This window comes from Prionailurus bengalensis, chromosome A3 (assembly GCF_016509475.1).
Source record: "Prionailurus bengalensis isolate Pbe53 chromosome A3, Fcat_Pben_1.1_paternal_pri, whole genome shotgun sequence".
NCBI lineage: Eukaryota > Metazoa > Chordata > Mammalia > Carnivora > Felidae > Prionailurus > Prionailurus bengalensis.
Window position 1 is genome coordinate 14,599,173 of NC_057354.1, and position 72,089 is coordinate 14,671,261.

General features: G+C 43.8%; 2 long non-coding RNA genes and 1 pseudogene across 2 annotated transcripts in view; 1 reads left to right on the plus strand and 2 right to left on the minus strand.

Annotated features, from left to right (window-relative positions):
- Nucleotides 1-10,320, plus strand: part of LOC122467314 — a 46,374-nt gene extending 36,054 nt beyond the window's left edge. The window contains exon 3 of the long non-coding RNA XR_006292891.1: nucleotides 8,692-10,320. This is a non-coding gene — a long non-coding RNA (uncharacterized LOC122467314). The remainder of the gene's footprint in view (nucleotides 1-8,691) is intronic.
- A 17,087-nt stretch (nucleotides 10,321-27,407) lies between these two features.
- Nucleotides 27,408-45,056, minus strand: LOC122467316. The gene is made up of 3 exons (XR_006292892.1): nucleotides 44,412-45,056; nucleotides 31,135-31,141; nucleotides 27,408-27,418 (listed from the first exon to the last, which is right to left on the minus strand). It is a non-coding gene; the product is annotated as an uncharacterized LOC122467316 (long non-coding RNA).
- On the minus strand, nucleotides 36,273-37,521 carry LOC122467315 (annotated as a pseudogene).
- Nucleotides 45,057-72,089: the final 27,033 nt, after the last annotated feature.

Below are 72,089 nucleotides of genomic sequence, written 5' to 3' on the forward strand. Positions count from 1 at the left end.
GAATTACTTATATTCATTAAAAAATTATTACATTGTTAAAATGTCAGTACTACCCAAAGCAATCTACATATTCAAAGCAATACCTTTCAAAATAACACCAGCATTCTTCACAGAGCTGGAACAAACAATCCTAAACTCTGTATGGAACCAGAAAAGAACCCGAATAGCCAAAGCAATCTTGAAAGAGAAAACCAAAGCAAGAGGCATCATAATCCCAGACTTCAAGCTGTATTACAAAGCTGGAATCATCAAGACAGTATGGTACTGGCACAAGAATAGACCCTCAGATCAATGGAACAGAATAGAGAACCCAGAAATGGACCCACAAATGTATGGCCAACTAATCTTTGACAAAGCAGGAAAGAATATCCAATGGAATAAAGACAGTCTCTTCAGCAAGTGGTGCTGGGAAAACTGGACAGAGACATGGAGAAAGGTGAATCTGGACCACTTTCTTACACCATACACAAAAATAAACTCGAAATGGATGAAAGACCTCAATGTAAGACAGGAAGCCATCAAAACCGTAGAGGAGAAAGCAGGCAAAAACCTCTTTGATCTTGGCCACAGCAACTGCTTCCTCAACATGTCTCTGGAGGCAAGGGAAACAAAAGCAAAAATGAACTGTTGGGACCTCATCAAAATAAAAAGCTTCTGCACAATGAAGGAAACAATCAGCAAAACTAAAAAGCAACTGACAGAATGGGAGAAGATATTTGCAAATGACATATCAGGTAAAGGGTGAGTATCCAAAATCTATAAAGAACTTATCAAAGTCAACACCCAAAAAACAAATAATCCAATGAAGAAATGGGCAAAAGACATGAATAGACATTTCTCCAAAGGCATCCAGATGGCCAACAGATATGAAAAAATGCTCAACATCACTCATCAGGGAAATACATCAGGGAGATACCACCTCACACCTGTCAGAATGGCTCACATTAACAACTCAGGCAACAACAGATGTTGGCGAGGATGTGGGGAGAGAGAGGCTCTCTTTTGCACTGCTGGTGGGAATGCAAACTAGTGCAGACACTCTGGGAAACAGTATGGAGGTTCCTCAAAAAATTAAAAATAGAACTACCCTACGACCCAGCAATTGCACTACTAGGCATTTATCCAAGGGATACAGGTGTGCTGTTTCAAAGGGGGCACATGCACCCCAATGTTTATAGCAGTACTATTGACAATAGCCAAAGTATGGAAAGAGCCCAAAAGTCCATCGATGGATGAATGGATAAAGAAGATGTGGTATATATATACAATGGGTTATTACTCGGCAATCAAAAAGAATGAAATCTTGCCATTTGCAACTACATGGTTGGAACTGGAGGGTATTATGATGAGTGAAATTAGTCAGAGAAAGACAAATGTCATATGACTTCACTCATATGAGAACTTTAAGAGACAAAACAGCTGAACATAAGGGAAGGGAAACAAAAATAATATAAAAACAGGAATGGGGACAAAACATAAGAGACTCTTAAACATGGAGAATAAACAGAGGGTTACAGGAGGGGTTGTGGGAGGGGGGATGGGCTAAATGGGTCGGGGCACTAAGGGATCTACTCCGTAAATCACTGTTACACTATATGCTAACTAACCTGGATGTAAATTAAAAAAATAAATTAAAATTATTACAACAGGTAGTATGTTTTTCTTTTTCTTTAAAGTATTATTAGAATAGCAGGAAGGTTGTCCAGGACTCTTGAGCCTGAAGTAACTGACAGAATTGTGTTATGGAAAGAAGGTTATCCTGGAAATACATCTTTGTGAACACTCCTTTTGGGGCAGATGAAGTATCCAGGACTCAGAATACTCGGAATACTCACGTTTAAAATCGCCAGACCTTGGGGCGCCTGGGTGGCTCAGTTGGTTGAGCGTCCGACTTCGGCTCAGGTCATGATCTCACGGTCTGTGAGTTTGAGCCCCGCGTCTCAGGCTCTGTGCTGACAGCTCAGAGCCTGGAGCCTGTTTCAGATTCTGTGTTTCCCTCTCTGCCCCTCCCCTGTTCATGCTCTGTCTCTCTCTGTCTCAAAAATAAAAATGTTAAAAAAATAAATTAATACATTAATTAATTAAATAAATAAAATCGCCAGACCAGAAAAATCACTAAAAGGTTAGATGGCCCATGCAGAGTAAATAAAATAATGTAAATAAGTCACAGTGTATATAGTAGGAACTCCTTATGCTCAAGGACCGACTTTTCTCTATTACATTTAATTTGGAAACAATAGATGTGTTTGTGCCAGAATATTCCTTTGGCACCCATTAAATCCTACGCTCTCAGAGTCCCTGCCACCTTTCAATGCCTATGTAGTGATAGGAAGAGAACAGAAAGGTTTTTTTAAGTTTTTTAATGTTTATTTATTTTTGAGAGAGAGACAGAGTGTGAGTAGGGGAGGGGCAGAGAGAGAGGGAGACAGAATCTGAAGTAGGCTCCAGGCTCTGAGCTGTCAGCACAGAGCCCGATGCAGGGCTCGAACCCACAAACTGTGAGATCATGACCTGAGCCGAAGTCGGACGCTTAACCGACTGAGCCACCCAGGCGCCCGACCACATAAACTTAATGTCCAAATGTTCTGTATCAAAGAGACAAAGAAGAATTGTACATTGATAAATATTAGCCTTCAGATTCTGTATTAGTCTTTATGCACCAAAGCGGTATGCTTTAAATCAAGTAAAACTTAATAGAAACAAAAAGAATTTTTTGTTTTATGTCTCAGAAAACTGTTTACATGGGCAAATTGAGTACAGAAGAAGAGTGTCACAATTAAACTTGACCTAAATGTTCCAAAGTTACTGTATACCCAACATTTATTTGATAGCCAGCCCTTTGAGTTTTGCAATGTGTTAGGAACAAAGAAAATCTCCACAGATTCTAAAAGCAGAAATTCTATGTCTGGGGCACCTGGGTGGCTCAGTCGGTTAAGCGTCTGACTTCGGCTCAGGTCATGATCTCGTGGTTTGTGGGTTCGAGCCCCGTGTCCGGCTCTGTGCTGACAGCTCAGAGCCTGAAGCCTTCTTCGGATTCTGTGTCTCCCTCTTTGCCCCTTCCCCCTGCTCATTCTCTCTCTCTCTCTCTCTCAAATATTAAAAATCTTTTTAATTAAAAAAAATTGTATGTCTGATTTTCTGCCCAAACTGTGATTGTATTTATTAAAAAGCCAAACAGAACAAAATAATAAAATATTGTCTGAAAAAATTTTTTCCTCCAAATTTTTGTTTAAATTCAAGTTAGTTAACATATAGTATAATATTAGTTTTAGGAGTAGAATTTAGTGATTCATCACTTACATATAACAGTGCTCAACACAACAATCACCCATTTAGCCCATCCCGCACCAGCCTCCCTCCATCAACCCCCAGATTGTTCTCTATCATTAAAATTCTTAACAGTTTGCCTCCCTCTCTGTTTTTATCTTATTTTATTTTTCCTTCCCTTCCCCTATGTTCATCTGTTTTGTTTCTTTAATTCTACATATGAGTAAAATTATATGGTATTTGTCTTTCTCTGATTTATTTTACCTAGCATAATACGCTCTAGATCCATCCATGCCATTGCAAATGGCAAGATTTCATTCTTTTTGATGGTTGAGTAATATTCCATTTTACACACACACATACACACACACACACACACACATCTTCTTTATCCATTCATCAGTCAGTGGACATTTGGACTCTTTCCATACTCTGGCTATTGTTGATAGTGCTGCTATAAACATTGGGGTGCATGTGCCCCTTTGAATCTGTATTTTTGTATCCTTCTGGCAAGTACCTAGTAGTGCAATTGCTGGGTCATAGAGTAGTTCTATTTTTAAGTTTTTGAGGAACCTCCATACTGTTTTCCAGAGTGACTGCACCAGTTTGCGTCCCACCAACAGGGTAAGAGGGTTCCCCTGAAAAAAATTTTTTTTAATTTTGTAGCGCAAGCAGGGGAGAAGGGCAGAGGGAGAGAGAATCTTAAGCAGGCTCCATGCATAGCATGGAGCCTGACACGAGGTTCAGTCTCACGACCTCAAGATCATGACCTGAGCTGAGATCAAGAGTCGAATGCTTTACTCACTGAGCCACCCTGGTGCCCCTACCCTAAAGATTTTTTAATTATGAAACACTACAGCAAAAGAATTATTAATTCAGATTTTGAGCTATTTAGAAAATACAGCTATTTGGAAATTGAGGCTAAATGTGAGCTATAGCCTTACCTGTACTTATTCTTAAATAAGTACAACTCAGCGAAAGGTGCTAGTGGGAACGGGACATGAAGCCAAAACCAGCGATTGCCAGACCAGCCCCTTTCTACCATAAAGAAAAGTGACATGTCTGTAAAAAACCTATGATTCTTTAAACAAAATCATTTCTTAAAAAGGGACATGGCCTTGACCATTTTATGCAGAAAGCCAATCAAAACTTCAAAGGAGCCCGGGTGGCTCAGTCAGTTAAGTGTCCAACTCTTGGTTTTGGCTCAGGTCACGATCTTGTGGTTTGTGGGTTTGAGCCTTGCATCGGGCTCTGCGCTAACAGTGCAGACTGCTTGGGGTTCTCTCTCTCTGCCTCTCCTTTCTCTCTCTCAAATAAACTTAAAAAAAAAAACTTCAAAGGGTAGGAACACCTAGCTGGCTCAATCAGTAGAGTGTGTGACTCTTGATCTCGGGGTCGTGAGTTTGAGCCCCACGTTGGGGGTAGAGTTAACTTAAATTTTTTTTAAATAAAAAAATCAATAAATCAAACTTCAAAGAACACATTTCCTTATACAAAGCAGAAGAAAGAAAATAGATATGGGAAACTTAACCACCTTATTCTAGGAGACAAAGACACCCCCCAAATAAACAGTGCAAGCATCGTACATACGTGTAGTCACAAAAGAATAAATAATTTCTATTTTAAACAGATACAAATTCTAAATATAAAATAGCAAAATTATTCTGCTATATAGTTAATAAATTTTGTTTCTGGGATGAACATAAATGTTGATTATTGATTACAAAGATCCTGTTGTTTAAATTTGTTACATTAAGAGAGGAAAGAAAAGCTTCCAATGGGAACCAAATTATGAATTTGATAATATTCAGCCAATTAAAAAATAATACTGTATGCAAATAAGTCACAGATGAAAAATACAGCATAGAGAATGTAGTCAATAAGGTAATGTATGGTGACAACACTTATCATTGTGAGAACTGAGTAATAGAATTATTGTCAAATCACTATGTTGTACACCTAAAACTCCTATGACATTGTATGTCAACTATACTTCAATGATAGCTTTTTTAATGCAAAAACTGAAAAAAAAATACTCTTTGAAACCAAGGAAGAAAAGAAAATCACTTAGATAACAAGCATTGCTACTCAAAACCCATTGCACATAAACATCTGAAATAATGAAACAGTGGGAACATTTTCATTATAACAAAAATGTCTAGGATGCTCCTAGTGTCGTTTAGCTTTCTTTGAAAAAAAATTGACAAGGGCAATAAAACACATATATGCGTGTCAAACTATATATAAATATATAGACAAATAATCAACAAAAATGAAAAACAAAATGTGAACAAGTTTATAAGTCAGGAGATTTCTCATCCAGGAAAATGAAACATAAGAAAAAAAGCATTGCATTCTCAATGGCAAAGCACCCCTAATTAAACAGCTGGTAATTCAAAAAGAACCGTGTAAAACCTATGGAGAGAGCAAAAGTAAAGTCTGAAGGGAATGCTGGAAGCTCCGAATATATTAACCATCAAAAATTCTTGGAAGGAAATATTAATACCAGAAACATTAGTTCTCAAAAGTTGATCCATAAATTTAATGAAGTACCAATAAAAATAGCAATGTTTTTTTTTTAAGTTTATTTATTTTTGAGAGAGAGAAAGTGGGAGTGGGAAAGGGGCAGAGAGAGGGACAGAGAGAATCCCAAGCAGGCTCTACACTGTCAGCATGGAGCCCAATGCAGGGCTTGAACCCATGAACCATGAGATCATGACCTGAGACAAAGATGGACGCTCAACCGACTGAGCCACCCAGGCTCCCCTCAGCAGGTTTTTTTTTTTTAATGGAACTTCGTAAATAGATGCTAACATTCAAATGGAGGGGAGTGTGGGAGATGAATCCATTTTTTTAAGAGAATAAGGAAGGGGTTCCCACATCCACAGAATATAAAGCTGTAGTAGTTATAGAATAATAATTGGCATAGGAACAGGTGAGCAGATCAATGGAATCGAGTAACAAGCCCAGAAATCCACATATCAATTGTAAAATGATTGAATGAACAACAAGTAGATAAATGAACATCCTCTGGGGGAGGAAGAAGAGAAGAAGAAAGTCTGTATCTGGAGTTGTCCACAGAAGTAAATTCCAGATGAGACAGACACTAACATGAAAAGGGCATACCAATGTTACAATAAATTGCAATAGTTGGGAGTCAGTGGGGAGAGGAGGTCTTAAGCAAAACTTAAGGTTCAAGAAACAAAATGGAAATGACTAATACAGTCAATGACCCTATATTAAAGATAGAAAATCTACCGGAAGCAAAGTGATAGGCAACATATCTGGAGACATTTGCCTAGGGCATAGCCAAAATTAATATTCAGAATCTATATGCAGCTTAATAACTAAGAAAAGGAGAAGCTCTTGGTAGTGAATAAGACTCTGTGAAAATTCATTGTTCAAATGAAGACAAAGGGCCAATAAAGGTGAAAGATGGTCAGATCCAGTAGGAATCAGGGAAATGCAATTAAATTACTCATGAGCTCTAATTTCTTGGCAAGAAAGTCCCAATACCCAAACACAGATAATATCTACTGTGGTCGAGCTCTGGGAACAAAGAACTCCCCAACAGTGGAGATGGGTTTAAAAATTGGTCCGTGTCTTTTCAAAGTACAACTTGGTAATACTTCTGAAAACAAGAATAGCTCATATCTTTTAATGAACTACGTTTTAGTAGAAAAATATTTGCACATCCACAGTACATTTACAGCAGATTATTGCAACAGTAAAATACGCAGGGACTGTATGGATATATAATTAGAGGAGTAGTTTATGGGATAATCAGACTGTGGAATTGCATGCAGAAGTTGTAAGAATTAGAGTGCTCTCTATGGATAGCCATAGACATATCTCTAGAGGGCGCACCTGGGCGGCTCAGTTGGTTGAGGGTCTGATTCTTACTTCGGCTCAGGTCATGATCCCAGGGTCGTGGGATTGAGCCCTGCGTCGGGCTCCACGCTGAGTGTGGAGCCTGCTTGGGATTCTCTCTCCCTCTTTCCATCTCGTGTGCTCTCTCTCAAACACACACATACACATAGAATACTGTGAAGTTTTAAAAAAGTGTTTACAGGGGCACCTGGGTGGCGCAGTCGGTTAAGCGTCCGACTTCAGCCAGGTCACGATCTTGCGGTCCGTGAGTTCGAGCCCCGCGTCAGGCTCTGGGCTGATGGCTCAGAGCCTGGAGCCTGTTTCCGATTCTGTGTCTCCCTCTCTCTCTGCCCCTCCCCCGTTCATGCTCTGTCTCTCGCTGTCCCAAAAATAAATAAACGTTGAAAAAAAATTTTTTTAATAAAAAAGTGTTTACAGGATATTACATAGGTTTTCCCATTTTTATACAAAAATCTAAAAATGTTAATTATATGTATAATTATGTATATGCACACATATAAATGCCTAAAGAGTCACAGTCTATAAAAACTGGAGGAAATGAGATAGGGTTGGGGATCAATGGGAATCAATGAAGGATTTCACTTTTTATTCTGCATTTTTTTCATTAATACGAGAATCTGCAGGGGTGCCTGGGTGGCTCTGTCGGTTAAGTGTCTGACTTCAGCTCAGGTCATGATCTTGCAGTCTGTAAGTTCAAGCCCCACATTGGGCTCTGTGCCAACGGCTCAGAGCCTGGAGCCTGCTTCAGATTCTGTGTCTCCCTCTGTCTCTGCCCCTCCCCTGCTTGTGCTCCATCTCTCAAAAATAAACAAACCTTTAAAAAATTGTTTAAATATGAGAATCTGTAAGTATGTTTATAGTTTGAAAGAAGAGAAGTGTGATATGCCAGGACAAACACAGAATTCAGTTTAGCTTTGTTTGATTCTCAGGGTCCAGCTTAATAACCACTACATTCTACTCAATGACATCATGTATATTATATTCATGAAAATTCCTTAAACATTTTAAGAAATGTTTTGATCAAATTAAGTATAATTGAATTAAATGTACTTAAAAGTCCTATTTTCTATATGTGGGTGTTTGGCTTATTTCCAATTCTTTGATGTCATGCATTGACTAAGCTTTGTCCTCTTATGTTAAATTCTGCAAAAATTCAATCACCTAACCTTTCTGTCTACATTGATTTGTTTCTGAATGTTCACCGTCATTGCATTTAACCTCTCAACATTAAAGGCCAATTTCATTGTACCTTGGTGAGATTAATAAAAGAATTTGGTAAGGGTGCCTGGGTGGCTCAGTCAATTAAGCATCCGACTTCGGCGCAGGTCATGATCTCACAGCTCATGAGTTCAAGCCCCCTGTCAGGCTCTTTGCTGACAGCTCAGAGCTTGGATCCTGCTTCAGATTTGTGTCTCCCTCTCTCTCTGCCCCTCCCCTGCTCCCACTCTCTCTCTCTCTCAAGAAATAAATAAGCATTTTTAAAAAAAAGAATTTGGTAGTGTGCATAATCCCTAAATTTCTTTTCTTATCCAGATGTATCCTGGCATTGCAACAGGTTCACACCAGTCTGTCCTAACTGACCGTTCGCTTTACCCCTGATCAACAGGAGGTTTCAGAACAACAGATGCAAATCCAGCTGGAGATTTTGCAACTCTTAACAAGTCCTAGCAATTCCAGCAAGTTCCCAGGTGGTCCTGATGCTGCTGTCCAATACCTGCTCTCTAGCTCCATCCCCAACTCAGTTGGTCTCTGCTGCACCCCCACAGTGAAATTCCTAGCAAATCCCCCGGCACTGCTCATAGTAGACCGTCTTCTGATACCCTTTGGTCAGTACCTCCTTGAGTCGTTTGTTGAGTGACTATGTGAGTTTTGGAAGAGAACTTCCGCTCTCTGACTAGTTTCATCTGGAGAGACAGACGTGGAAAACTTGCTACTGGACATGAGAGTATGAGAAGGCGGGACACCCCAGCAGCTGACGTGTTAGGAACTGCCTGTCGGCATCTCAGAAGAAGAGACGAGAAGTTAATGCGTCTGGGACAGGATTTTTTTTTTAATGAAAGAATCATTTTCTCCTCCCCCTTCTCCTCTTCTTCGTTCCGTCACTAGAGAAGAACAGACTCTGAGAAGCCACACCTTGGAACTGAAAACAGGAGCATGAGAGACCAGGAATCCCACAGCACCCCCCTCCCACCACAGAGAGGGAACAGACTAGACTGTTTCAGACCCCCTAACTTGGACCCTCTGATTCCCTGCGTTACCTGATGGGCCCACAGGGTTGCTACAGCAGCCAGGACCTGGGGTAGAGCAGGCTGCCCCAGTGATCTAGAGTCCGAAACTGCCCTCCCTCACCAAATCTGTCCAGGAAAATGAAACTGCCTCTAGCATCCAGCAGACAGGGAGTGAACTCCCTTTCTGCAAGAAGGAAATCCCACTACTAAGGCGGACCCGGCCTACACCCGAACCCACTTATATGGGGCTCAGATAAACATACCCGGGACCTTCTGGTTTCTCAGTCAGGGCCAGTCACCTGCCTACACATTGCCCAGCGCTTCGGGCCCATAGTGTAATGAGGAGAGGAGTAGAGCAGTCATCCTTAACTTGAGCTTGTACCACAGGCACTTGTCAAAACATCCATTGCCAAGCCCCACCCCAGGCTCTCTGAATCAGTAAGTCTGGTGTGGGGCCCAAGAGTTTGTATGGCTCATAAGCTTCTGGGTGCTGCTGGTGGAGGACCATACTTTGAAAACCAGTGGACTGAGGAATAAACAAGGCTTAGGCTGAAAAATTATGAGCGTTCTTTAGCAATGCCTGCTATGTGCCTCAGTCTGTAGTACACAGACCCCGCAGGCCTTGTGACCCATTTCCCCCTTGACACTTTGAGACGAAGGGTCTCACCCGGCCATCCTTACCTTCACAAGGTAGCTACAGTGGAGGAGGAGAAGTAACTTGGCACCTTAGGCAGAGACACCTCCCCATCCCATGGGCCAACACTGACAAGGTGCCCTCGGGCAAGCAGCACATGCTGTCCCCCTAAGTGTGGCCTGGGTGAGGGATGAAGTGGCCCCGATGTGAATACCTAGACCAAAGGCCACAGAAGGGGGCACCAGATCCAGATACACTTGTACCCAAAGACAAGTGACACCATCAATAGATGGGGCAGAACAGAAGCCAAAATCGAAGACCAGGAAGGATCGGATGACCCTGTCGGAAGCAAGCAGGACCCAGCAGACAACACCCAGACCAGACATCTTGTCCCAGTCCCGGGACTAAGAGCCCTCTGCATAAAGACTGATACTGAGGCCCAAGAGGGAGAGACTGATACTGAGGCCCAAGAGGAAGAAGTGGAGAACTCTTGAGGAAGAACGTGCTGAATATCACTTTTGAAATAGGAAAGGAAAAAATTCCTTAGTCGAGAAATGGTTAAATATCAGGAGCTGTCCCCTTGAATGGGATCCAAAGATGAATTTTTATTTCGTCGCATCAGGAGTGAGTTAAAAGCATGCCTGCTACCACCACGTCTCCTCAACATTGCAATGATCTTAGTGCAAAAGGAAAGAAAGAGAAATCAAGACAGAAGGATTGGGAATGAAACTATTTGCAGAAGACATGATTATGTCTATAGGGGCACTTGGGTGGCTCAGTTGGTTAAGCGTCTGACTCTCGGTTTCAGCTCAGGTCATGATCTCACGGTTCGTGAGTTCAAGCCCCGTTTTGGGCTCTATGCTGACAGTGCGGAGCCTGCTTGGGATTCTCTCACTTTCTTTCTCTCTCTCTCTCTCTCTCTCTCTCTCTCTCTCTCTTCCCCCCTCCCCCACTTGTGCGTGCTCTCTCAAAATAAATAAATAAATAAATAAATAAATAAATAAATAAATGGATCTAGAAATTATTTCAGGTATATGAATTTAGCAGGTGCCTAGATATGAAGTAAATATCTTTTAAGTCAGTGGTTTTTCTGTATGCCAACAAACAGATAATAAATGAAAAATTTAAAATATTAAAATATTCATTTGCATAGTATCAGAGTCATTTCATATAGAGGAATAAATCTAGCGGAAGCTATATTAGGTTTTCAATGCTGAAAACAACAAATAATAAGAAGAGAAATTTAAAAGGTTCTGAATGAAAGAAAGAATGTACCATGCTCTTAGGCCTGAAGACCCCCATATTATAAAGATTGCAATTTTCCCTAATTGGTCTGTAGATTTAATGCATTCTCAGTAAAAAAAAAAAAAAAAATCCCAGCAGATTTTACTGTTGAACACCTCAAGTTGACTCTTAATATGTCAAGTTGACTGTAATATGTACACACAAATTTGAAGGTCCAGTAACAGCCATGGTCAAATCAAAGAAAAATGACAAAGCCGCAGGATTTCCTAACAACGAGTGACCCTTCCCATTTTTCTATAAGAAGCCCCCTTCAGGAAGATCTCTCTGATTTGGCTTGCTCATCTCCTTCACTTTTTCCTTTGTGACTGGTCTAGGAGTAAACTTTTCTGAGACGTTGTTATAATAGCACTAAGAAAACGAAACAAGGGGCCCTTGGCTGGCTCAGTCAGTAGAGCACATGACTCTTGATCTCAGGGTTGTGAATTTGAGCCCCACACTGGGTGTAGAGATTACTTTAAAAAAGAGAGAGAGATAAGTGTCACCAATCCTGCTACTTCAGGCTGGGTTAGATAAGAAGAAATATGCCTCTCTCTGCACATTGTAATTATATAGACAGCTATGTATGGAACTTTTGGGATATGATTGGATCACGTACTTGATTTTTGTGCAACAGCATTCTACTGCACCGAGAGTTACTACTGCATTCATGGCACGTGGGAATCGGTATTTTGGAATGAGTGGAGTATGTTTGCATACTGGGTAGGGAAGTGCTGGGTATTTTGTGACTGATTTGCATAATCTGTTGAGTGGGGATCTCAGTCTTTCTTTAAAGATACAGATTATGCAGAAGAATATTGCTATGTAAGAATATGTATGTAGATTATATGGCTTTCACAAGCTCAATAATGGTAAATAAGGCCCCAGAAATAGCTTCTACTTAATACTTCATACCCATCAATTACCAATTAGTTTGCATCTGATTGCCAAAATATTTCTCAAATCCATTCCCTTCTATCTGTTTCCAGATGCATTCCTAGACCAGGTGCCTATTACAGTCCCTGGGGAGCTGACTGCCCTCAGTCCCTCAAGCTGCCCCTTCTCCTCCACCCTTTCCTGCTCTGGGAGGTCGGTGGGGGATCCCCAGTGTGCCAACGCTCCCCTCTGCTTGTCTTTCAACAGGAAAACTATATGGAGCCAGTCCTAAGCCATTCTGATTATTAAAAGTATTACTCTGCTGTTCTTAAAAAAAAAAAAAAGTCCTGCTGGTTTCCTAATTAATTTCCTTTCAGATGAACTTTTAGAACCATCTGTCAGGGCACCTGGGTGGCTCAATCAGTTAAGCATCTGATTGCAGCTCAGATCATGATCATAGTTCTTGAGTTCGAGCCCCGCGTCAGGCTCTGTGCTGACAGCTCAGAGCCTGGAGCCTGCTTTGGATTCTCTGTCTCCCTCTCTCTCTCCGCCCCTCCCCGGCTCATGTTCTGTCTCTCACTCTCTAAAATAAACACTAAAAATTTTAAAAAAGACTGTCAAATAAAACAGCAAAAATAAATCCGATTTTGGTTGGGTTTGTTAAACCAGGACAAGCTTTCTTGTGTGCAGTTTTCTTCATGCGGCTTCTTCACATTTGTTTTTTTCGTTCTCTTTTTACTTTTTTTCTTCTTTCCAAGGCAGTTTGTGGGAAAAAGTGGTAGCAGGACTGGCCCCGGTGGGCTGGAGGCAAAGCTTTGAGATCACCCCATCCGTGCCAGCAAGGACCCCCTAAATTCTTTGTTTCTCAGCTTACTCTAAAGTCACCCCAGAGACAAGGAGACCAAGGTGGACCCCAGCCAGAGAGCTCCTTTCCAGGGCTGGAGAAAGCCGATTTCTTTCTCAGTAAGTGCACTCCGTGTGTTAGTTATGGCCATGGAAATGTACAAGAATTCTCTTCCTTGACGTGGGTGTGGTTACACTGGTTTCCCATTACAGTAATTTGGTAAGCTGTACATTTGTTTTGCATACTTCTCCATAAGTGTTTTATATTTCACAAATTTAAAAAGTAAAGAAAAAAACGGGTTACCAGAATTGATTCCATAAATGCAAGGTGCTTGATAATGAAGTACTTGAGGGCAGCTGGTAAGATCACTGACGTTGTTGTTGTTGTTGTTATTGTTGTTGTTGCTGCTGCTGTTTAGTTTCCCTGATAAGGGATCATCCGCAGTGCTTGTGTGCTTTGTAGAACCAAACATGCCTGGCTTCAAATCCCAGATCTGCCCCTGAGAGGCTCTCTGACCTTGAGCAAGCTATTTAATCTGTGTTATTCTGTTTCCTCTTTTGAAAAATGAAGGTGCTGTTATGAGGATTGAATGAGATTAGAAAGGAAAAGTTTTAGCACCTTGCTACTCAAAATGTGATGGGGATGGGGGCACCTGGGTAGCACAGTCGATTGAGTGTCTGACTCTTGGTTTCAGCTCAGGTCATGATCTGTCATGAGACTGAGCCCTGCACTGGACTCCATGTTAACAGTGCACGAGCTTGGTTGGGATTCTGTCTCTCCCTCTCTCTCTCTCTCTCTCTCTCTCTGCCCCTCCCTGCCTCAAATAAGTACTCTTAAAAAAAATGGGATAGGGGGCCAGCAGCATGGGCATCACTGGGGACTGTCAGGAATGCAGGATCTTGTGCCCTACCCCACACTGGCTGAATAGGACATCTGCATTTTAACAAGGTTCCGAAGTGATTCTATGCACATCATCTAGTACCTAATAGGCACATAGGCATCCGATCAGTGTTGTTATTACAAGCCTCTTTATTTAGGTTCTTAACTATCTCCACCTTCACAGTCATGAAGTTAGGATTTTTTTTTAATTTTTTAAAATATTTATTGATTTTGGAGAGAGAGAGAGAGAGCAAGTGGGGGTGGGGCAGAGAGAGAAGGAGACACAGAATCCAAAACAGACTCCAGGCTCTGAGCTGTCAGCACAGAGCCTGACGCGGGGCTTGAACCCACGAACCATGAGATCATGACCTGAGCCAAAGTTGGACACTTAATGGGATGAGCCACCCAGGCTCCCCGACATTAGGGTTTAAATCCTCATTTTGATAAATAAGTAAAGTAAGGCTCAGAGGTGAAGTAGAGGTCATATAGCTAGTGGATGGAGTTGCTGGGATTCAAACATATACTTAACTCTAAATTTGATTATCTTTTGAATACATGTTTATGCCTAAAATTAAAAATGTATGCACCATTTTATCCTTAATATGAAAAGGATATAAAGTATCTGTAATATCCTGTGTCCCACATGCCAAATAATTGTGGAGAAAATATTGAATTAATCTTACTATTCTGGTGATTGCATTTCAAAGGGTCAGTGAGAAAGCCTCTCTAGTCTGCCTCTGTCCTCAGTCACCCAGTTTAGAGTTTACAGCCCAGTCTGAGGTTCTAGATCGAGTTCATTTGACACCCAGGCACACGTCCAAGCTCCAGAGGAACACAAACAAGCTCAAAAGAAGGAAGAAGGGGATGGTTCTAGGAGTACCTTGGAGAGTACCCTTCCTAACCTGAGACCTCTTAAGGCAGTGTGTCACAGTGTGATGGTGGAAGCTATGAGCAAACTTGGAGAGAGGAGCAGTAAGCCAGGGCAAAAGGGACTGGTAAGGGACAGGGTCTGAGGGGAAAATAAACATTACTGTAGGGTGTTGGAGGGGTTGGCACTGGAATAAGAGCTCCCCAACCCCAGCAAATGAAGTGTTCTCCACTCTCCCCTAAACTACACACCAATTTTATTTTCTGCTTCCTCTTTCCAGATTCTGGGCTGGTTTTATACCATATGCATTACCATACTTATGGTAACTGATTGATTTTTTTCCCCCCTCGATCCTGGCCAAGGTGAAGAAAAGCTTTTCCTCTTAGCTAGAGAAGCACTGAAAGGTAGTGAACTTCACAAGTTATCTAAATCTTGCTCCTTGTTTAAAATAGCAATAACATTAGGGTAGAATGAATAACTCGCCTGGGATCACATATATCGTTAGCAACAGAATTAAGACTAGAAATTGAGAGAAGCCTCCTGCTATTGTTTTTAGATGAAATGGATGAATGTCTAGGAAAACATCAATTACTAAAACTGACAACAGAAGAAATAGAAAATCTACATAATTCTTTCACTATTTAAAATTCTTTTAAAAATTCATTCCATAACTTAAAATTTGAGGACCCAGATATTATCACCAATTAATTGTACCAAATATATAATGAGGAAGTAATACAATCCTGTAGGAATTGTCCTAGAGAATAGAACAAGAAGAAGTATTCTTCAACTTATTTTATTGGCCAACATAATCTTGATATCAAAACCAAATTAAGGATATTATAAGAATGAAACATTAAAAGTCAATCTCATTCATGAAGTAGAAGAATTCTAAAAAAAAATATTAGCAAATTGGACAATATTTCTTCCAGTTCTATTGAGATATAATTTCCAGTTCTGTTGAGATACTGTACTGACATACGGTACTGTGTAAGTTTAAGATGTACAGCATAGCTTGGTGGCTCAGTCGGTTAAGCATCCGACTTCGGCTCAGGTCATGATCATGGTTCATGGGTTGGTGCCCTGCGTCGGGCTCTGTGCTGACAGCTCAGAGCCTGAAGCCTGCTTTGGATTCTGTGTCTCCCCCTCTCTCTGCCCCTCCCCTGCTTGTGCTCTCTGTCTCTCAAAAAATGAATAAATGTTAAACAATTTTTTTTTAAGATGTAAAGCATGACTTGACTTTTTTTTTAAAGATTTTATTTTTTTTTAAGTAATCTTTACACCCAATATAGGGCTCAAATTCACAACCCTGAGATCAAGAGTCATACATTCCACTGACTGAGCCAGTGAGGCACCCTGACTTGACTCTCACATTTTATGAAATGGTTACCACAGTGAATTTAGTTAATATCCATTATCTCACTTAGATTAAAAAAAAAAGCAATATTTTTAAAAGGTGAGATTTCATGATCAAGCTGAATTTAGTCCAGGAATACAGTATTTGTTCAACTCTAAAAATTAATCAGTGAAACAAAAATATATTAGCAACATACAGGTCATAGCAATAATATGGAAAGTGCATTTGTTAAAATTCAGTCTAGTCATAATTTTTTAAATTCATAATTTCAAAGATCCTTAGCAAACTAGAAAGGAAGGAGGTTTCCTAAATATGATTGATAATGGACATTTATAAGAAACCAACAGCAAGTATACTAATGCTTCATATTAGGTACAAATTTCAATATAATACAAGCCTTTTGGAGTTTCCAAAATTGTAAGGAACCACATAAATTATAAGCAGTAAAGAGCGCTAATTGTGAGTTTTGTTTATGTTACTGAGATTTGGCTATGTCATTTTAGCAAATAAACTAAAATTCACCCATTTAACAATCAAGCTCAGGATTGTTAATGTCCTTGAATAAGTACACTGTTACTAATGCTTTAGGATATTTTGAGTGATTTTGTTACTTTGGCAGTTATTTTAACATTCACCGTTATTAAAATTTTAAATATTTTAATTACTACACCAGTCTCATCCAAATATTCATTAAATGGTAGTGCTCTTAGGGGGCTTAAAAATTCATGAAGACCAATTACTTTGAAGTGAAAATTAGATGTTACAATATACTACAAAGACACTTAAACAAATACCATAATGCACTGTGCAGTTAATTTAGCGGAGAACGCTCAATACAACATCAGAGCTAATGCCGAGAAAATAAAACGAGGCAGTATTAAAGCAGATACGTTCCACAGTGGGTGCGAATGTATGCTCCCTGAGAATGTTTTCTTCCTATTCTACATCTCTTCCTACGGGGATATGAGAATTGAATAATGCAGGCTTTGAATTTTTCCAGGTCTTATGAACAAAATCCTTGCATAGACTGCTCCATTGTTACGTATGAAATAAAGTAATTTTAAATTTTTTTGGTTCGATTTTGTTCCTGTATTTGCTTTTATATGCTTACACCATTTATGATTTTCATACAAAAAAAGATCAATACCTTATATTTTTGTGTAAAATGCGTAGTATTTTTAAAACATTTTTAGCATTTATCTATTTTTTGAGAGACAGAAAGAGTGTGAGCAGGGGAGGGGCAGAGAGAGAGGGAGACACAGAATCCGAAGCAGGCCCAGGCTCTGAGCTGTCAGCACAGAGCCTGATGCAGGCCTTGAACTCACAAACTGCGAGATCATGACCTGAGCCAAAGTCAGATGCTTAACCGACTGAGCCACCCAGGTGTTCTGAAAAGTATATTATTTTTTAAATACTGTAAATTCTCCCCATGTCAGTTTATATATCTCGGCTTTATGAACTTTCATGGTTCCCTGATATATTTCCCACCTTATGGATTCCTACAACCCGTTTTCTTTTTTTCCCCCTGTTTTTCTGTTTTGTTTTGGTTTGGTTTTTTTTAGATTTAGATTCCCTTTTAATGTTTATTTTTCAGAGAGAGAGAGAGGGAGACAGAGGACACGAAAAGGGCTCTCTGCTGTCAGCACAGATGCAGGGCTCAAACTCACAAACCGTGAGATCATGACCTGAGCCAAAGTCAGATGCTTAACCGACTAAGCCACCCAAACGCCCCTAGATTTAGATTTTTGACAATGTGGCGCTGTTAACATAAATCGTAAGAAATGTACTTATATGTGTATCTTTAGACAATTATTTCCTTAGGTTGTATCTCTAATAATAGAATTGCTACATTAAAGTACATGCTTCTTTAAATCTTGGTACAGAGTAGCTTCCAAATTGTTCTATAAATTATATTCCAAATAGAAATTTATGAGAATGAACATTTCCCCAAACTTATGCCCACCGTGGATATCATTTTTTCTTTATAATCTTTGCCAACTGTAAAGGCCAAAAAATGTATTTAAACATTTGCATTTTTTACTTGTAGTTTATCGGCTGCTTTCACATATTTATTCCTCATTTGCATTTTCCCTTTTATTACTTTCTCTTTCATATCCATATATCACTTTTATGGTAGTGCGATCTTCTTATAAATGTGTAAGAGATAATTAAATGAAGTCCATAAACCATTTCTTTCATATATTTAACAAATGTGTTGTCCAAGTGTGTTTTTACTTGATTTTTTTTCCTGAAAGTAAGGTTTCAAATTTTTCTAGAGTAAAATTCAGCACTCATTTCAAGTCTGACAGCTGGCCATCCCTGCCCAGAAATTAGTGAGAAAGTTCTTTTATATTTTCTCAAGGTACTTGGTGGCTTCCTGTTAAAATGTCAAATTAAGAGTCCATACAAAATGTATGTCTTATAATGTGTCTATACTAGAGACATAAGCTTGTCTTCTCCTCCCACTGCCCCTAGTTTCCTAACATGATTTCTTGACTGCCTCATTTGTCCCCTCCTCCCACAGTGCCCAACTTGGAAATTCTACCTGCTCTCAATTCTTATGAGCTCTTGGGTACCTGCTCTTCTAAGAAGCCAGAGGCAACCGTTTGACTATCACATTTATATCATACATATACGTCTGATAGGAAATACTACAATTTTTCTCAATTCTTGGCTTTTTTCCCAGGGCTTTTTTGTTTATTTGTTCCAGATGAAATTTAGATGTGTTCTGTTAAGTACAATAACAAAGAAAGAACAAAACAATGGAAGGAAGGAAGGAAGGAAGGAAAGAAAGGGAAAGAAAGAAAAAGAAAGAAAGAAAGAAAGAAAGGAAGGAAAGGAAAACTGCATCACTCAAGTTATTGAGATTTTGACTGGACTTTTATCAAAGAATGTTGAGCTTTCCCATCTAGGAAAACAATATATGTCTTTACAATACAATATGTGTCACATCGTTAATGTCACATGGTAGAAGGTAATAGTTTCTTTTGTGTAATTCTGCCAAATTCTTGGGGTTTTTTATTTGAGTATAGTTGACACAATGCTATATTAGGTTGAAGTGTACAACACAGTGATTCCACAGGTTAACACATTATGCTATGCTAACCACAAGTGTAGCTAAATTCTTATTAACCTAGTGCTAGATACTGAACGCCTCTGTCAATGGATCTCACTTCCTATTACTATCATTGGCATAAGAGATACAATTGATATAAGAGTATATTGACCTTCACACCATCTTAATCATGGGATCAAAGGTGATATTACCCAAACTGGAACAAACTAACATCATGTACATGAAACTGATCTGATGTGATCTACTAAGAACATAACATCCCTTATGTAGAATTTCTGCCAAGAAATGTATAACCTGAATCTAATTGTGAGGAAACAAACCCAAATGAAGGCATATTCTTCAAAACAACTGGTCTGTCTGCTTGAAAACTGACAGTGCCATGAAAGACCGAGGAAGACTGAGGAACTAGATTAAAGGAGTCTGGGCAGTGTGACAAATGGATCTAACGAATGATTCTGAATTGGATCCTGGATCAGGAAAAAAAATGTTAGGCGATTATTGAGACAGTGGGTAACATGTGAATATGGTCTACATATTAGGTAACATTTCAGTGTTCAATTCCTTGGATTTGATCTTTGGTATTACATAAACGAATGCCCTTGTTCTTAGGAAATATAGGCTAAAGTTTTAGGGGTGACAGTTCACGTTTGCAACTTACTCTCAAATAGTGAGGAGGATGAGAACAGAGAAATTGAAAGTACAAATGTTAACAATTGGTGAATCTAAGTAAATGGTTTCTAGGTGTTCATGCAGAATGAATCACTCCTGCAATCTTCCTGTAAGTTTGAAATTTTTCCAAATAAAAAGGTTAAAAGGGCCAGAAAATTATTAACCGCACGTTTAATGAAAAGATCAAACTACCACATTGAACTCTTAGGGTCCTGTTTTAGCAAAGGTATCGCCTAACATGGTCGTCTCTGGGAAGGGAGATTATGAGGGCTGTCCTTGATCAAATCTTCCTTTGACTTTTAGTGTATCTGCCGTTTTATCTAAAATTTTAGTGCATTTTGAAATCTCTTTTTTAATTTTCTTAATGTTTATCTACCTTTGAGAGAGAGAGAGAGACAGAGGGAGAGAGGGAGCACAAGCAGGGGAGGGGGGGAGAGAGGGAGACACAGAATCCAAAACAAGCTCCAGGCTCTGAGCTGTCAGCACAGAGCCCGACGCGGGGCTGGAACCCATGAACCATGAGATCATGACCTGAGCCGAAGTCAGACGTTTAACCAACTGAGCCACCCAGGCGCCCCTGAAATCTCATTTTGAGCGGAGGTGGTGTTGCATTCCTGGGGGGGGGGGGGGGGGGGGGGGGGGGGGGGGGGGGGGGGGGGGGGGAAGACTTGCTGGTGGTGGGCATCAATCTTTTGCTATATTGCTGGGCTTTATTTTCTAGAACTTTAGTTAAATTCTTGTTTTCATGTGTGCAGTTGACATACTCAAGGTACATTTCTCAAGGTAACTTTGAGTCTAAGGGGACCCTGGTTGTAGGCGGAGCCGGGTTCAGATGCCTAATCCAGGGGGTTATGGAGGAACCAGGGCTCTAAACAAGAGTAAAGATGATTTTGGACAAATAACCCAACTCACCCAATAAGCAAGGGCACTTCTGACATTCCCCGAGGGGGCGCAGAAACTTATGGGAAACGGCGTCCCGAATTTGATGGATGACCGGGAGCAGAGCCCAGGGAAAGGGGTCCCTCGCAGCTCCTTCTGCGCATGCGCAGCTCTTCCTCCTTGTTCGCCCGCTCTCTCGTCTCCAGCTTCGCAGCGCAGGTAATCGACAAGCCTCCCGGTCGACGCGCTGCTCCGTGACCGAGTCCTGCGGGAGAATGCGCACCCCAGGTGAGAACCTAGTTTGGAGGGTTGCTTTGCCGGGTGTGGGATAGGTCTGTGCCCACTCGTGGTGGAAGCGAAAACTTGGGCGAATCCCACGCGGCCCGAGACCCTAACGAAAACCAGAGACAAAGTAGTTTGGCTGCAGACCCGCAGGTTCCACGACAAGGATAAGGGCGCGGGTTTCTTGGTCAGAATGAAGTGCTCCGAGAAAAGGCATCTGACTGTTAAAGAGCTGTTTCCAGAAGCTCTTTGAATTTGCCCGTGCCCTGGTCACGTATTCATTAGCGAGTCAAATCCAGGACAGCAGCGGGGATGAAAGTGAATTCTTGTATTTATTATATGCCTGCAAGCTAAGGGCAGGTGGCGGGTCTGCATTATAGCAGACTGATACAGGAGCCTCAGTTTGAACTCAGACGAGTTTAAATTCTAGCTCGGCCACTGAGTCTCCGTGGGCAACATGATGAGCCTCTAAGACTCAGTTTCCCCATCCTAAAATGAACTCATTCCTAAAACCTGCCTCAATGTTGCTCTGTGGATTGAATAAGAGAGCACCTGTAAAGCACTCATCATGGGTCCTCACTGAGTAACTGGGAAATGTTAATTACCTTTATCACCATTCTTTTCATTAAGAATATTATTTATTTCCAAAGACCCCCTGTAAATTTGGTATTAATCCCATTTTAACCGAGAAGAAAACCAAGGCTCTGGAGGTGAAGCCTCATGGACAGTAACTGAGGGAGTTGGGATGCACATCTCAGTTTTATTTCTAAATCCCATGCCGGGGTTCATCCAGCAGCACATCCTTTACAGCACTTAGCAGAGTGGCAAGCCCCCAAGCGCCACGAGGAACAACCTGGAGTGGATGGACCAGGCTGACGTCTCTAGAGTTCTTGGAGATTTCTTGGCATCTGTTCAGAACCCTCGGGTTACCGCGTAATGGAGGCTTCTAGACGTCAAGGGGCTTCAAGCCCCTTGAGGGCTTGTTAAAACCCAAGAGCTGTCTGGGCCCCACCTCCAGCGTCTCTGGTTCAGAAGGGCCCCCAAATCGGCATTTCTATCAAGTTCCCCAGTGATGCTAATACTGCTGGCCTGGGAGCCACGAAAGTTGTACGGGGGTGGTGAAGGCCAAGAGAGAGTTGGGACCTGGGCTGGAGATTATTATTTGAATTTACCCCCTCCAGCCAGGTTCCTATTTCCTTGGATCACACAGCTCTTGTGAGGAAAGAAGGTGGGGCCACCAGAAGCAGGACTCCCACCTGGGAGGGGAGATCCCCATCCTACCCGGATACAGCTCACCTCCAAGCAGGGGCACAGATCCCAGGAACAAGCACGTTCTATCTTGACTTCCTCTGGGGCAATTCCTGATCCTTCCGCCCTGAAGAGCATCACCACACCAGACGTTGTCGAGAGCCATCAATCGGTGAAGATGTGAGCCAACTTTCAAAAGAGAGAGGTCAGCTGAGCTGAGGGTGCTGGGCAAGAGGCAGGCTCCCTGGGATGAGGAAATCCTGTGGATGGTTGGTGAGGGTGTGGTCTGGGAGGAAGGCGGGGGAGACGCTCTCTCCACTCCTCCCAGAGACTCCTCCCCACAATTTTTATTCTCCAGTCCCTCTTCTGGGATCTACACAGCCCACAGACCCCGGCCATCACCTCATCTGGAATTTAGAGATACGCTACCCACCCCTCATTCCTGCCTTTGTAGGAGTACAGAAAGGGGGTCTTCAGGAGTTCTATAATCCTGCCTTATTTTAGAAGTGAACAGTATGAACTCTGAGCGAGTCATTAGCATAGGGTTAAGTTCAAGGTTTCTGGAGACTACCAGGGTTCAAAGCGTGGCTCTACCCTGTTACTTTCACTTCTTTCCCTCAATTTCCTCATCTGTAAACTGGGAGTAATAACACTACCTACATTCTGCTTTATTTTAAGGAATAAATGAGGTAATATATGTGAAGGACTTAGAATAGTGCCTGTTACACAGGAAGCACTACCCAAGTATTTTCAGTATCATCAATATTATTATAATCTCAGTTTACATGATTTGTTAGTCCCAGCACCTAAAGGAGCATTGGGGCCCCCTGACTCCCAAGTCCCATCCTGTCGACTGTGTCTCAGTTAAAGCAAAATTAGTTTCTTAACAAAAAATCCTTTGGAGGGGCACCTGGTGGCTCAGTCAGTTGAGCGTCCAACTCTTGATTTAGGCTCAAGTCGTGAACTCACGGTTGTGGGATCCAGCCCCATGTGCCGCTGAGCATGGAACCTGCTTGGGATTCTCTCCCTCTCGGCCCCTCCCCACCCACGTGCATGCTCTCTCTCTCTCATTAAATAAATACACATTAAAAAAAAATCCTTTGGAGACACTGAAACCAAAGGAGAATAAATCCCTTTTAGAAAAAATGGGCTCCCTTGAAGCACACCTGTCCCTCTTGTCAGAGGTTCCTATTAATTCTTTAACTTGAAGGAGTTGAAAATACAAGTAGGAGAGTAAATGAGCAGATCTCTGTCAGGTTTTTGTTGTTTGCTGCGTCCTTTTTTACACTTTTTCTGGTGGAAATATTCAAGACATACGGAAAAAAAGTGTAATGACTGCCATATATTTGTCACAGCTTCAGCCATTATCAACATATGATCATTCTGTTTCATCTGTCCCTGCCCCAGTCACACACATGTACGTGTTCTCCCTTCCACTTTCTGTGACCAGATTACTGTAAAGAGGGTCCCAGACAGCAAAGACTTCAGAATGTACCATGTTTAATAATGGCCAGAGACACGGCTGTCATCCTTGCTAAGATTTGTTTAACCCGGTCTTTGTCTGGTTTTATATTTGTCTGTTATAAATCAAAGAAAGCTGTAAGAAACCAATTGTAAGAAACCAATAAGATAAAAATATTTACTGTCCCCGGTGAAAAGTATGCTTCTCTTGGCTCCCCGCGGTTACACCAGGGTCACGAGAGTCCCCTCGGCACACCTGCCCCTCTGAAGGGTCAGAGACTTTCTCCCACCACGTGGCTGTTTGCCAGCTACGACGTGTGGATTTCTAGGCAAGTGCTATGAGGACTGTCAGGACCGACCGCTTTTCTCGTGATTTCTCTGCTGCTTCCGCTTCCTCCAGCTCTGCCCCCACACTTCTTGAAACTTTTCCTGGAGCAGGAGAAAATGAACACATCCCAGGTGAGTCGTTTACTTATTACTCAAAATTTTCAAAGAAATCTAAGAATTAATTTTACATGTTTAGTAACCGTGCTTTCTTTCTTTTTTAATGGGGTTTTGAGAGAGAGATCATGCGAGCGAGTTGGGGAGGGGCAGAGAGACAGAAGAGAGAGAATCCCAAGCACACTCCACACTGTCGGCACAGAGCCTGATGCAGGACTCGATCCTACAACCATGAGATCATAACCCGAGCCAAAATCAAGAGTTGGATGCTTAACCAACTGAGCCACCCAGGCGCCCCAATAATTATTGCAATTCTAGTATACGTTTTCTTGTTATTTTTGTGGTCCCAAGTTTGAAGATAAAGAGATGAAGTTATAATAGTTATAAAGTTATCTGTAATTTAGGATGGCTTGTAATATTCCAGTCACTGTTGGGGCATCAGGGTGGCTCAGTCAGTTGAGCATCCAACTCTTGGTTTCAGCTCAGGTCATGATCTCACAGGTTCATGGTTTCAAGCCCCACATCGGGCTCTGTACTGACAGTGTGGAGCCTGCTTAGGTTTTTCTCTCTCTCCCTCTCTCTCTGCCCCTCCCAGGCTCACACATTCTCTCTTTCAGAATAAATAAATAAACATGAAAAAAAAATTAATAAAAAAAATATTCCAGTCTCTATTAAATTCCTTACCTGGCTTGGCTCTTGGAATTACAACTATGCCCTTTTTACTGAAAGTATAAATAAAAGATTTAAGTGCCTGTAGCTGGTATGGTTCTAAGGATACATCATTAGAAATTTGGCCAGATAGGGGGCAGCTGGCTGACTCAGTTGGTGGAAGATGCACCTCTTGATCTCAGGGTCGTGAGTTCAAGCCCCACATTGGGTGTAGCGATGACTAAAAATAAATAAAAGGAATTTGGCTAGATAGATCAAGTTTATCCTAGAGCCCAAATCCACAAGCTTTCCACCCATTCCGGGGAGGAAGGTACCATCTGTTTCCATCCCACCCTGTCCAAAAACTTGGAATGGGACATGTCTTAGGCGTGGCATTGCCAGATAAGACACGGGGCACGTAAAGGGACACACTTATACTAAAGTAAAGTATGCATGGGATATACTTATACTAAAAATCTATTTGGTGTTTAACTGGGTGCCCTGTGTTTTTATTTACTAAATCTGGGAACGATACTTCGGTAGAAAGAGGGTGTGACGTACCCTTTGCTGACCCTTAGCTCTGACAGTCCTAGCCCATCCAGAGGACCAGTCAGTCTATTTTCAGTGGCTGATTTTATCACCATATTCCAGGTGGCCTGTTGCTGGACGGGACCAGCCTGCCTCAGTTTCTCCGTCAATCACTGTGGCCGTCCCTCTCCCAAAGTTTCAAGAATTCTTGGGCTTCACACCCACAATGTGTAGCCTTGTCCAAAGATGAAAATTTTGCCTACTTACACTTTATAGATATTTTTTAAAGTTTCTTTTTGAGTATCTTTTTTTAAAAAAAAAATTTTTAACATGTATTTTTCAGAGAGAGAGACAGAGTGTGAGTGAGGGAGGCACAGAATCCGAAGCAGGCTCCAGGCTCTGAGCTGTCAGCACAGAGCCTGACGCGAGGCTCGAACCCATGAACCATGAGATCAAGACCCGAGCCGAAGTCGGTCGATTAACTGACTGAGCCACCCGGGGACCCCTCCTTTTGGGTAATCACCTGCCTCTTCCCTTGCACAGTCGGTAAGTCTCCCTCACCTCGCTGGCTTCATCAGGAAGCGGTTCTTCCTGCCTGTTCTTCTGTCTGTTCACCACACTGTCCCAGTAGTTGTCTTCCTTCTCCGACTGCTGAGTCCTCATGGAAGGCTCTGGAGTGTTTTGCACATCGGCTGTGTGGTGATACGCCTGCTGAGTCTGAATATGCGAAAGTACCTTTATTCCGCCCTGTTACATGAGTGACCGGCTACAGAACCGGGGTTCGGACTCCCTTCTCCTTCAGGGTGTTCTGGGAAAGCAGGGTCTCCCTTACCTCCCAGCGTCTGGACAGGCTGAGAAGTCATGTACCAGTTTGGTCCTCACGCCCGTGCAGGCGACCCATTCTGTTCTTTCTTGCAAGTTTTTCTTTCTCGGGGGGGGGGGGGGTTTGAACTCTTTCACCAAGATGCCCACTTGCCGGCCGGATGGTTCCTGCCCGTGAAGACCCGCGTGCACCCGGACACTTTCAGTGGTTTGGGGGTTATTTCCCTCCCTTCCTCCTCTTCGCTCTCGCCGCCCAGACCTCCTGCGAGGCTGTGGGCGCCTCTCCCCTGCGGTCCATCTGGGCTCCTTTACTTTTCTGTCACCTTTTCCATTTTCCTGGGCTTTTGTTCTGTGCGTTGAAAGATCAGCTCATTTTTGTCACCCGTGCCATTTTGTTTTCAAGCCTTCTTTAGAGAGTTTTAGGGTTGGCTTCCCCCCGCCCCAAGTGGACACCAAAATACTTAACTATCTGGGGAGGCGCCTGGGTGGCTCAGTCGGTTCAGTAAGTGTCTGACTCTTGGTTTCAGCCCAGGTCATGATCTCAAGGTTTCATGAGTTCGAGCCCTGTGTGGAGCTCTGTGCTGACCGTGCAGAGCCTACTTGGGATTCTCTCTCTCTCTCTCTCTCTCTCTCTCTCTCTCTGCTCCTCCCCTGTTCATGCTGTCTCTGTCTAAATAAATAAATAAATAAATCTTAAAAAAAGATATATTCACTATCTGGCCCCCCCCCCCTTTTTTTTGCCCATAGTCCACTTTTCTCCTTTTTTTAAAATTTAAATTCAAGTTGGTTAACATATAGTGTAATAATAATTTCAGAAATAGAATTTAGTGATTCCTTACTTACATATAACACCCAGTGCTCATCCCAGCAAATGGCCTCCTTAAAGCCCCTCATCCATTTAGCCCACCCCCCATCTCCCCTCCAGCAACCCTAAGTTTGTTCTCAGTATTTAAGAGTCTCTTATGGTTTGTCTCCCTCTCTGTTTTTATACAATTTTTGCTTCCCTTCTCCTATGTTCATCTGTTTTGTATCTTAAATTCCACCTATGAGCGAAGTCATATAATGTTTGTCTATCTGACTGACTTATTTCACTTGGCATGATACACTCTAGTTCCATCCACGTTGTTGCAAATGGCAAGATTTCATTCTTTTTGATTGCTGAGTAATATTCCATTGTATATATACACCACTTCTTCCTTATCCCTTCACCAGTCGGTGGACATTTGGGCTCTTTCCATACTCTGGCTATTGCCAATAGTGCTTCTATAAACATTGGGGTGCACGTGCCCCTTCAAAACAGCACTCCTGTATCCTTAGGATAAACACCTAGTAGCAATTGCTGGATCATAAGGTTGATCTATTTTTGGTTTTTTGATGAACCTCCATACTGTTTTCCAGAGGGGCTGCACCAGTTTGCATCCCTACTGGCGTACAAAAGGGCTCCTCTTTCTTCCCATCCTCGCCAATGCCTATTGTTGCCTGGGTTGTTAATTTTAGCCATTCTGACAGGTGTGAGGTGGTATCTCATTGTGGTTTTGATTTGTATTTCCCTGATGATGAGTGATGTTGAGCATTTTTTCATGTGTCGGTTGGCCATCTGGATGTCTTCTTTGGAGAAGTGTCTATTCATGTCTTTGGCCCATTTATTCACTGGATTATTTGTTTTTTGGGTGTTGAGTTTGATAAGTTCTTTATAGATTTTGGATCCTAACCCTTTATCTGATATGTCGTTTGCAAATATCTTCTCCCATTCTGTCGGTTGCCTTTTAGTTTTGCTGATTGTTTCCTTCGTTGTGCAGAAGCTTTTTATTTTGATGAGGTCCCGGTAGTTCATTTTTGCTTTTGTTTCCCTTGCCTCCGGAGACATGTTGAGTAAGAAGTTGCTGGGGCTGAGGTCAAAGAGGTTTTTGCCTGCTTTCTTCTCTGTGATTTTGATGGCTTCCTGTCTCACGTTTAGGTCTTTCATCCATTTTGAGTTTATTTTTGTGTATGGTGTAAGAAAGTGGTCCAGGTTCATTTTTCTGCAGTTTCTATCCAGTTTTCCCAGCACCATTTGCTGAAGAGACCGTCTTTATTCCATTGGATATTCTTTCCTTCTTTGTCAAAGATTAGTTGGCCATACGTTTGTGGGTCCATTTCTGGGTTCTCTATTCTGTTCCATTGATCTGAGTGTCTGTTTTGTGCCAATACCATACTGTCTTGATGATTACAGCTTTGTAGTATAGCTTGAAGTCCGGAATTGTGATGCCTCCTGCTTTGGTTTGCTTTTCCAAGATTCCTTTGGCTATTAGGGGTCTTTTCTGGTTCCATACAGAGTTCAGGATTGTTTGTTCTAGCTCTGTGAAGAATGCTGCTGTTATTTTGATGGGATTGCATTGAATATGTAGATGGCTTTGGTCAGTATCGACATTTTAACAATATTTGTTCTTCCTATCCATGAGCATGGAATGTTTTTTTCCGCCTTTTTGGGCCTTCTCCAATTTCTTTCATAAGCTTTCTATCATTTTCAGTGTATAGATTTTTTCACCTGTTTGGTAGGTTTATTCCTAGGTATTCCTTGGAATACCTTTCTGCTGCTCGATTATTGGTGTATAGAAATGCAAGCAATCAACTTTTCTCATTTTATGGAAGTAAGACTCTTACATCAATCCAGGGATACCAATTTGAAGTCTTAAAAATATTTGTCTTCAATATCTAAATTGATTTTGTTTCCCTACGCTTCAATCTATTCATCTTGGTGCTTATTTTTTAAGATGTTGGTTTCTATTTACAGAAAATAAATAATTTGTTAAGCAGTTTTACTTGTGAATGCTTATTTTTCCAATGGTTGTTTTTACTCCCACATCTGGGCCCTTTTTAGTTTTCTGTGTAAATGGAAAGGCAAAAACTTCATTAGATCCAGGCAGCTGATGTGTGTTCACTCGGCAACACAGGAGTCTGTGTCTTTGGCGAGCTTTTCCCTTGAATGAAAGGGCAGACTTGGGGGCCTTTCATGTGGATTGTTGGGAGATGTGTACAGACAGGCCTCTCTGTAGGCTCAATAGAGGGGGACAGAGCTCGAGGGGACCCTCCCTTCCCCTGCCAAAGCCGGTAGTGCCTTACCTGATGGCAGACCACGTTGGTCTGTTTCCCTAGAGTTGCCTTAAAAGAAAGGCTGTGGCCAGCTCAGGGCCCTCCGCATAGTACTTGCTTCCCTCTTGGTTTCAAAGTTCATGCAGACTCCTGGAGGTGGTTCTCCTACCTTTTACAGGAAACACAATCCTGAGCGTCAACCCTTAGGCAACCCCTCGGGGTGTAAGAACAACCCAGAAGTGTGGCTGTCTTTTCTCAAAGCCCCGACTCACTCTCCTGGTTCTTCAGCCCGGAGCCCACGTCCTGCTGTGGCTGGTTCTGAGTTGGGAGATCCCGCCTGGCTCTGGACAGAACCGAAGACTCTTGCACATTCCGTGTTTGTATTAGGGGGTTGAGCACACCGCCTCCAGTACGTGCCTCCTACTCTGTATCTTACAGAAGCCAGTCAGAATTTGTCACTGGCCGACAGCCCCCTTCCCTGTACTCCTCTGCTCTGATAATGTATTGGTGTTTTTATGTCTCTCCCTGCTATGGTTTTGGAGGCAGAAGAGAGAAATCTGGAGATGAATCCAGCCCATCTTGTGGTGTTGAAAGCATCACTTATTCTTGAAATTGTCACCGCCGGTGGCTTCATTCATTTGATGGCTGTTTAGTGAGCACCACTGTGGACCTCCTCTGCTCTAGATGCTGCAGATACTGGGCACCTGGGGGGCTCAGTTGGTGAAGCGTCTGACTCTTGATTCCTTTGGCTCGGGTCATGATCTCACGTTTTGTGGGTTCGAGCCCCGCGTCGGGCTCCATGCTGGCAGTGCGGAGCCTACTTCAACTGCCAACCCGACCTCTCCACCCGTATGTGTCACAGACGCCTTACACAGAACATGTCCAAGATCTACCCCTCTCTCTGTCTCTCTCCTGAGTGGTTAGTTTCTTTTTTTTTTTTTCTTTTTTTTTAATTTTTTTCAACGTTTATTTATTTTTGGGACAGAGAGAGACAGAGCATGAACGGGGGAGGGGCAGAGAGAGAGGGAGACACAGAATCGGAAACAGGCTCCAGGCTCTGAGCCATCAGCCCAGAGCCTGACGCGGGGCTCGAACTCCCGGACCGCGAGATCGTGACCTGGCTGAAGTCGGACGCTTAACCGACTGTGCCACCCAGGTGCCCCTGAGTGGTTAGTTTCGTATATGCCACCAGCATTGACCCAGCTGCTCTTGGATATAACCTCGGAGTAAGTAGTGTTCCATTTCCCTGCTTTCCCTAACCAATCGCTGATCAATTCCATTTAGAATCTGCTGTACTTGTTTTTTATTATTAATTTTTTTTTCACTTTTATTTATTTTTGAGAGACAGAGACCGAGCATGAGTGGGGGAGGAGCAGAAAGAGAGGGAGGCACAGAAGGAGAAGCAGGCTCCAGGCTCCACGCTGTCAGCACGGAGCCCCACGTGGGGCTCAAACTCACGTGCAGTGAGATCATAACCTGAGCTGAAGTTGGACACTTAACAGACTGAGCCACCCAGGTGCCCCTCCTCTGCACTTTTTTTTCCATATCTTTTTTTTCATTTTTCTAATCTTTATTTTTGAGAGAGAGAGAGAGAGAGAGACAGAGTGCAAGTGGGGGAGGGGCAGAGAGAGAGGGAGACACAGAATCCAAAGCAGACTCCAGGCTCTGAGTAGTCAGCACAGCACAGAGCCTGACGTAGGGCTTGAACCCCACAAACTTCGAGTTCATGACCTGGGCCGAAGCTAGACGCTTAACTCGCTGAGCCACCCAGGCACCCCAGAATCTGCTGCACTTGTAAATGCCCCTGTTACTACATTAAAATCTTCTCTTATACTAGTTATTACTTGGCTCTCTGACTTCCCTTTAAAATAAGCTTTCTCAACCTCAACGCTATCGGTATTTGGGGCCAGATAATCCTTTGTTGTAGAGGCTGTCCTGGACATCACAGAACATTCCACAGCATCCCTGGACTCCCCCCACTATATACCAGAAGCACCTTTTCCTCAGCTGGGACAATGACAAGTGTCTCCAGACATTGCCAGGTGCCCCCCCAGCAGGCAAAATCATGTCGGTTGAGAAACCGCTGCTTTCACACACTCCCCGCTCTGCTCCTAGGGCGTTGCTTTCCAAATATGAATCTGATCATGTTACTTATATATATATATATATATATCCCCATTGTCCACGGAAGTCATCCCCAAAGCCAGGTGTCCACCCCGGAAAACTGCATGAGACAATCAAGTAGTGTATGGTATGCAAAGAAAGTATTAGAATACCCTTTTGTGTGTCTTTCGTGTCTACAAAAATTAAGAAAGGAAGTTTTCCCTTTGGTGGGTAGCTGGAGAGTCATAGAGGTACATCATTTATAACTTAATGCACCGAGGGAGGCTTAGGAACTCTTACTGGCGGGGTTGATAAATACCTGGAGGCCAGCGGTCTCCAGGAGAAAGCCCAAAATTTCTCTGTGTCTGACCACTAAGTACCTCTACTGCTCTGAGTCTCATCAAAGCCCCCAGCCTTATCCTGTCACACTGCACTGCTTACAGCTCTCTTAATTTAATGTGTTTTTAACGTTTCTACACCTTTGCTTAGCTATTGCCCATATTCACACGAAACTCACATTGATTGGTGTGCAGTCAAATATTGATCTCCTTGATGAACATAACCTGAGAAAACAAGGAGATTGAACACCCCTCCCTTTGTGATTTCACTCCACCTTATATACACATTTTTTCGCGGCCCCCATAATTTATTATTGTGCATGTATGTGTTTTGTAGAAAGTCTCCTCGATGGTCTGTAAACACCTTAAAAAAGGGACCAGTGTCTCCTTTGCCTTACCATCCTCTACAACTAGAACAGTTCTGGGCATATAAAGGGACTCCCGTTTTTATCATTTTATGAATTAATAAGTAAATGGGAGACAGAGTATTTCTATTATGATGTCTTTCTCCCACAAAGTATAGCATGAAGGAAGGTTAATGGCTGACATCCTTTGTAATGTTTTCTGGTAAATTCTTAACATTGAACGCAGTAGGGATTCATTCCCACGCGTATTTCCCACGTTGTCTGGTCTTGAGCACTTCACAGAGAGCAGGATTGGTCTGTTACAGGGATCAGTGTTGTTCGAGGATGTATCTGTGGACTTCACCCTGAAGGAGTGGCGGCTGCTGGACCCGGCCCAGAGGCTCCTGTGCAGGGATGTGATGCTGGAGAACTATGGGCACCTGGTGTCCCTGGGTAAGCACAGCTCCCCGCTCAACTACCAACGGCATCCATTTCCTATCTTAGGAACCAAATCATTGTAGGGTGTAGCGAGTATCAGACTTGAGATGTGGGATTTAAAGACCCTTTTCGGGACTTGAAAGTATGTTGTATCCTCGCCTCCCTGGTGCAGAGGTCTCCTTTGATGAAGGCTCTGTCATCATACAGCTTCTAAAGCTTCTCTCTTCTGATTCTTCAAAGGGCCTGAACCTTAAGCAACTTTGCCAAGCCCCATGTCATTTCCCACAACAGGGCGCTGTGTCACCAAAGCTGAGCTGATATTCAAGTTGGAGCAAGGAGAAGAGCCATGGGTACCAAGGAGGGAACTCCCAAGTCAGAGCCCCCCAGGCGAGTTAACGAAGGTAGACAGAAGGCAGCTGGTGGACATTGGATCCCAAATGGCCAGTTCAGGGTATTTTTCAAAGTGTTTTAGAAATCTCTTTTATTTTTTTTAAGTTTATATGTTTCTTTTGAGAGAGAGAGCAAGTGGGGTAGGGGCAGAGAGGGGAGAGAGAGAATCCCAAGCAGGCTCCACACTGTCAGCACAGAGCCCAATGTGGGGCTCAAACCTGCCAACCGTGAGATCATGACCTGAGCTGAAATCAAGAGTTGGACACTTAGCCAACTGAACTACCCAGGTGCCCCAGAAATTTCTTTTATAGGCTTCTAGAAGTGACTAAAGGCAGATGATCACCATGCCTTAGATATCAAACCTCCAAATAGCACTCTCATGAGTAAATGCTCTTCATGTCCTGTTTTACTTTTACATACAGAGAGATTGGCTGGGTTTTCGTAGAACCCAATTGCTGCCTTCCTCACCCGAGACCTTCATTTCCCTGTCTTTCTGTTCAGCAATGGCCATTCACCTTCCCTTCTGTGCCAAACACTCTGTAAATATACAGTTGTTGGTGCACTCTTATGTTCAACAGATATTCATTTTTTTTCATGTTTATTTATTTATTCTGAGGCTGGGAGAGAGAGGGAATCCCAAGCAGGCTCCACACTGTCAGCACACAGCCCAATGCGGGGCTTGATCTCATGAACCATGAGATCATGACCTGAGTCAAAATCAAGAGTCAGATGCTTAACCGACTGAGCCACCCAGGCGCCCCTCAACAAATATTTATTAAGCACCTGTTGTGCACCAGTCACACTCCAAGCAGAGGGGGTACAAAGTCTCTACTCCTATCAGTAGACCCAATTAGCAAATTGGCAAATTTAGCAAAAAATTGGCAATTAGCAAAAAAAATATATATATATATACATATATACATATACACACACATATATACATATATGTGTATGTGTATATACATATACATATATATGTATATATATGTGTGTATATATATGCATATATATGTATATGTATACCAAAAATTGGCAATTAGCAAAAAATATATATATACTTATATATGTATATATAGGCATATATATGTGTATATATATGTATGCATATATATGTATATATATATATTTTTTGCTAATTGCCAATTTTTGGTGTATATATACACATATATATACATATATATGTGTATATATACATATATGGATATATATGTGTATATATATGTATATATATACAAAAAATTGGCAATTAGCAAAAATTGTATATATTACAATTAGCAAAAATGTATATTGCTAAAAATATTAGCAAAAAATTTTATATTGTATATTGTATTGTAATTGTATATATTACAATTAGCAAAAATGTGTATTGCTAAAAAATTAGCAAAAAATGTATATATGTATATATACACACATATATGTATATATACATATTTACATGTATACATATATACATTTATATGTATATATATATCTATATATATATATGTCTGGTAGTGATCAGCAGTATGAAAAACTGAAATCAGATGAAGGGCATTGGGACTGACATGGAGTGCTGTTCTGGAAAGGAAGTCGGGGAAGGCCTCTTTGCAAAGGTGGACATTGGTCAGGAACAGTAGAATACAGTTTCAAACAGGATGGAGTAAGCCACAGGTTATCTGAGAGATTTCCAGATTGAGGGAGCAGCAGGTACAAAAGCCTCTGAGATGCGAGTCTCCTGGGTGTAATCAGGGAACAGCAAGCAGTCAGTGGGACCAGAGCAGGGTCAGAAGAAAGTCTCAGCTCATGTCAGAGAGTCAGCAGGAGCAAAGCTTTCTGGTCCTCATAAGACTGACTTGTACTCCGAGTGAGACATTAGAGAGGGGTCAAGGACTGCACCTGTAAGCACTACGTTTGGAGGTCAGGAAGGCACGCGGCTCTAGCAAGGGAGACTGAGAAGCACCCAGTATGGAGGGAAGAGAACCAGAAGACAGTGGTGTCCCAGAAGCCACATGAACAAAGGGTTTTGAGAAGGAAGGAGTGAGTTCCAGCATTGCAGGTGGATGCGTGAAGTCAGAATCGCCTCCTCTTTTCCTGCAAGTTATTCAAAGGCCACAAGGAAAATAAGAGCAACGTGTCAGCCCCATTTTCGTTAGTGGTTGGAGGCGGCTGAAATCCCAAAGTGAAAGCAACGGAAATCAGGCTTGGTCACGGAAGTAGAAGTCGAAAAGAACACCATACAAACCAGCCGTGGAAAATAGTGTCAGAACACATTGTGCAGATAGTACTTACTTGCAAACCTTGCCGTAAATGGAACTTGAAGTGATGAGATTCTTGTTTAAAAAAGCAATTGGATGGTAGCATTGCCCTGAAGGATGTATAGGTTCTGAGTAGAGCGAAGGATAGACTGTGTGCTACCCGAGTAAGAACACGAGAGTGGGTTTGTATCTAGAGATTTCCAGTTCACAGAATTAAATGCCCTGGTCCGATATGATCTGACAGGACTGGGCTGGTCACTCAAAATTGTATTGTGATTTTGGGTATAAGAACCTAGCGTAAACTCTAGGTATAAAAATCCAATATCAAATTTTCCTTGCTCACGTATTGGCTTCTATTTGTTTTATCTGCTACGGAAAAGTCATATATTTTTAGGCATACCGTGGATTTTATTGCATAAAATGATAATAGCAGCGGATAATAATAATCACCCATAGCTAAAAAAAATTTTTAAGACAAAGATTAATAAAGGTCCTTGGACCGAGTTGGATAGCCAGCTGCTTGAGTTTTCACAGAAAAGAGAAATCAGAGAGGAAGAAAACATGATATAAAGTGGAATTAAAAATTAGTATTGTGACAGGACACAATGGGTTGGCAGAGTAAATCAGCAGATCGAAAGAGGGAAAAGTAGAGGTGTCAGTCAGGACAGATAACTGGTGACCAATTCTGATAGACTCAAATGAAGCCCCACCAACCAGAATGCAGAGGTGAATGGCTGGTTCTCGCCTATATTTTAACACTCTCTTTGGACGTTGTTTCACCATATCACAGCTCTGTGAAGAGATGGGGATGAACTATAAGACGGACCTTTAGACCCAAGGAACTTAGTAATTTCATAGGTTTAATTGGGAGTTGGTGTACAGAATGGGAAAGAGGAGGAAGAGATTGGGAACATGGAGAATGGAGTAAGGATTCCGCTGCAGGTGTTAAAATATGGGCGCGGGGAAGATATGGCTCTAGTCTCTGACCTGCTGTAAACCTGATCTGGGCTCTGGTACTCCTTCTTACCCCCCCCCCCCCAGTCTCTTTTGTCTCCCTCCTCACTGTTCCTTGTCTTTGCCCGTTCTCTGAATATCCTCCCTCCTTGTTTTCCTGACCATCCTTTTTGCTCAGTTCACCATTCCTTATGTCTTATTTCAAGCCCTCTAGCCATTCTTTTTGACAGAACTCTAATATGATTTATTGGTTTTCTTTGATTGCCTCTGGTCCAGCTTTGGAAGGGCTTTCTGGGCTCTTCTGGCCTTCTGGGCTGCCGCTGCTGCAGGTTTTAAGGCCCTTTTTTGCTTCTTCAGCCTTTGTACTTCCCGGAAATCCCGAATGCACAGAGGCTTCTTGGTCGCCCAGTGGTGGTGGGCTTCCCAGTGGAACGGAGGGGGAAAGGTATATTCCGTCCCCAGGTCCTTGCATACCTTCTCAAAGGCACATGGCTGGTCTTATGGAGGTCGGTCTTGTGAGTATCTTGCTCCTCTGGTGGATGCTCATCAGCAGACAGCGCTTGTGCGTCTCGTCCTTTCGGTGGCTCCGCGTGTGTGCTTCGTAATTGCAGATCTTGACGGTCAAGGCGACAATTCGAGCCTCCAGGAAGCTGCTGCTCTCAGGGTTTGCCACAGTCTTCTTCATCAACTGATCTTGCTTGACTTTTAGTTTCTCCTTCTGGTTGGCCATTTCCAAAGACAAGAGTCTTCTTACAACATCATCAAACTTCTCAGTTCCAGGAATGTTCTGGTAGTCTTTGAGCAGTTGTGGAAGGGGGTGGGTGGGTCATCTTCTTGGCTGGGCTGGACTGGTTTCTGGGTGGCATATCCACAAGCGGCCAGGAGGGTGACACCCCCAGGAGGGGAGGGAAGGCCCCACTGGTGGCGGGGAGGCCTGGTGCACCCACCGCCCGGCAGCCCACGGACTGGAGCCTGGGCTGCTGCCTGGGTCTGAAGCGACCTCAGCGCGCTCCACACCGTTCTCAGCATGCTGACCTGTGACCCCGAGGGGCCAGCGCCACAGCCACCTTCCCTTTTGCGGCACAGATTGTGTTACAAGGACGTTGCCATGCTGGCTCAGCCTGTCCATTCTGACAGCATATTCGTAACAAACCAAAGTCACTTGTATTAATTTTCAGCTTTCTCTCCTCTTTCTACTTTTCCTACCACAATGTGTTTTTGTCTTTGTTATCATGCTACCAAACCAAAAGAGTAGAATAAATATTTGCTCAGGACTTCTTTCATCCCAGAAGACTATGTCTAAAAACTTAAGAATCAACTGTACATAGTCCACTTGTGCACATGCCGTATCTCAAGAAATGTGTGAAGATTTATAATGTGTATCAATTTTTCATATTTCTAGAACGCCAGAAAGCCAACAACATGAAAGAAAGAAGCCAAGAAAAGGTAGGTAAATACTTGAGGCAAGCTTTATTCTTCAACAGCAGAATATTGACTATGGAGAGAGGCAAGATGTTGAGAGAAGCATTTAATATGTCCACAAATCCAGTGCCCTCAAGAAAAATATCCCATAAATGTGACTCCTCTGGAACAAGCTTGAAAAGTGTTTCAGGATTAATTATTATTAATAGAAACCAGATAAGAAAAAAGCCTAATGATCTCAATGGATGTGGATTCCTTGATATGGTACATGAGAAGACTCACCCAGGGAACAAGCCCTGTGAAAATGATCAAAAGAAATCCCACAGACATAATGAGGAGTTTATACAACATCAGAAGAATTCTGTTTTGAAGAAGATTCTTGAATATAATAAGTGTGGGAAAGCCTTTCACAAAAAGGCGGCCTTTGTTACACGTAAGAGAGCTCACAAAGGAGAGAAATCCTCTGAAGGTAATGAATGCAGACAAGCCATCACCCAAAAGTTAAAGCTCAATGCTCATCCAAGAACCCTTAGGGAAAGAAAATCGCATGAATCAATAAAAACAGGAAATCTTCATGCATGAAGTCAAAACATGCACATCAGAGAGCTCACCTAGGGAAGAAATACTATGATTGTAATAAACTAGAGAAATCCTTTAGCAGGAAGTCCAAACTAACTCAACATCAGAGAGGGTACGGAGGTGGAAAACCCAAGGAGTATAATGAAAGTGAGGAAACCTTGTGGAAGTCATACCACATTCAAAGTGAGAGATCTCTTGGAAAGAAAATCTATGACGATGATAAATGTGGGAAATCCTTCCACGCAAAGCCATGCCTCACTCAACATCAGAGAACTCATACAACAGAAAAACTTAGTGAGGGTAATGATAGTGAGAGCACTGTAAAGAAGGAGTCACACCTCTCTCTAAATCAGAGAATTAACACAAGAGAGAACAGCTTTAAAGGTAAAAAATGTGAGAAGTCCTCCTGTGAGAAGCCAAAACTCACTCAACGTCAGAGCGCTCACAAGGGAAAGAAAGCCTATGACTGTAATAGATGTAGGAAAAGTTTCGTAAGAAAACAGACCTTGCTCAACCTCAGAGCACACACACAGGAAAAAAGGCCCTTTGAGTGTAATGAGTGTGGGAAGTCCTTCTTTGTGAAGTCCAACCTCACTGAACATCAGAGAACTCACACAGGAGAGAAGCCTTATGATGTAATGAATGTGGGAAGTCCTTCTGCCAGAAGTCAGCCCTCACAGTGCATCAGAGAACTCACACAGGAGAGAAACCATACAAATGTAATGAATGTGGGAAAACCTTCTGTGTGAAATCAAACCTTACTCAGCATCAAAGGACCCACACAGGAGAGAAACCCTACAAATGCCCTGAATGTGGGAAAACCTTCCATGACAAATCAGCCCTCGCGAAACATCAGAGAATTCACACGGGGGAGAAAACCCTATGAATGTAATGAATGTAGGAAAACCTTCGGCCAGAGGTCAGCCCTCACCGAACGTCAGAGAAAAACACACAAGAAGAAAACCCCCATCAACGCTGCCTGCGTGCGGAAGCCTGTGTCTACAAGTCAGACTCGTTGAACGTCAGCAAAATCACAGGGCTGAAAAGCTAAGATGTCAACACATGTAGGAAAGTCTTCATCAGTCGGTTATAGCTTATTGGAACTAGAGGATTCATATGGGAGTGAAACCTCATGAATGCTTTGAACATGTGAAATCTTTCGACAAATATTCAAGGAAATTGAGGGGAAATGTATCAGTTTAAGGAAGATGGATAAAAATGTTCTTGCAGAAGTATTAACCAGAAGTCCTATTTCAGATGTGATACCAAACTTATTATAGAAAAGAGAACAGAAGATATTCTGTTAATAGATTGTGAAGCGTGGAGCTTTTCTAAAAGCGTAAATAATTTAAGTCATTGATGCAACAGCCTGAAATGTATGTGTGAAGACTGAGGCATTTTGGACTATAAGCATATAGTACATGAGTGTGCCATATGACATGAATCACGTGTACGGTCGATTTGTGTGCAGGAACCCACCGCTGTTCCTGAATCTCAACAGTACAGCACATAGAGACTAAGTGGAAATGGAGCCATCCCCTAACCTGTGACCCAACAATTCCACTTCTAGAGACGTACCCGAAAACAATAGTTCTCAACTGCACCTCCCAAAGGGGTATTTGGAAACACTGGGATGGTTTGGCTGTCACTGTGACAGGGTGCTACAGGCAGTTAGCGTGTGGGAGGGCCGCAGATCCCAAACGTCCTACAATGTGTCAGGAAAAGGACAGGAAGAAGAGGTTCATCCACGAAGACGTGGCTCCATCACAGAACAACGCTGCCCTGGAGAAACTCTTACACAGCTGCAGCCACAGACGTGTACAAGAATGTTCACCGCATCACTGCAATAATTTTTTTAATAACAGTTTTTAAAAAAACGGAAAGTAAAAAATGCCCGTTAGTGACAGACTAGATAAATAGATGTTGGTGATGGTCATACCATGGAGATAATATATAACAATGAAAATGAATTAATGAGTTAGACACCTCGAGATTATTATACCTTAAAGCAATAATGTTGAATGGAAAAATATATATATAGCTATCATGTTACTGCATTTCAAAAACAAAGTTCAAAACACAAAGAATTCACGGGTGTCTGGATGGCTCAGTCAGTTGAGTGTCTGAGTTCAGCTCAGGTCATGATTTCACAGTTTGTGGGTTTGAGCCCCGCATCAGGCTCTGTGCTGATAGCTCAGAGCCTGGAGCCTGCTTCGGATTCTGTGTCTCCCTCTCTCTCTGCCCCTCCCCTGCCCATGATCTGTTTCTCTCTTTCTCAAAAATAAACTTTAAAATTTTTTTTAAAAAGAATGCAGGAGTACATTGTTTGGGAATACAGATAGATAGATCTTTGTGTAAATATACACATAGAAATATATATGTGAGCCATAAAACTACAAAGGAAAGAAAGTGGATGATTAACAAAATCTAGGATAGCTATTACACTTGTGGAGGAAAAAGGGACTTACATTTACAGAGAGAGAAAGCTTCATGTTTCTTAAAGGGGTCACGAGTATACAGGTGTTGCTTTTAATATGCTGTATCATATCTATGCATACATAACTATTTCTGTTTATAGACTTTGATTTTCAAGAAACAGGCTTCAAGATCATTGCATTAGAATGTTAACAAAAGTGGTGTTTTTGGCATAAGGATCATAGTTAAGATATTTTTCATTCATCTATTTTTCTATATCCAAAATTTCCATAATGACTTTTTCTTTTAAAAAAAAGTGTTTACTTATTTATTTTGAGAGAGAGAACAGGGAAGGGGTAGAGACAGAGAGAGACAGACAGAGAATCTCAAACAGGCTCTGCACTGTCAGCGTGGCTCCCAATACAGGCCTCAAATTCATGAACTGTGAGATCGTGACCTAAGCCAAAGTCGGACATTTAACCAACTGAGCCACTCAGGGGCCCCGATCCAAATATGCTCTTAACCTTTAAGTTCTTCAGCGTCTCATCAAAAATGATCTCATAGGGAAGTGGCCATTGATATGTATATATATCCAGGTTATGCTGCTTTTCTGTCTTAAACTAATGTTTTGTTTTTTAAACTAATGTTTTTAACCCTCCGTAACGTGAGGATCCACAGGAAGGTCTGGAAAGAGCAGAGAAGGGAATGGGCTTTCAAACGTGTGTCTTTTTGACTGATGGCGCTCCCTTGGTTGTCCTTTCTAGTAAGAAACTTTTTGAGATGCGTGTTTTGACTTCATTTGGAATGACGGACAGGGCCCTGAGGGTGGGCACCTTGACTTCTAATCTTGGCATGGCCTCCAGCCCAATTTTATTAATCTTTAAAACAAAGAGCAGATTGAGACAACTTTATTGTCTTCGTCTGTTTGGACTGCTATAATAATCCCACAGACTGAGGGTCTAATAAAGAACAGAAATTTATTTCTCCTAGTGCTGGTGGCTGGGAAGTCTGAGACCATGGCAGGGTCTGCTGAGGGCTCACTTCCTGGTGCACTGTCGCTTCACATGGCGGGAGGGGTGAGAGAGCTCTGTAGGGTCTCTTATAAGGGCAGTAATCCCATTAAAAGAGCTCGACCTCATGACCTAAGCACTTCTCGAAGCCTCCACCTCCTAACACCATCACAGCTGGGCGGTTAGAATTTCAATATACGAATTTTGGAGGGATACAAACAGGCCATGAGAGCTATTATGTGCTTCCAGTATTGTAATTCTGAACTTTGCATGTCAATGTACAGAGCAATCCGCACATCCTTAGAGGCCAAAGGTGATGATCTGGAAAGAACGAGTGGAGAATAAAGAAAGCATGGAATGTGCATGTCCTCAGCTGAGCCCGATGATGCCCTCCTACCTAGATCGTACCCTTGCAGACACCCAGTAATAGTCTTTTTCTGGTAGAATCTTTTCCTGCCAGTCCCCCAGTTCAGTTCACCTCCTTTTTTTTTTTTTAATGTTTATTTATTTATTTTTGAGAGAGAGAGAGAGAGAGAGAGCACACATAGGAGGGGCAGAGAGAGAGGGAGGCAGCAAATCCCAAGCAGACTCTGCACTGTCAGTGCAGAGCCTGATGTGGGGCTTGAACTCACAAACTGCGAGATCATGACCTGCGCTGAAATCAAGAGTCGGAGGCTTAAACGACTGAGCCACCCAGGCGCCCCTCGGTTCACCTCTCTGGAAGTTGCCCCAAGCCTTCCATTGTCACTCAGTCCTGACAGTCTCTGCAGGGGGTAACACTGCAAATTTTGCATGCTCAGAATAGGAAGACCAAGAATTATATCTGACCTGGCTTCCTGTCTGAGGCCCTCCTGCCTCTTCCCAGAGCCTTGGTAAGAAGTCTCGTTTCAGTGTGGGTCCCCTTACTAGAATTATTCCTTGAGCCTCCTCCTAACACACAAGAGCTGGTGTATTTACAGGGAGTCAGCATCTGGGCCCCAAGCACAAATTCACTTCAAATGGAACCTCCACCCCGGGGACCGGTGTCTATCTCTGATGGCACCCGCTGCCCCCTGGAATCCCAAACCTGGCTTCTGGTAAACTCAAAACGGGGCCACTAAGAGAACTAGCAGTCTAGAGAGTCCAGGAGCCATCCTGAAGCCCCAGACATTCAATTTGGCCTCAAACTCTGAAGAAACACCAAGAAATTCAAGGACTAGAAGGCAGGAGTCAATTTTAATTCAACGTGTGTTTCCTGGAGTCACTTGAGGGCATTTTTATTGGGCTGAGTGCTCTGAAGAATTCAAAGATGATCGAAGTCCAAGTCTGGGTTTTAAGCAGCGTGGTATATTGGGAAAACGTGAAATTTGAAGTAAAGTTGTTCTAGGATTTGATCCCAGAGCCTCCACTAGATTGGAGGACTTACTTCACTTCTCTGCGCATCAATTTATTTGTTAAAATAAGAACGGCACCAGCTGTAGAGTAGAGTTCGTGGAGCTGCTTAATTAGAAGAACCTAGCGAAGTGCCCGTAGTGAGTGGTGGTGGTGGTGGTGATGGCTTTTAATAGGATTTTGTTATGCAACAAGCAATGAAGCGAGTATGTATATGCCATTTTGCGTTTAATCTTTAAAACAGGCGTACGGGCGGGGGTGGGGGGCGCCTGGGTGGCTCAGTCGGTTGAGCATCTGACTTCAGCCCACGTTATGATCTCGCAGTCTGTGAATCCAAGCCCCGCGTCGGGCTCTGTGCTGACAGCTCAGAGCCTGGAGCCTGCTTCGGATTCCGTGTCTCCCTCTCTCTGCCCCTGCCCCACTTTCACTCTCTCTGTGTCGCTCAAAAATCAACATTAAAAATTATTTTAAGATAAATAAAATAAAACAGGCTTATGAAGTAAGTTCTCTTTCCAAGACTATTTTAGAGACGAGGAAAACAAGCATTATAAATGTCACTTAAAATTACTGGTATTATAGGGAAGCCAAGACCCTGGAGTTGAACCCAGGTCTCTCTGGCTCCAATATTATTGCCTTTGTTTTATATGAATTTGCACTATTGTTGCTTTTTTCAGATCAGCACATAATATTCATTCTCTTCCTTGATGCTCTCAAGAAACTTTTTTTTAATGTTTATTTTTGAGAGAGAGAGAGAGAGCATAAGCAGGGGAGTGGCAGAGAGAGAGACACAGAATCTGAAGCAGGCTCCAGGCTCTGAGCCGTCAGCACAGAGCCTGACATGGGGCTCGAACTCATGAACTGCGAGATCATGACCTGAGCTGCAGCTGGACACTTAACCAACTGAGCCACCCAGGCACCTCTCAAGGAAATCACTTCTTAGAGTACCAGCCTGTATGTTGGCTAGGCCACACTTGCAAAAGCACAGTTTCCAGAATCTTCTTGTGCCCTTTGATTCATGTCCTGGGCTCCTGCCCAGCACCCTGCTCAAGAGAAGAAACAAATGCAAACCTAGCCCATTCCACCCTTGCTCACTCTCTAACTCAAAAACACTATAGATAGATAAAAATAGAATTCTGAAAAGTTCCCAGTAACACAAGAAGACAGGAAGAAGAAAATAGAGAAAAATGAAGAACAGTGATAATAGAAATAAACAAAAAACCAAATGGCAGACTTAAGCTCTAACTTGTCAATTATTACATTAAATATAAGTGGTCTAAACACCTCAACTAAAAGATTGACAGTGCAAATTAAAAAACATGCCCCCGTCTACAGGAAACTCACCTGAAATAAAATTATATAGGCTAGTTAAAAGTAAAAGGATGGGAAAAGATATACCATACAAACATGCATTGAAAAAAAGTGGCTATATATATATATTTTTTTTGACTGGACTAAGTGGTTTTACTGGGGAAAGCCAAGATTATAACGAACTTAAGAGTTGGCATGGTGCCCTTCTTCTTGCCAAAGGTGGGCACAACATTGACAAAGTAATGGTTTACTACCTCTGCCTCTTGGTTCAGCCTGTCTTCTTTTTCTCCTGTTTGGCCACCTTGGGAGTCTGCCCTCTTACTTTCCCAGCACGGGCCAGGGAATGATGGATTTTACCTCCAAGCATGGAGCTGGCTACTTCCAGGGTGTTCAGAGCCTCCACTCCAAACTGACCTAGGGTAGCCTCATCCTCTAGAGGTGTGCCTGCCAGGAGCACAACTTGATCTTCTGGAGCGATGCCCTCCAGAGGGACTACATGAGCCTTGATCTGGGCAACAGTCTCCTCACCAGTCACCTCGAGGGTGTGTAGCTCCTGGGTACAGACAAAGAGCTGCATGTCAGCAACTGAACTGTGGCCACTGGAGCTGCAACCAAGAAGACAGAGTCGAGAAAGAGCCAAAAGTGGTTACATTAATATCAAATAAAGTTAAACATCTAAGAAAAAAGTTACCAGAGACACAAAGAGACATTACATGATAATAAAAGTAAACACAGCGATCCTAATGTGTATGTACCAAAACAACAATAACCAGATCTGCCAAATATGTAAAGCAGAAATGGATGGAACTAAAAGGAGAAAGAAACAAATCCACAATTAATAGTTGGAGACGTCAACACCCCGTCTTAATAATTGATAGAAAGAGACAGAAAATTATCAAAGATATATAATTCAGGGGTGCCTGGCTGGCTCAGTCGGTTGAGTGTCCCGCTCTTAATTTTGGCTCAGGTCATGATCTCACGATTCGTGGGTTTGAGCCCCATGTAGGGCTCTGTGTTGACAGTGTGGAGTCTGCTTGGGATTCTCTCTCTCCCTCTCTCTTTACCCCTCCCCACTCATGCGCTCTCTCTCCCTCTCAAAATAAACATTTTTTAAAAAGATATAGAATTTGGGGCGCCTGGGCAGCTCAGTCGGTTGAGCATCCAACTTTGGCTGAGGTCATGATCTTGCAGCTCGTGAGTGTGAGCCCCGTGTGGGGCTCTGTGCTGACAGCTCAGAGCCGGGAGCCTGCTTCAGATTCTGTGTCTCCCTCTCTCTCTGCCCCAACCCACTCACATTCTGTCTCTGTCTCTCTCAAAAATAAATAAACATTAAAAAAAAATTTTTTTAAGATACAGAATTTAATTAACACCGTCAAACAACAGGATCTACTTGACAGTGGACCATAATATAAACCTCAAATTTTTTAAATCATATAGGCTGTTTTCTCTGACCACAGTGGAATCAAATCAACAGAAAAAATTTAACATGAACATCTCCTAACACTTGGTAACTAAGCAGCACACTTCTAAATAATCCACAAATCAAAGAGGAAGTCTCAGGAGAATTAATAGAAGTACATTGAACTAAATGAAAATGAAAATACGATACACCAAAATATTTGGGATGTACTAAAAACATTTTAAAAGAGAAACATAGGGGGGCCTGGCTAGCTCAGTCCGAGGAGCAAGCAACTCTTGATCTCGGGAGTTGTGAGTTGGAGCCCCATGTTGGGTGCAGAGATTACTTAAACAAATAAAACGTAAAAAAAAAAAAAAAAAAAAAAAACAATAAATAAAAGAGAGACATAATCTAAGATCACAATCCAAGAATCTGGAAAAAGAAGAACAAAATAAACCCAAAGCAAGCAAGGAAAGAAATAATAGGAGATACCAATGACACTGAAAACAGAAAAATAATAGGAAAAAAAAGCAACAAAGGTAAGAGTTGGTTCTTTAAAAATGGATAAAATTGATGTCTGTAGAAAGATTGATACAGAAAAAGAGAGAAGACACAAGTTACCAGTATCAGTAATGAAATGTGATATCATGACAGACCCTACAGACATCAAACTAATAGAGCAATCAATGAACAGCTTTATGCCCATAAATGTGACAACTTAACCCACTCTGAAAAAAAAAGAAAAAAAAAAACCTACAAACCACCACAACTCACGCAATATGAAATAGAATTAAAGAGATTGAATTTGTAATATAAAACCTCCCCAAAAGGGGGTGCCTGGGTGGCTCAGTTGTTTGAGCTTCTGACTCTTGATTTTGGCTCAGAGGGTTGTAGAATGGAGCCCAGTGTCGAGGTGTGCATTTAAGTGTGGAGTCTGCTTAGGATTCTCTCCTCTCCCTCTGCCTCTCCCCAGCTCAAACTCACTCTTTCTCTAAAAATGAAGTGAGGGGCGCCTGGGTGGCTCAGTCGGTTAAGCGTCCTACTTCAGCTCAGGTCATGATCTCGCGGTCCGTGAGTTCGAGCCCCGCGTCGGGCTCTGGGCCGATGGCTCAGAGCCTGGAGCCTGCTTCCGATTCTGTGTCTCCCTCTCTCTCTGCCCCTCCCCCGTTCATGCTCTGTCTCTCTCTGTGTCAAAAATAAATAAACGTTAAAAAAATTTTTTTAAAAAAATAAAAATGAAGTGAAATAATGAAATGAAATGAAATGAAATGAAATGAAATGAAATATAAAAATTCGCCAAAAGGAAATCTCCAGGCCCAAATGATTTCACCAGAGAATCCTACCATGTGTTTAAGGAAGAACTGACACCAATTCTATACACTTTATTCCAGAAAACCAAAGAAAAGAAAACACTTCCCAGTTTAGTCTGTGAAGCTAATATTCACTGATGCCAAAACCAAAAAATAAAAATATATACAATACAAAAAAATTACAGACCAATATTCCTTTGGCTATAAGCACACTAGTCCTTAACAAAATAATAGTAAATAGAATTATTCATTAACTATATGAAAAGACATGTGAATATATGAAAGAATTATATACCATGGGGTTTATTGCAAGGATGCAAGGCTGGTTTAATATTCAAAATCCATCAGTGTAATCCATTATCTTAATAAACTAAGAAAAATCACATTGTATTGACCAATGAAGGAAAATTATTTGACAAAAAGTATTTTAAATTCATGACAAAAACTCTCAAAAAAAAATAAGAATAGTTGGTAGCTTGGTAAAGAGCATCTAATAAAACCCACAGCCAGTGTTGAGACTTAATAGTGAAAGACCGGATGCTTCCCTCCCAAGATCAGGAACAAGGCAAGGATATCTGCTCTCACCACCCTTATTCAACACAGTGCTGGAAGTTCTAGCCTGTCTAATAAGGCAACAAAAGGCAATTTAAAAACACAGATCAGAAAAGAAGGAATTAAAACTGTCCTTATTTGCAGATGACATGATTGTCTAAGTAGAAGACCCAAGGAATCTTCCAGAAAAGAAAAGGAAAGGAAAAGAAACCCTCCTAGGACTAGTGAGTTCAGGAAGGTCACAGGATATAAGGTAAACATATGAAATTCAATACTCCACCAATGAACACATGGCCACCAAAATTTAAAATACAATACCATTTTAAGTTGCTCCCCCCAAAAATATATGGTTAGGTGTAAATCTAACGAAACGTGCGGAACTTGCATGCTGAAAAGTACAAACCGCTAATCAAAGATGATCTAAATTAAAAAAATGGATAAACATACCTTGTTCATGGATTGGAAAACTCAACCACAGTAAAGATGTCAATTCTCCCCATACTGATACATATGTTTAATGCAGTTGCTATTAAAATCCTAACAGGAGGGGTGCCTGGGTGGCCCAGTCAGTTAACCGACCACCTCCGGCTCAGGTCATGATCTCTCAGTTCATGAGTTCAAGCCCCTGTGTCAGGTTCTGGGCTGACAGCTCAGAGCCTGGAGCGGATTCTGTGTCTCCCTCTCTCTCTGTCTCTCCCCTGCTTTTGCTTGGTGTGTGTGTCTCTCTCTCAAAAATAAATAGACATTTTTTTAATTAAAAAAATCCTAACAGGTTTTTTTTGTAGATATGGGCAAGATTATTCTAAAGTTTATATGGAAAGAGAAAGGAATGAGAAGAGCTAAAACAATTTTGAAAAAGAATAATAAAATGGAAGACTGCCTACTGACAATTTATGATAAAGCTAGGATAATCAAGACGGTGTGATATCAGTGAACAGATAGACGCGTAGATCAATGGAACAAAATGGAGAACCCAGAAACAGACCCATACAAATATCCCCAATTGATTTTTTATAAACATGCAAAAGCAATGAAGGAAGAGGAGACTTTTGACCAATTAGACATCTATAGATGAAGAAAGGAACCTCAACTTCCAAAGGAGGAGAGTATGGGCTTTAGATCAGGCAAACCTGACTTTTAATTCTAGTTTTGCTCCTTACCACTGAGTGATTATGACTCATTAAACCTCACTAAACCTCGAACCCAAGCCTGGAGCTCATCAACGACATCTTACGGATACTGAAAAAATAGCAGGCGAATGAATGGGCTCCATTTAATTTACTGGGGGATGTTCCCGGAATGGCCAGCAGAGGGCTCTAATCGCACACGAAAGACCATAACTTCCTGAAAGCTTGTCTGCCTTGCAAATCCCCCCTTGGCATTTCAGGTACCCATTTTCATAAACCCACATTAATGCACAGTGCTGGGGAAACATTTTTCACAGCTATGTGTGTCACTGTGTTTCTTTCAAAGAATCAAATCGATAATTGTAATTATACCTCCTTTTCCTTGCTTACTTTAATTATTTTCATACAGGAATAGGCATGCATACTCCACGGGAACAATATTGCCCCCAAGGGGGTGAAAATTGGTTCTTGGGTCCAACCCAAAATCTCAGATATTGTAATGGCTTGTGGTCTTCAAAGGACCATAGTACATAAACAGATATACAGTATATCTATGGTATTAAAATTTCATGGGGAAGGGGACAATTAGGGGAAAAAATATCTAAAAAGGGCTTTTCGGGGCAGAGGGGAGCTGTAACTTAAAAAATAAAGGTTGAGAAACACTGCAATAAGGAAAGATGAATATCAAGAGAACACCCCATCATTGGCCCACATCTGAAGTTAGGACAATCCAGGGGCTCCTGGGTGGCTGTTGGTTGAGCATACGACTCTTGATTTCCGCTCAGGTCATGATCTCATGGTTCATGGGTTCAAGCCCTATGTCTGGCTCAGCACTGGCAGCCCAAAGCCTGCTTGGAATTCTCCCTCTCTCCCTTTCTCTCTCTCTCTCTCTCTCTCTCTCTCTCTCTCTGCCCCTCCCTGCTTGCTCGCGCTCTCTCGGTCTCTGATTAACCTTTTTTTTTTAAAAAAATGAAGTTAGGGCAGTCCTTTCTCCTAGAACTTGGGGTAGGCCACGATCCTGTCCAATATCAAGAGCTCCTAACTAAAGATCTTGTTATTGTTCAGAAGGCACTCCTCCAGGGAAAATTTAAATTCCATTATAATCCATTATAATCATTCCCGAAAGTTTCTCCTGTACCACCCTACTCCCCCCCCCTTTCAGGTCCAGTCCATCCCGAAATAACCATCGATCTGCTATGTGTTGCACACTCTTTTTTGCTTCTTTCACTCAGCGTAATTATTTTGAGATTCCTCCATGTTGTTGGGTATATTTTTAAAAATTTTTTAAATGTTTTCTTTATTTTTGAGAGAGAGAGAGAGAGAGAGACAGAGCGTGAGTGGGGAAGGGGCAGAGAGAGGAGGGGAGACACAGAATCCGAAACAGGCTCTGCATGGTCAGCACAGAGCCCGACGCAGGTTCAGACTCACGAACCATGAGATCATGACCTGAGCCGAAGTCGGACACTTAACTGCCTAAGCCACCCAGGCGCCCCGAGTATATTCATAGTCCGTTTCTTTTTACTGCTGAGTACTATTCCATTGCGATGCTGTATCACAATTTGTTCATTTGCTCACTTGTTCGTGGATATTTGGTTTGTGTCCTGTTCAAGGCTGTCGTGAATAAAGGTGTGCGTATTCATGTCCAAGTCTTTGTGTAGGTCATGGGTTTTCATGGCTCTTGAGTAAATACCTAGGAGAGTGCTACTGGCCTGTATGACAGGTGTGCCTTTAACTTGGCAACAAAGGGACTGATTAAAGTCTCTCTGCCCAGGCTATGGGACCCCTTTGCCACTCCTCTGGGAGAAGCCACCTTGTCTAATTCAAAAGGAGTCTTTCCTGGGAAGCCTCACCTGATCCCTGATAGCCACACCCTCGGAGAGCAGCAAGTTGACTACTGCTCTCACTACAGCAAGGTGATTTTCTGGACCCTCCCTCCAGAGGAGAGAAAACACACCTACACCCGTATCATCACTGGTGTGGCAAAGTACATCTGCTACAGCACAAAAATGTGGGGCGCCCGGGTGGCTCAGTCGGGTAAGTGGCCAGTTCTTGGTTTCCGCTCAGGTCACGATCTCACGGTTTGTGGGTTCAAGGCCCGCGTTGGGCTCCGTGCTGACAGCACAGAACCAGCTTGGGATTCTCTCTCTCTCTCCTCTCTCTCTGCCCGCCCCCCCCGCCTCAAAACAAGTAAAACTAAACTTGGAAAATTGGTGGAAAACATAGAAAAATGCAAAGATTAAAAGGCTTGCAACACCACCAGTGAGAGGTAAGAATGGCCCACAGTCCACTAAACGTGGACTGTTCTAGTCTTTTCCTAAACATAGTGTACATAGAAATGTATGACCCTGTGTCTCTTCTCCACTGAGATACATCTTTCACAACTTAACCAGGTAGTTAATCACCCCTTTAAAAAGCCACCGTCCCTCACTCAGTTTCCAGACCTGAGCCAGTGTTGGGATCCCAAACACACGGACTGAAGCAAAGACCGGATCCTCAGAAGGACCCTGTAAAACCATGACAGATAACAACATGCCGGGGGAAGGGGGAATATGCAAGCATTTAAAAAAAACCCATCACACAGGGTCTGCACTGGCATTTATGCCCAGGAACCCATGCGAGATTAGTGTAGAAATGAATATACTTTATTCCTGCTGTTTTAATTCAGCCTTACTACTTATTTTTCTATGTTATTTCTCTCCTTTTTCATGTGTTTGCTGGCTTGATAACACGGCCATTGATTATCTTTTTTTCTCTTAGATTTTAGTGTTCGATACTTTTCCATTCCGACAGCAGTTACCTTCCCCTTTTCACATTTAGAGTAAAATACATAATCGCAATTATATAATCTTCCATTATATGAAAAAATACCATCTATTTCCCACTTATAATACTTTTAAGATGACCCACTTATAACACTTTTAAATCTCCATGCTCCCAACCCCTGTAGAGATTTAAATGCTTTTATTCTATAACATTGCAGCTCAGGCAACAACGGATGTTGGTGAGGATTTGGAGAAAGAGGACCCTTTTGGCACCGCTGGTGGGAATGCAGGGTGGTGCAGCCACTCTGGAAAGCAGTATGGAGGTTCCTCAAAAAACTAAAAATAGAACTACCCTACGACCCAGCAATTGCACGACTAGCCATTTATCCAAGGGATACAGGTGTGCTCTTTTGAAGGGACACATGCACCCCCATGTTTATAGCAGCACTATCAACAGTAGCCAAAGTATGGAAAGAGCCTAAATGTCCATCGATGGATGAATGGATAAAGAAGATATGGTGTATATATACAATGGAGTATTACTCGGCAATCAAAAAGAATAAAATCTTGCCATTTGCAACTACGTGGATGGAACTGGAGGGTATTAGGCTAAGTGAAATTAGTCAGAGAAAGACAAAAATCCTATGACTTCACTCATATGAGGACTTTAAGAGACAAAACAGATGAACATAAGAAAACGGAAATAAAAATAATATAAAAACAGGGAGGGGGACAAAACAGAAGAGACTCATAAATATGGAGAACAAACTGAGGGTTACTGGAGGGGTTGTGGGAGGGGGGATGGGCTGAATGGGTCAGGGGCACTAAGGAATCTACTCCTGAAATCATTGTTACACTATATGCTACCTAATTTGGATGTAAATTTTAAAAAAGAAAAAAGAAAATTAAAGAAAATAAAAGCAAAAAGATATTATGAAATAATAAATACATTAAAAATTTAAAAAAAAATAAATGCTTTTATTCTCCATCTGCCCCTCCCCCAAACATGGGGGGGGGTGGTTTACGGAGGGGGGGAGGTCCTCCGGGTACTATTATTAATCTTTCATTTTCTCTCAAAACCCTGCAGATTATCGTTTGCTTTCAGTGTTGCAGGAAAGAAGTCCAATGCCTGCCTCATTGGTTTTCTTTGTAAGTTGCTTATTTTCTCTTTCTGGAAGCTGGGAGGCTTTTTTTTTTTTTAATTTTTAATGTTTATTTACTTTTTTAGAGAGAGAGAGAGACAGACAGTGCGTGAGCAGGGGAGGGGCAGAGAGAGAGGAAGACACAGAATCCAAAGCGGGCTCCAAGCTGTCAGTACAGAGCCAGACGCGAGGCTCGAACCTGAGGTGAAGTCAGACGCTTAACCGACTGAGCCACCCAGGCGCCCCTGGAAGCTGGGAAGTTTTGTATTTATGTTTGGCCTTCAGTCGGCTTTTCGGGACATGCCTAAAGGTGAGCTTTATTTTTTTTTCTAAGTTCTGTTTGGAATTCAAATCTTCAGATCAAGTATTTATTGGAAAACTTTCAAGGAAAATTCCCTCCTTTATGCTCTTTAATTATTGCTCGTTAATTATTTTCCATTTCCTCCATCTTATGAATTCCCATTATACCGATAATAATGATTCCAGTATCTGAGTATTTGGTTGCCTGCGTTGTCCCCTCAACCCTCTTCCGTTTCACCTTACGATTGCCATCTCTTTGAATCTTCGATTTGTGTGCTGTCTTATTTCTCCATTGATATTTATTCCATGTCAGGCTCCAACAGACCGTCCCTCCTCAGACTCCTCTCCCGAGGTGTTTAGTCTGGTCGTGAGAGTGTCCTTCCGCCCAGAATGCGCGTTATGTCAGTGAGTGTACTTCCCTGTGTTTGTACCTCTTTGGGTGTTGCTTTCGTCGTTGATTTCTGTTCAGGGGGCCTTCTCTCTCCTCCAGGAGGTCTGTGCCTGCTGTTCTCTGTGATGTTCTAGTTCTTTCTCTTGCTCACTTCTAGGTCCCCATCTGGTATGTTGGTATTTTCCTTTGCTGGCTCATCGGGGCACATGGTCAGCTGCTGGGGATCTTCGGCAGGATCAGTCCCTCGAGTTGTGGATGGCCCAGTGGTTTTGGCCCTTCTGTCACTGGCCCTCCAGCTGGCAAGCCATGGTTCCCAGAAGGACGTCCTCTGCTCTCCAGTCTCCTCATTTTCCTGGGGAAGAGGGAATTCAGCACGTTGTTTACACCCTCGCAGCTTTGTTTGTTTGTTTGTTTTTTAAGTAGGCTCCATGCCCAACATGGGGCTTGAACTCACAACCCTGAGATCAAGAGACTGGGCCAGCCAGTCACCCCTCCCCCACAGCCTCTTAAGTGCCCCAGAGCAGTGATCCCAAAGCACCCTTGTGTGGGCCGGTGCAGCCTCTTCCTCAGGATACACTTGGACTTCTATAGATCAAATGTTCCCAGATTTCACCAGTTTCCTTCTGACCGTGACTCCTGGGCTCTGTGCTTCTGGTCCCCAGGCCCTCACTGGACCCGGAAGCGGAAAGTTTCTCTGCCAGCTCCCTTCCTCTGGACTGGAAAGAAAAGCAAGGTCTTGTGTCCACCCTAAACCTCACAGGCTTCTTGCCTCAAAGAATGTTCTGTAGCTAGTTTTAAGCTGAAGGATGATGGCAGCAAGGATGTATTCAAGAACCATCTCCCTGGAATGCCTAGAGGAAAATTCACTACATTCCAAAATACTACAGGCCATTTCACAGACCACAGTGCAATAAAACCAGAAATCATTAACCAAAAAACCCCGAAAAACTTCACCAACAAAACCCTAATAGACTCAAATATCAAACTTCACTCTTTTTAACTGTCTACTGGGTTAAAGAGAAAATCAAGACAGAAATTATAAATCACTTCTAATGAATGACAATGAGAGCGGAAAATATAAACCTCCGTGAGATGTGACCAAAGGAGAATTCGAAGGAAGACATACAGATTCATAGAACGGTATTAGAAAAACAAACAGAAGATTAAAAATAATGCAGAGCCCCCAGGGGTAGTCCGTGCACTACGTATGCAAGTCTAATTTTGCTTCCACTGAGATGCCTATTAAAAATAGAGTCAAGAGGGGCGCCTGGGTGGCTTGGTCGGTTAAGCGGCCGACTTCGGCTCAGGTCATGATCTCACGGTCCGTGAGTTCGAGCCCCGCCTCGGGCTCTGTGCTGACCGCTCAGAGCCTGGAGCCTGCTTCCAGTTCTGTGTCTCCCTCTCTCTCTGCTCCTCCCCTGTTCATGCTCTGTCTCTCTCTGTCTCAAAAATAAATAAACGTTAAAAAAAAATTAAAAAAAAAATAGAGTCGAGAGATTTTATTTCCACCTTTATATTTTGTAGAATTTCAAATCCCCCAGAAGAGCAGAAGAACACTACAACGAACATCTCTGGATGTACCCCTGGTTACGATTTTGCCACACTAGCTTGCCATCTCTCTCTGTCTCTCTTGTTATACGTGGATGCACATTTTTTTTTGTCCATGTGTTCGGGATCCAGAAGCTGGCTTTGATCTGCAAAGAAAAAAGGCCAGTGTAGCAACATTCATACCAGACAAGTTGGTATGAATTAAAATTCCCCGAGGTGCCTAGGGGTGCCTGGGTGGCTCAGTCGGTTAAGCGTCCGACTTCGGCTCGGGTCACGATCTCGCGGTCTGTGAGTTCGAGCCCCGCGTCGGGCTCTGTGCTGACAGCTCCGAGCCTGGAGCCTGCTTCCAGTTCTGTGTCTCCCTCTCTGTCTCCTCCTCCTCTGCTCATGCTCTCTCTCTCTCTCTTTCAAAAATAAATAAAAACATTTTTTAAAATTAATTAAATAAATAAATTTAAATAAAATAAGTCAATAAATTTCCCAGGGCGCCTGGGTGACCCAGCCAGTTGAGCGTCCGAATTCAGGTCAGGTCATGATCTCGTGGTTCGTGGGTTCGAGCCCCGCGTCGGGCTAGAGGCTGACAGTTCGGAGCCTGGAGCCTGCTTCCGATTCTGTGTCTCCCTCTCTCTCTGCCCCTCCCCAGTTCATTCTCTCTGTCTCTCTCTCTCTCTCTCAAAAATAAATAAACGTTGAAAAACATCAAATTAAAAAATAAAATGCAGACTCTGATTCAGTAGTTCTGGGGCGGGGCCCAGGATTCTGCATTTCTAACAAGCTCCCAGGTGATGCCGAGGCTGCTAATCCCATCCCCCACACACATAATTTAAGTACACCCTCACCCAAAGCAATTAGCCTGGTAGAATGGCGGGGTGGCCTGTGCAAGGTCAGTTAAGGCACCAGCTCAGCTACCACACCCGTCGGGGGTGGGACGCTGTCCTCCGGAATATGGCGTAGGCACTGAGCCAATGGCCGATGTATGGCTGGCGTGGTGTCCCCAGGAACAAACGAGCAGGGAGGGAGGCTTCGCCTCCCACCACCTCCTGGCAATGTTGGCGTCTTCATGCAAAAAAACGGAGTAGGAAGCGAAGAATGAAATGAGTCTGCTGGCGGGGCTGGTCCACCTGCCGCACGGGGAACTAAACCAACTGCTACCCGGTGGGACTGAGCCTATGCCTGGCGCCCAGGGCATCACGGGGCATCTCTCGGGGCTTCCAGGACATTCCAGGTGATTGTAACAACCGCAGTTAGACAAAGGCAAGGCGAGGGAGGAAGGGCTGGGTCACCCCAGCGGGCCAGTAGCACCTGCCAGTTGAAGTGAGGGCCACGGGGCAGGAAAATCTGGAACAGGTGGCAGAGGAGGAAGAGGACGACTATGGGTCACCACCCTGGAATGAGCTACCACTGCAGACACCGGACGTTGGCTTGCGAACCCTCTTCCAGACTGTTTAGGAGCTGCCACAGGCTTCCCCCTTGAAGGACTGGCCGAAGGCATCTTATTCTTACCTGTGCGACAGATATTACAGGAGGGCGAAAGAGAATCTGACTGGTGCAAGGGCCGGAATGGGTCAGACTCGGTTTATGCACCACCACGGATCTCCGGCCTTCTCCCTGCAACCACCCTGCACACTCACCTCACCCCTCAGCCGCTCGCCTTGATTCCCAGCTGGAGGGGCTCTACAGGGAACGGGGGCGGGCGATTGCCTGGTCCTGAAGCCTGATGGCGGCCTCTGCCATTGATGACGCTACAGGTCAAGGAGCCCCACGGCAGTGCTGACCGAAAGGGAGAGACCGACCACGACATGAACTGTTTGGATTGGTCCCAGGGGCTCCCGGGGCGGGGATAGGAAGGAGCCGGTGGACAAATTCTGCTCACCTTCTCCTCCAGCGGGGTGTTCCAAGTCGGAGTAGTTCACGCAACTAGCTATGCTAGTTACAAAACTCTCAGCAAGGCCCCGGCTCACTCTGGCTCTCCTCCTCCCTGACTCACTTTCTCCCTCAGCCTGGTTTCCTCCAGGAAGTGTTACCACGTAAACTTTTGCCGAGGGCTCTGTGTTCTGGGGAGCCCAGGCTGAGACAGCGTGGTCCTTGAGAAATAGACAAAGAACAAGAAAACAAACTGAAAAAAAAAAAATTAAGAAGAGAGAATTCTTGAAGACAGAAGATGCTATTTTAGGAATCGTGGAGGGGTGGGGGGGATCAAAATGGCTTTCTTTGAGGAAAACAATCCCAGTATATCAGCAGTCAAGTTTCCGTGTTGTCAGGGATACAAGCCGATTCTGATGATTAAGCAGCAAGCAAGTTTGTTAAAGAGATAATGAGCAGCTCACGCTATTGTTATGAGGGCTGAAAAGCCAGACTCAAGGTCAAGTAATGCCCCCAACTGTTCTGTATGATGATGAAAAACTGCCATTCTTGTCACCGCCCCTCCCCCATGCCAGGACCTTGACCTTGGAACCACTGCGGGCACTACCTCCTGCAAAGCCCATTGCCTATGCCACCTGGGCCTACGGAAAAGACAATTCCATGCAGAACTTGAACCCCCCCCCCCCCCCCGTAGCTAGCGCACTTAGTCATCCCACAAAGGCCCAGTGCCCACATCCTAACGATGAGGGAGGCTGGGAACTGGAGTTCCGATCCAAGCCTGGAGGGACAGGACTCCCGATTGTGAATCTCTCCAAATCTAAGAGCGTTGTTCCAAAGATGGTGGGAAATCAGATGTCTACCAGAAGCAATAAAACGGATACACCCCTCGTGAGGCAGATCAGAAATAAGTAAAACAGACAAAAACATGTTTAAGAAATAGTTCTGGAGGGGCCCCTGGCTGGCCCAGTGAGTAAAGCATCCCACTCAGGGTTGTGAGTTCAAGCCCCACATTGGGCATGGAGCCTACTTTTAAAAAAAGAGAAAGAGAGTTCTGGCAAATGGATTATGTGGAATAGTGCTGTCCGATAGAAATATAATAGAAGCTGTGTAGGTAATTAACTTTTTTCTAGCAGCCACATGAAAAAGAGTTAAAAAAGAAATATGTGAAGTTAGGGGCGCCTGTGTGGCTCAGTTGGTTAAGCACCTATTCGCTTCGGCTCAGGTCACGATCTCAGGGTTCATGAGTTTGAGCCCCTCATCAGGCTCCCTGCTGACAGTGCGGAGTCTGCTTGGGATTCTCTCTCTGCCTCTCTCTCTCTCTCTCTCTTTCTCAAAATAAACAAATATACTTTAAAGAAAAAAGCATATTTAAGAAATATGTGAAATTAATTTTAATACTTAATCCAACATATAATCAATATAACAGTTAGTAATGAGACATTTTATATTCTTCTTTTTTCACACTAAGACTTGGAAATTGGTGTATATTTTAAACTTACACTTCATTTCAGTTGGACTGGTCATATTTCAAGTGCCCAAAAGGTTCATGTGGCTCGTGGCTGTATTAGATAGCACAGAGATAGTAGAGATAAAATCAGAACTCTATTTCACACATCATTTAAAGAAAAGCAAATTCCAAGTGAACTAAGGATGTAAATCTAAAAAATAAAATGATTAAAATCTTAGAAGAAAACGTCCAACGCTATACCTAGCTAGCTAGCATTTGTGAGATCTTTCTAGCCATCTGCAATGCAGGTGGCAGATAAGGGGTTCCTGTCTATATCCACAAGGAGCTTTGGCAAATCAGTATCAGAATAAAAATGGTCAGAAGTTCTCACAGAACAAACCCAAATGGTGAATAAACCTAAGAAGATATTCAGCTTCCCTGGGAGTCAGGAAAATACACATTAAATAATGAGACATTGCTTTACTCACATCAGACTAGCAAATCGGGAGCATGGTAACACCTACTGGAGGCTGGGAAGGGACCCTCCTCACCACATCACAGTGGCTATGACCTTGTTGGAGAGCAGTCTGGCAACATCTATCAAAATAAAACAACTCCGCATATTCTTTGACCAGCAATCCCATGCCTGGGAATCCACGCCAGGGAAATAAAAGCACCAGAATATGTGGAGAGAACGGACGTTCCCATCCACAGTGACCATGAGTATAGGCAGAGGAATGGCTGAATAAAGTGTGATACATTTGTATCATGGCAGGTTACGCAACCACTAGAAAAGAATCTCTTGACTCAAGGGAATTACCATCTTCCACCTCTGCAAGATGCAGAGACATGCATGACCTGTGGTTCCGTTTCTGTAAGCGATCGGGAGAGAAATCTACACAGACATGTATATTTACATCTGATTTCATGAGCATGAAGAGAGGGTTAGAAGGATATAATCGCCCTGCTAGCAAGGTTACCTGGGAGGAGGAGGAGAAGCAGGTGGTACAGATAAAAACACGGGAAGGCAGGAAAGAAAAATATGAGAACAGAGAAAAGGCGCGGGGGGCGATGGGGCGGGGAGGTTAAAAGGAAAAAAACTATCATTTCAAGGAAGGACAATTTCTGTGAAGTTATCATGTGTGTTTGAAAAGGGCAAACATGTATCTCCACATAAATGTGTTCGATAAAGCTCGTGAACCATGGCATTCAAATCTTCCATGTGATTTACTTACTGTTTCGACTGCTTGTTCTGCAGATACCGTTTCCCACCGAGCTGTGGACTGGTGGTTTCTCCTCAGGATTCTATCAGTGTTAGCATTTGACATTTCAATCCTATGTCACTAGACGCGTACAAGCACAAGGGCTAACCTTATTGGTAGATTGAATATTTATCAATATATATTTCGGTCTAGGGATGCCTGGGTGGCTCAGTCGGCTGGGCGACCGACTTCGGCTCAGGTCACGATCTCAACGGTCTGTGAGTTCGAGCCCCGCGTCGGGCTCTGTGCTTACAGCTCGGAGCCTGGAGCCTGCTTCGGATTCTGGTTCTCCCTCTCTCTCTGCCCCTAACCCACTCATGCTCTCTATCTCAGAAATAAATAAACATTTTTTTAATTTAAATATATATATATATATATATATATATATATAGGTCTTTTCAAATAACACTGATCGTGGTTGTGTGAAATCCATTTTGCCTAATGCTGTTGTTGTCCACTTGCTTTCCTCTCCCCGGCTTCCCTGGGACAACTTTTCCCGCTCAGTATTTCCAGTGTTTCTGTGCTACCCTGCTTTTGCTGTCTCTAATAAAACAGCATACGGTTTGACTTTTTTTTTTTATTCTAGAGTATCTGTCCTCTCACAGTGAGTTTCATATATTATTGATGGATTTGTATGTTTCTACCGATTTATTTACCTGGTGTTTTCTACTATATATGCTGTGTTCATGTTTCTTTTTCGTCTCTGCTTTTCAGTTAGTGGATAGCATTTATTTGCCGCCCATTACCCTTTCTTCTAATGACTTAGAAGGTATAGGGGCACCTGGCTGGTTCAGTTGGTACAGCATTGGTTCTGGATCTCAGGGTCGTGAGTTCAAGCCCAACGTTGGGTGTGGAGATTACTTAAATAAATAAACTTTAGGGGCACTTGGATGGCTCAGTTTGGTTAAGCACATGACTCTTGATTTGGGCTCAGGTCACGATCTCACACTTGGTGGGTTCGAGCCCCACATTGGGCTCTGTGCTGACATCTTAGAGCCTGCTTGGGATGCTCTCTCTCTCTGCCCCTCCCCCACACTCATCTCTCTCTCTCTCTCAAATAAATAAACATTAAAAATATAATAATAATTGGGGCGCCTGGGTGACTCAGTCGGTTAAGCGTACGACTTCGGCTCAGGTCATGATCTCACGGTTTGTGGGTTCGAGCCGCGCGTCGGGCTCTGTGCTGATAACTCAGAGCCTGGAGCCTCTTCAGATTCTGTGTCTCCTTCTCTCTCTGCCCCTCCCCCACTCACGCTCTATCTCTCTCTGCCTCTCAAAAATAAATAAATGTAAAAAAAAATTTTAATACAATAGTAAAAAACTTAAGAAAGTATATATTCTGTTCCTATTATCTTTATTTTTGACACGAATCATTAAGCCTATTAATTAATATCTGTATCTTCCTGCCGAATACAATGAGGATCTTAGCATGCTTTTACTTTTCTCTCCTACCTCCTTCCCAGTCTTCATGCCTCCCCATCCTGGGTTGTCATCTCAGATTTTAGTTAGTTGTTGTAAGTAAAGATTTTTATGTAGTCTGAAATTTTGCTGTTTTGTTTTGTTTTGCTTTTTGCTTGCCTGTGCTTTGTATATCCCACATTTTCTTCTTGGATCCACTTTCTCTCCGTTGGAATATAACTCCTACACCGGTGGGTTCTCAAGCAGAGGCCGGTACCACACCCCTTCCCAACATGGGGTGTTTTGTACTGTCACCGTGGCTAAGGAGCAGTTCCACTGGCATTTGATGGATGGTGGCCACAGGGACACCAAGGACACTGTCGGGAGCTTGTGGATCAGGCTTATGCGATGAAGAATCGTTCCACCCCAAATGCCAACAGGACCCTGCGGAGGAATGCTGTGACTATGAGTTGTAAACATTTTTTGTCCATCGGTGTCTTAAAATGATCGGTGATGCCCCCACATTTGCCTGATAGATTAGCTGAGTAAACACTCCTCAACGCTCCTAAACTCACACGTATTCCACCAGAGAACTTTGAAGACATCATTGGGCTGTTGACTTGCTCACAAAGTTGCAAAGGAGGAGGACTAAGGTCAACCTTATCCTCATCCCCTTCTGGATCATTTGTTTCTCTCCGGAAACATTCAGCGTTTCCTTTTCATCCTTAGGGTCCTGAGATTTCAGGATGGTGTACTTAGATGTAAGTCTTTCCATATTCTTCCTGTAAATATTCACTAGATCCTCTCGACACAAGAGCTCATGTGTCTCTTAAGTTCTAAGAAGAAGTCTTGAATTATTACGTTGCTTCAGGGACTTTCCTTCTTCTGTTTCCTTCTCTCGTTCTGTAACTCACATGAAGCAGACAATGCGACATTTGCGATACCCTTCACGCCTCCGTGCTTGTTTCCACTTTCCATCTGTTTATTCCTTGGCACTGCATTCTGGGAGAATGCCTTGGCTCAGCCTTCTGGTTCACTACTTCACTCTCTAAATCCATTTTGCTCTTCAATCCATCTATCAAGATTTTATCCTTAAAAGAATTATTACTTTTAGCGACATCTGGGTGGCTCAGTTGGTTGAGCATCCGACTCTCGATTTTGGCTCAGGTCATGATCCCAGGGTCATGGGATTGAGCCCCATGCCAGGCTGCACGCCCAGCATGGAGCCTACTTAAGATTCTCTCTCACAGCGCCTGGATGGCTCAGTCCATTAGGTGTCCGACTGTTGATTTCGGCTCAGGTCATGATCTCACGGTTCATGAGTTCGAGCCCCACATCAGGCTCTGTGCTGACAGTGCAGAGCCTGCTTGGGATACTCCCTCCCTCTCCCTCTCTCTCTGCCCCTACCCTGCTTGCTCGCTCACTCTCGCTCGCTCTCTCTCAAAAATAAATAAGGTTAAAAAAAAAAAAAGATTCCCTCTCTGCCCCTCCCCCACTCTCACTCTCTCTAAAACAAAAGTGAATAAAAGAATTATTATTTTTATTTTAAGAAGAATCAAACTTTTTTGATTCATAAAGCTGTTGTATTCTTTTTGAATACTTTTTTTGGGGGCGCCCGGGTGGCTCAGTCGGTTGGGCATCTGACTTCGGCTCAGGTCATGATCTCGCGGTCCGTGAGTTCGAGCCCCGCGTCGGGCTCTGTGCTGACAGCTCAGAGCCTGGAGCCTGTTTCGGATTCTGTGTCTCCCTCTCTCTCTGACCCTTCCCCGTTCATGCTGTCTCTCCCTGTCTCAAAAATAAATGTTGAAAAAAATTTTTTTGAATACTTTTTTTTTTTAAAGTAAACTCAACCCCCAACGTGGGGCTCGAACTCATGACCCCACATCAAGAATCACATGCTGTACCGACTAAGCCAGCCAGGCATCCCTTGTTGTACGCTTTTAAAAAAATTGATGCAACAGGCTCTTTCATTTGCCCAAGATATTAATGATCCTTATTCTGTAATCTGGTTCTATTTGCTCTCCTAACTCAGTCCCATCATCTGTGAAACAGGAATAATAATTCCTACCACCGAGTTTCATGGTGATTATTAGAATTAACATAAAACGATGCCTGGCATGTAGTGCATTAAATACCGAGTTGATGAATAGACAAAGCAAAATAATAAATGCAAAAGAAGTATCTGATCGTTATCCTCATTGATAGTATCCGCGGAGACAATGACATCCAAGATCCTACCCTCTTAGTTTTGACTCTGTCATAACACCACCGCCCCTCCCACCCCCAGATCCGGGGCATGGACTGCTTCCCCACTTTGCTGAGGCACGCATTTGAACCGTAAGCTGCAAGGCTGGTGAGTGGGAGTGGGAATGTGTCCAGCATCTGTCTCCCAAAATGGCTCTATGCTTCTATTTAACGTATGAAGTCAGCAAACCCTCACCACCGCCCTGAAAGGCAGATGTCGTCATCCCAGTTTCACAGGATGAGAAACCTCGAGAAAGTACAGGCAGTGGGCCACGAGGCAGTGGTTTAGGACTCTGTGCTAGGCAGTCAGAGTTCTTACCGACTCAAGAAAGGGACTCTCGGAGCCTCAGCTCATTCTTCTGTAAAATGGGCCTGACTGTCTTTTTTGTCAACTCTGCTAGAATTCTACTCATCACTCGGCCTTCGAGGTCAGTACCAACACAGTGTGGTCACTTCCGAGGATCCGAACCATTCAGGCTGAACGCCGCCACATTCTCCCGCTTCCTCTGGGCCTCCACTCACCTAAGGCATCGCACTCTGCCGGGGGTCAGCCAGCTGCCCATGCTTCTGCCCCCCACCAGACAGCGAGCAACTAGAAAGAAGTACAGAAGGCCACAATGATGCGATTTCCCCAAATCTTAGAGACCGGGCTGCCCTCTGATGACTACATGAGATAAATCAGAGGCCAGATTGGCGAGATGAGTGGCCATTGACCTAGGGGGCAAGTTAAAGGCCGGCTCCAGTAGTGACGTGTTGCTGGGGCCGTAGGACACCATCACTCTTTTCCTAGGCGTGTGCGGGCTTTTCAATATTTACACACACACACCCCTTTTGTCTTCCTGCCTCCGCCTTTGTATCCACAAGCCATTCTCAACACAGTCTGATCACAGCGACCCATGGGATCTTCCTTCAAAATTCAAGTCAACTCTCTCCTTTACTCTGCCCTCGTGGTGCCTGCGGTTCACGGTCCCTCTCCATGCCTCCTCACAAGATTTTCAGGATCAAGCGATTCCCGACGGAGAAACAAAGGCAGAATGGTCCCATTCCCCAGTGGATTTGGATGCAGACTGGTAAGAAAATCAGGTTCAACTCCAAGAGGAGGCGTTGAAGGAGAACCCGGCTGGGCCTATGAGGGATCGCCCGTGAGATAGCACTGTGTTCATGCTGCGTGAAGGTCACGCACTGCTGTCCTGTTGCTCTGTGGACATCACTACCCCAACAATAGCCAAGGTTTGTAATGTTTATTAATTTGAGAGAGAGAGGCAGAGGGAAGGGCAGAGAGAGAGAGGGAGAGAGAGAATCTCAAGCAGGTTCTGCACTCTCAGCCCAGAGCCCGATGTGGGGCTCGATCTCACGCACCGTGAGATCATGACCTGAACCGAAATCGAGAGTTGGACGCTTAACCCACTGAGTCTCCCAGGTGGCCCCAGTAGACGTGTTTTATGGGGAGATTATTTTTCTCGGTTACTATGCTTCTGCAGCAGTAGGTTGGTTTGGTAATAAATACGTGAGACTTTTTGTTTGAAAAAACATCAAATCAGACAGTGCTATTCCCCTGCTTACAAGCCTCTAATACGTTCCCACTGCACGTAGAACAAAACCTAGAGTCTTCACAGCAGAGATGACAGGCCTGCATTAGCTAGCTTCTTCGTACCCTCCTCTTCCCTTATCTTTGATGATCCAACCACCCAGTCCAAGTCAAGATCTTCCCCACAGACGAATTCTCGGGCAGGGAGGTCTTCCTACAGCATATATGAGCCTCTCCACACAGTTTCCTCCCAGGCCAGAGCTCCAAGGCCAGGGCCTCTGGCAAGAGTGGGCCCTTCTTTTCTTCTATGATGGCTGCCTCAGTTTCTCAACAAACGGGCAGCTGCTCTGGACAAACCAGGTCAGGTCAGTAAAACTTAGGAAGGAGTCTACCGGAGCCAAGGAAATACCGACCGGGAATGGGGCCCCCACCCCTCCTGGGGCTCTGAGCTCTAGGAGTGGGCTTACAGTCGGAGGCGGAGGGGTGAAGGCAAGGGACAGTGTGGCAGAGGGACTCTGGTCAACAAGGCTACCCCACTCTTACACACACACACACACACACACACACACACACACAGTGGTTGGCCTTTAATCACAACCCCATTGACTGAATGCCTACCGTGAGCTAGAAGCTGGAACTTAACTTATTTTAACCCTTGTGACTCCCTCACCAGCCTCATGAGTCAGTTTCTACCATCATCGCTGTTTTACACATGAAGATAAGGACTTTCAGAGAGGTCGGGCCAGTTGCCTCAGGACCCACAGTAAGGACAGCACTCTTCAGCCAGCATAGTCATACCTGTTGTCCGAGTGTTGAAATTCTTCCATATTCGTTGGTACACAGGAGCTGCCTCACCCCCCTGAGCGTTTTCCCAGCAGCAGCTGAGTGGCCAGCAGCCCTGACCTCTCCCTCCACCCCTAACCTCTTCACCTCCCTACATTCCAGTAACTTTTCAGTCCGGGACACAGGAGGTGGGGGGGGGGGCAGAGAAATTCCCCGAGGAATCTTCTCCAGGAGCTGTCTGTTCAGATCTGTCAGTCCTGAACTCATTCCTCAATGGCTGCTAAGTAGTTTACATTTATCGTTCAGGATTCTCTGCTTCTGCTGTAACCAAGATGCTGGGGAAGCAGATCCAAGGAGCCACGTTTATCCCTGGCTGGGGGCTTATCTCCCATCTACACAGATGGAGTGTTTGCAAGACCAGTCACCCAGAAGAATCTACTTCCCCCACCCGCCTCCGCTGGGGTCCAGAAGGAGCAGACTTACCACTAAATCCTAGTATGTCTGCCATTTTCTAAGAAATTATTGAGCCATTGCTGTGTGTCTGCTCTGCGTAAGGTTCATTTTTTTTTAACGTTTATTTATTTTTGAGACAGAGAGAGACAGAGCATGAACGGGGGAGGGGCAGAGAGAGAGGGAGACACAGAATCGGAAGCATGCTCCAGGCTCCAAGCCATCAGCCCAGAGCCCGACGCGGGGCTCGAACTCACGGACCGTGAGATCGTGACCTGAGCTGAAGTCGGACGCTTAACTGACTGAGGCACCCAGGCGCCCCAGGTTCATTTTTTTTTAACCAGGAGAAAACCTAACTTAATAGTGTAAGTACAGGAAATCCACACAGACTTGTAAACTCTAAGGACATTCAGGCAACATGATACTTATATGAGCTAAGGAGAGGGGTAGGGGTCAGAAAGGCCTTTAGCAGGAAGGTGAATGGAGATGTTTGGAAAACACTCGGTGCCCTATTATGCAGAGAAGTTCCTTAGGCGAATAGAAGCTCTGTTAATAGCTCTCTTCCCGGTAAAGCAGGCAGTTGCTGGAGAGGTAAAGAGCTTCCTCTGAATCTGCTAGGTTCCGATTGCTTTTAACTCAAAATAATGTCCCTGCCAAAGTGGCCCATCTTGGGGCAGCCCGCCCTTGGCCCCTATAGTTCCCTCCTCTAAAACTTCCTTGAAATTCCATGCATTAAAAATTGATCTTGTAAATCGTTCTGTCTCACGGAACCTGACATATCGGTCAGTTCAGTTAAACTCATTTCAGGAGGTGGCGAAGCAGATGCGTTTTCAGAGTTGGGCTCATGGTTCAAGGAATCAGACACTAGACAAGAGGCGTTTCTACCGAAAGACAAGAAAAACGATGGTTAATGATTCGGTCGGGACAGAAGTCAGTTTGGGGGTTCTGAGGATAGCCAGGGAACCTTTCTAGAGGTCAACTTGAAGCATCTTCAGAGAGAGTGAGAGGCGGCTGCAGCGTTCTGACGGATTTTCCTGGTTTGTGGTTCAAATGTTTCTGGCACACACAGCCACAGGCCTGAAGACCGTCTCTATATGAGCTGCTGCGGTGATTTCCCTGAAGTTTACACGAGGCCCCTTACATCTAGTTTGCAAGGCTTGCGGGGGAGGGGCAGTTTTTGTTCTCAAATGAATCCACTCTTCTGGCTGTTTGTCACATTTCCCAAGGATCTCTCAGCGGTCCGGGGCCAATGGTGTCTGATGAGGTTTCGGAGCGGTGGTGGGGGTCCGGAGCCAACAGCCAACCAAGAACTCTTGAGACATCTTGGATGGAAAAAGGTGACTTTATTAAAGCACGGGGACAGGACCCGTGGGCAGGAAGAGCTGCCCTGGGGTGGTGAGGAGTGACTGGTTTTATACTATGGAGTAGAGGCAAGAGGAAGGTTTCCAAAAGGACTTTCATATGTTAAAGACGACTCAAAGGACCCGGGAGGCCTAGCTACCGCCAAGGGAAGGTTATTTTTCCCTCTAGCAAGGCATTAACATTAAGACAGCAGGGGTCCTGGAGAAGTGTTAGACTCTGTATTTGCCTCAAGTGTTTGTCAGTGGGCTGCAGGTTATAAAGAAATTTGAGTTTATTTACATTTTCTTCTTGCCTTTGTTCCCCACCCCAGTATGGAGGGGAAGGTGATGTTAGGGCTCCAGGAAACAGAGTCTCTGGGTTTCTGGAGGTTAGGCTAGTGACAAGATTGCCTTTTTTCTTGTGATTCACGAAGACGTTTGTGAACCGATGGAGACTCTTGTCCTGCATGACTGTGATCTCTCCGTCGGTTAACCATTTGCTTTCTCCTTTTCTTAGCTTTCGGGGAGCCAGGAGTGCCTGGGGAATGTCACAGGAATCCCGCCCAAGGGGAGGAGGGGGGTTGCAGGGTCTCAGCTTGCTGTATGCTCCCCCATCAGTGCCCGTTGAGTTAAAGTATCCTGCTGACTACACCAACTGTTCGGGAGGAAGAATTTCCTCTGCCCTTCAAAGCCCTTCTGGCTGGACTTAGAATCAAATTAATACGAGGCAGATTAATAGGAGAAAATCAGATTTAATAGTATAAGTACAGGGAATCCAGACATGGAAATTCCTGAGTAAGGCTCTTTACAAGGGGCTTGCCAGGGGGTGCCCCAGACATAAGGAATGGCCAGTTAGTGGTTTCCAGAGCGTGGGCACGAAGCTTAGAGTCTACTCGTTCAAGTCCCAGATCCTCCACTTAATAGCCACATTATAAATGACTTACCCTCTCTGTGCTTCAGGCTTCTGTGGTGAAAAATGGGAGTGAAAACAATAATTTCTACTTCAGAGGATTGGGGTGATGGTTCAATTAGATGTAGTATGTAAAGTCCCAGGAGTAAATAAAATTAATGTAAAATCTATAAAACAGTGCCTGCCCACGACTCTGTTATATTGGTAAGTAGTAGCTATTATTTTTATATACTGGGTGTGCTAGACATTTCTCAAATCTCATTGAATATGCTTCCCAATGACCTCCTGCCCCACCACACACACACACACACACACACACACACAGAGCTTTAGATGTTGAAGATGACTTCCTACGCCAGCAGGGGGCGCTGGCCTCACACAAGCGGCTGGAGCCCTCTCCTGCTGGGGCTGACACCTGACCGCTCGCCCCAGTCTCCAAGACACCCTCCGGTCTCTTCATTTCCACTCACAAAAATACACGATAAGACCCAGTTCCTGGAAGAATGATCTTTGCAAATTAAGTTATCGTGAGTTATGTGAACCCCCAACCTGCAAGAGCCAAGGCTAGACTGGCTGTCTGCCTCCTGCCCTTTGCTTCCCACTTAAAAATCCAAGTCACCATGAATTGTCGTAATGATACTTTATTCGTCTGCTTTAGTCATTTTTCTTCTCTTCCTATCTGAGGCAGCGAGTTGTCTTAAGGGAGATAGCACAATGTTGCAGGAAAGACTCAGGCCTTGAAATTAGACAGAACGGATTTGAATACTGGCTTCACCACTTCATCAAACAACCCCCGGCAAATATCCCCACCTCTCTGGGCCTCAGTTTCCCCCTCTGCAGAATAGAGGTAGCAATACATGTACCTCATAGGAATGAGAGGAGCAAGTGAGATAAATCATATAGAGATCTTATCTCATAGGTATCCAGGCTTCATAATTACTTGAGACACAGAACAAATTACAGAATGAAATGCCCACATACTATATTGTTCTCAGGGGGTCGTATAAAGGGAAGGACATGGGCTTTGAAGTCGGACTGACTTAGGTACCAAACAAGCTGTGTGGCCTTAACAAGGTTCTTTGCACCACTAAATCTCAGTCTTCCTCATCTGTTCAATGGGCACTCGGACACTCCACAGAAAGCTGATAGCTTTGAATGAGATCATATATATGTAACAGTCCCCCACATAAGACACAGACCCACAGTAAATACTGGCTCTCTTTCTTTAAGCAGATAAACATAGGTTTTGACATTTATGAGCCACCATGTCAGAAAACCTTCCAGTATGGTTGCAGGGACTGTACATAACAGGAGTCACATTCGTAGAGACCCTCCAATTACCCATGGCTTGTTTTTCTTTGTTTATTCAGCGCTGCAATAAAGAAAATATGGGCCACGGATTGTGTGCCACATAAGTTCCAGGTGCTGGGGATCCAGCTAGGAACAAGGCAGTCACCATTCCTGCTCAGGCAACTTACGACTAAGGCAGAGGTCAGACAACACAACAGTAGTGATGTTGAGTACCTTGAAGGAAATTAGAGCAGGTTAAGGGAACGGAGCGGGGTTGGTGGGGGGTACATTCAAGAAGATGGGGTGGTCAGGGAAGATCTGGCCTAGGAGGTTTTAGAGCAGACCTGGATAAAGTGAAGTCAGCACGTGACGATCAGGGGGAAGAGCACTCCGGGACAGGGAACAGCACGTGCAAAGGCACAGAGGCGAGAAGAAACTGTGTGTTTAAGGAACGGGCGATCAGGCTGTAAGACGGGGAGACTGGCCATAGAGCAAAGTCAAAGCAGTTCAGTGGGGAAGCCCCCACCAGTCTAAAGATGGGCCACCTTACAGCTTAGGCGGATGCTGGGGGGCACGACAGGGCACCGATGGTGCAGGGGAGACGACGGGATACCTGCAGACGCAAAATCTGTGAGTGAGAAGAGACGCCATCTGGGGGCACCTGCAGGGTAGGCCTTATGGGGGTCAGAGAAGGTGACTTTATGGTAACAGGACAGAAGGCGGGGCTCTCCGGTGCTCAGGCAGATAGGCCGGTGGATTTGGCAGCGAGAAAATGTGAGTTTTCTCCTTATTGGTTCTTTCCTTCTTTTTTTGTTTTGTTAGAGATGCAAGTGTGTCATCAGCTACGAGTGAGGAGCTGAAGGCAGAAGAGAGAAGGAAGACACGAGAGAGCCTCTGGGGGAGGGGGACCGGGCAGGCCATGGAAGTACAGGGCTGTGGGGTTACCCCACAATGGGGAGGACCCACCTGGGCCACAGAGGGTCTCTACTTCTCTCTGGCCCCGTCAGTTGCTGGGGGGCACAGGTGAGGGACAGGTGGTGAGCCGAGTTTCAGCAGAGTTGGGATTTTCCAGATGAGTCAACGGAGAGAGAAGGGAGCACGGGAGAGGAGCGTGAACACAGGGACTCACTGTATGGAGACCAGAGCCCTAAGCTGGGAAGTGAGGCCGCCGAGGGGATGCCAGACTCCCCGAATGTGGACGGTGTGTGGATTAGAGAGCTGGGGGGTTTCGATACCCTCCAGTTTCAGACGTGGTTTCAGAAGAACTGAAAACATTATAGATAATTCACTCACACAATAAATACATATCGAAGGCCTACTACAGTTTTTAAAACTACCTACAATTTGGGGCCTCTGGGGGGGCTCAGTTGGTTAAGGGTGCGACTCTTGATTTCAGCTCAGGTCATGATCTTGCAGTTTGTGGGGTCGAGCCCTGCATCAGGGCTCTGCTTGGGATCCTCTCTCTCCCTCTCTCTCTGCTCTTCCCCTGCTCATGTTCATGCTCTATTTAATTATTTTGAGAGAGAGAGAGAAAGGGACTGAAAAATTAAAAAAAAAACAACTACCTACAATTTACTGAGCACTTATTATGTCGGGCACTGTGCCAAGTTTTGTTCATTTACTGCATCTCATTTAATTCTCAGGACAGCCCATGAAGGACAGTGCTGTTCTTTTTTTTTTTTTTTAATTTTTTTAAATGTTTTATTTATTTTTGACACAGGGAGAGACAGAGCATGAACAGGGGAGGGTCAGAGAGAGGGAGCACAGAATCCGAAACAGGCTCCAGGCTCTGAGCTGTCAGCACAGAGCCCGACGCGGGGCTCGAACTCACGGACTGTGAGATCATGACCTGAGCCGAAGTTGGCTGCTTAACCAACTGAGCCACCTGGGCGCCCCAAGGACAGTGCTGTTCTTATCCCCACTGTACAAATGGGGAGACCGAGCTCACAGAGATCGAGTAATTTACACAAGAACACCGAGCTGGTAAGTAACAGAGAGCTCTGTCTGGTTACAAGGCACAGGCCTCTTAACAACTATGCTCTAGCATGGGCCAGATACTGTGTTGGGTTTATGTAATCATGACATTCAGCTTCAGGTTCTTCTCCTACTTGATCCCATCCTGTAAACAGGCACCTGGCCTCAGCCGCCCAGGGGTAGCAGCTGGGGTGGAGGTGGAGGAATGGGGAATTCTTCCCTTGGTGGGGCCATCAGTCAGGGTGCCTGCCCTCCTTAGCTAAGGGGAGAGGACACGTTACTGAGCTCAGCCAACTGGACTCTGGCACCAGGGACTTTGATTCTTTTTTTTTTTTTTAATGTTTATTTATTTTTGAGAGAGAGAAAGAGAGGGAGGAGGAGGGGCAGAGAGAGAGGGAGAAACAGAATCCAAAGCAGGCTCCGGGCTCTGTGCTGACAGCACAGATCTCAACGCGGGGCTCGAACCCACGACCCCGGATCTTGATCTGAGCTGAAGTCGGACACTTAACTGACTGAGCCATCCAGGTGCCCCTGAGAGACTGATTGTGATCAGACAAAGATCTGTTCTAGAAAGGGGCGGGCCGGAGGGGGTGGGGAAGGACGGGGCTAATGCATTTTGACTTCCTCAACACCCACAGCATCTCCAGTCTCTGTCTTTTCCCCACCTGGCTCTCGGCTTCCTGTCACTCCTGTGAGTTAGCCACCAGCCTGCCCATAAACTCCTTTTCTGCCGAAGTTAGCCAGGTTGGTTCCTGAAACTTGCAATCAAAGAAGCTGCACTGGCATATCAGGAGAAAAGGACGAAGTAGTATAAAGCTAAAACGGGTGACACATTCCTCGGATAAATGTGACCTGAACAGGGCCAGAACTAGGGCAAGGCAGGTGAGGCACCAGGGCACAAGATTAAGGAGG